Here is a 60,948-nt window from a genome sequence, read left to right as displayed (position 1 = left end):
TTAGAAACTTATTAAAACAGTCCTATAAAACACACATTTACAGGAAACAAACGTCTGAAAAAGGCACATTTAAACCTCGATTTATTTAGGATATTAATATTTATTATTTGTTCACAGGATAAATAATCAGGATGAGCGTTTTTCTTTTTAAATAAAGACATTTTAAAATGGTCAAATCTGCAGCTTCAGCACGAGCTGGAATCAAAGCACTCGCGTCTGCTTCAGCTTTTATTCTTGGCATAAATATCCAGTTGATGCAAATCCACTCACAGGTCAACATCATAAATAGATTTATAAAACACGGGAAGAGAAAAGTTGTGATTAAAAGTGACGTTTCTGCAGCAAAGCGCGTGCTGGTTGGATCTGTTCCGGGATCCGCTTTGATAGTTTTTAGACGTGTTGCGCGTCTAGGTGGGAAAAAAAAAGTTTGTTTTTTTCTGAGATAATAAAAAATGAAAACGCATGCGACACATCCGAGATGCGGAGAGGAAGCAATCCCACGCAGTCCATCATGTCTCCTCAGTGTAAGTCAGGTCTGGGGCCTCACCAGCTCCAGTAAATGTGCGCCAGCGGCTGCGCCCCCGGGTGCGCCTGCGCCACTCCCGGGTGCTCCGCGCCGTAAGACGCATGCAGCAGCGGGGGGTAGGCACACAGAGGCAGGCTGAGCCCGGACCTGAGTGTCGCCTCCAGGTCTTGCGCCATGATCTGGTCGCAGGGCTTCCCGTCCCGCAGCAGAACCGGGATGGAGACGCGGCGGGCCGGCGGCAGCTGCAGCGCCTCGTGGCTGCGCTCGGCGCGCGCTCGCTTCATCTTGTAGCGGTGGTTCTGGAACCAAATCTTCACCTGGTTCGGCGTGAGGCGCACCAACCCGGCCAGGTGCTCCCTCTCCGGCACGGACAGGTAGCGCTGCTGCCGGAAGCGGCGCTCCAGCTCGAAGGTCTGCGCCTTGGAGAAGAGCACGCGCCGCTTCCTGCCGCGCGGCGCCTGCCGCTCCGCGTCCGGACACTCATCCGTGGAAAGCTCCGGGGATTTCAGATGGGTTCGGGACTCTAAGGACAGGTCGTGCACTGCAGAGCGAAATGAAAAGTAATCAGATTACTCTCAGAACACCGACACAAAAAGACACTTTTTAAAGTTCAGTCTCTGAATGAGCTGAAAGTTTATTTAGCTGCCCTCATAATGAATTACATTCAAACTAAATATCAGTAATAACTGGAACTCTTTGTCAGAGGTGGATGGGTGGTCAAATAATTACATAATCGATTAGAAATCCAAATTCTGACAATAAAAGATCCAGTAATGCGCGCGCGTGTGTTGATGCTCGAACAGAAAAAGACAAACAATAATTTAAAGTAACTTTGATTAAATCACAGAAACTGAAGCAGCATTTAAAAAATAAAACAATCTGAGGTCAGTGAGACATGGATCCATAAAATGTGCGTGATCACGCACAAACAGGAGAGCTTTGTGAAATCAGATAGTTCACCAGGAGGATGAATTTCACTTCTGAAACAACAAAAGTTCTCACATGAACAATGAAGGTTACCGGATGAGCGGCTCCACCTGCCCAAACTCCGGCCGCTGAACGCGGGTTGCTGCGAGCTTTCCGAGCCCGGACCCTCCGCTGAGGCCCCACGGGAGATCTCCTCCTCTGTCCCGGACCCGCATCCCCCGCTCGGTTCCGGAAGATCCAGAATGTCCCGGACAGAAAATCCCGTTCTTGCGTTGGTCCCAGATGGCATTACGCAAAAAAAATGAGAGACAGGAGGAGGGGGGGAAAGTTCCCGGTTTGTGCGCGCTGCGGCCCGTTAAAGAGGAGCAGACTGCCGCGGGATCCGGTCCATTAATGCCGCTGAAGGGAGCGGGAACCCGGAGCTGTGCGCACGGGCCGACCGGAGAGGATTTAAAACAAAAGGAGGGGTGCGCATCCGTCCTTTTAACGGCTCCTGCGCCGGTTAAAAAGACGGAGGCGGGTCCCGAGAGTCAAGTGGCTGAGGGTGTGAAAAAAGAAAAGAAAAAGCAGAGCAGCGGAGCTTCATGGAGGAGAAGAATGTTTAATGATGAGGGATTAGTGGGAAAGAAGCGACACATTCACATTTATTAGAGCCACTGATCCGCTTCTTATTTACCGAAGAAATAAAACATCCTGCGGCTCCAAAAGCGCTGAGAAAACACCCAAATGCTCCAGGCCGCAGTCTGCTTAACATAAAAAAGATCTGAAAATGGCAGCTATATGCAGTTTATTATAACCAAAAGAATTAAACATTTTGAACAAACATAAAAAAGCAAATAAAAACATTTTAGAACCGGTAACTTAATCAATTCATAATTATTTTCCATCTTTCAGGCATGTTTTCATGATTCTTTTACTTGATTTCTCCATCATGTGTATTAATATGTCTTGAAAGTGGCTCTAAAGTCAGTCAGAAAACGATTCTTAATGTGTAAAAAGTCCCCCTGAAATAAACTGAAGTTACAGGAATGCAAAGTGAAAGTGAAACTGAAGGAAGGAGCCTGAGTCTCTGCAACATTTCAGCAGATTATCAGGACGCAGGAGGCCTGTGTGAGTGTTTGTTGTTTGGATCAACTGAAGCAGCAGAGGAAGAGTCGCTGTTTGCACGGCCAACACCGCAATTCTCTAACTTTTCATGTGTTTGACTCCATTTTATTTAAGCTTTTGTTCCTCGGCCCGAACAGCAGTTCATTTCTGCTTTTTGGTGTATTTTTACACACTATTACGCTGCTTTATTTGAGCTTAGAGGTAAAAATCCAGCCACAAACTGACAGTAAATCAACATTAAACTGAGAGTTTGGGTTTAACACCAGTTTCCATCTTTCATATCCTCCTAACTTATAAAATTGAGCTTAAATAGAGTCTGATTTGATGTTTTCTGCTTTGCGTGATGTCTGATTGTGGCAGAAAAAGTTCATTTTTCCAAACAGAATCATCTTATTTCTAAAAGCTTTGATTGATTTATGTTTTTAAATCGTGTTAATAAGTCGTTTCTGAGCGTTTGTGCTTTTCTAATCTAATCAGAGGATGCAGAAATCAAGCAAGCGGATGCAGTTTGATCGGTGTTTGGTGGGAGGACTCTTTACCTCGGTGACATGACAGTGAAACCCTTCCACTTCTGATACTCCCACACATGTGAGAGCGAAACTGCACAAAGTTACCACGACGTGAAGAAAACCCCCAAGAAGATGTGAAAAAGAAAGTCAATTTTCTTTCAATTTCAAGGTTTCAAAAATTAGAACATGATAAGAATAAATAACCAGATCTTAAAATGAGGTAAACATGCTCAGTCAGCATGTTAAAGGTTAAAGGTCACCCCAAGGTCAGAAACCCAAAGAGCTACATCTCAGACTCTGCAGGCCTCAGCTAGCATGTTAAAGGTTAAAGGTCACCCCAAGGTCAGAAACCCAAAGAGCTACATCTCAGACTCTGCAGGCCTCAGTTAGCATGTTAAAGGTTAAAGGTCATCCTAAGGTCAGAAACCCAAAGAGCTACATCTCAGACTCTGCAGGCCTCAGTCAGCATGTTAAAGGTTAAAGGTCATCCTAAGGTCAGAAACCCAAAGAGCTACATCTCAGACTCTGCGGGCCTCAGTTAGCATGTTAAAGGTTAAAGGTCACCCCAAGGTCAGAAACCCAAAGAGCTACATCTCAGACTCTGCAGGCCTCAGTTAGCATGTTAAAGGTTAAAGGTCACCCCAAGGTCAGAAACCCAAAGAGCTACATCTCAGACTCTGCAGGCCTCAGTTAGCATGTTAAAGGTTAAAGGTCATCCCAAGGTCAGAAACCCAAAGAGCTACATCTGAGACTCTGCAGGCCTCAGTTAGCATGTTAAAGGTTAAAGGTTAAAAAGGTTAAACATGGCAGCACAGTTTAGGTTTGCAAAGCTGCATCTGAACAAACCACAAGACTTCTGGAACAATGTCCTTTGGGCAGAGCAAAGTGGAGATGTTTGCTCAGAATGCACAGCAGCACGTTTGGAGGAAACCAAACACAGCATATCAGCACAAACACCTCACACCAGCTGTCAAGCACGGTGGTGGAGGGCTGATGATCTGGGTCTCCAGACTCTATAGGCTGAAGTTTTGTTTGATATTTAATGACAAAAAGAAATGAGCCGAGCGGATCTTAGTGGGGGTTCAGATTGATACATCATGAATCTGATTATCTGACATGTCTCTTTTAAATTCAGTAAATATCAAGACATTATGTCAAAAAACAGTGAAGAAGCACCTGGAAACCTTAAATCTAATTTCTGTTTAACAAATCTTCCAACTCTGAAACATTTATCAGAACTGAAGGTAATAATGAGTCCAAAGTTGAGCCTTTCTGACCTTTTTTTTCCAAGGGAAATTTTTCACCACAAAAATTCTGTTATTATCAGGGCTGAGCAACAATTAAAATCTTTAATCTAATAAATCACATGATTTCCCTGATTAATCACGATTAATCGCATTTGTACGCAGAATCCAAAAATAAATCCAAAAGTAGTGTATAGCTTTTAGTATTTAGCTTTATTTTAAATGTGCTGCCATATGAATGAAAGTGCCATAACATTTGTTGTGCAAACACACTTTTAACATCAGCATCTTTCTGTAGTTTTTATGTAGAAGCCTCGCTCCACTGTCTGTTTCCTTGAATGACTTGCTGCTATCAGTTGTGTGTTTTGCCTTTAAGTGATATTTTAGACTGGAACTACTACGCTGAGAAGACAATTCAACTTGGCAGTGTTTACAGATGACTTTGGTTCTGTCGACTCCGCCGTCTGGAAGAACTTTAACATGAAAATGGCCGAGTAAAAGTTCCGTACCCTTCTCCATGTTTGGTGGATCCGCTGATTACTTTCTTTTCCTGTTCCACAGCAGACAGCAGCAGACTTTTACAAAATAAAAGCCTGTGAGCAACAGACTTTTACAAAATAAAAGCCTGTGAGCAACAGACTTTTACAAAATAAAAGCCTGTGAGCAACAGACTTTTACAAAATAAAAGCCTGTGAGCGACAGACTTTTACAAAATAAAAGCCTGTGAGCGACATACTTTTACAAAATAAAATAAATAATAAAACCTGCGTTAATGCGCGATAAAATATTTAATCGGCGTTAAATAATTAACGAGTTAACTCGCCCAGCCCTAGTTATTATGTAATAATGAAGGAAAACTGAGGCTTTGCAGCCTTGTTAACATAAACTGTCCCTTTTTTTTTTTATTTTAGTTTAAATTTAATTCATTATAAGAGGGTTCGAAATCATCTTCCTATTCTCAATCTGCCGTTTCTGGACATAAATGTTTCTAGAAATGAAAAATCCAAGTAGAATAATTCCTCTTTTTGCGGAGGCAGGGGTTGCATTTGTGCATGTGTGTGTTGGATCCTGCTGGGTGGTCGAGCTCTGCAAACACACGACGAGTCGATGGCCACAAAGAGCTCACAGCCCCCACATTTATCCCATTTATTCCCCCCGAACACTTTCTAATGGACGCACACGCACACACACACTGCTGGGAATACATGTGAGGCTGCTGGGAGTTGTCATGGCATTCAGCCGGCTGCCTTCAATAGAGCGTCCTCTATATTCATGACCACACACAAACACACAGCCAGCAGTTAACCTGCTCCCAGTGGTCAGCGCGCACCATTATCTGCCGTTTATTCACTCCCAAGTAAACGAATAATCATCATTTCTGATAAAAATCCTGGAACAGAACTCTGATTCCTGTTAAAACTGAAAATGGAAATAACTGGAAAGGATGGTGACGAATTATAAAAGCTAAACTGAAAATAAGTGGCATGATTTAAAATAAAACAAACACAAAACAAAGGCAAACGCAACGCAAAAACACTGATAAATCTGTTGGAAATGAAAAGATTCATGAATTAAAATGAAAATCAAATGACCATCAACATAAGTGATACTAAATAAAATGAATACTTTGGTAAAATAACAGGAAATATATGAAAAATGTGTGAAAGAATCAGATCAAAGTATCCAAAGACGATCATTTAACACGTGGATCAGTTCAACAGGAAATCAATTAGAAATAAAAATGTGTAAAATGAATAAAAACGATAAGAAACAAATAAAATAGATGAAATCAAAGCTTTGCTGAGCGGATGCAGGTTCAGTTTCCCTCATTTCTCCGCAGATTATTGAAACAAAAACATTTCAGAGCGTGTTCAGAAGCTTCTGAAAGACATTTTTATCTTTTTAAGAACATATTTCAGTTCTTCTCCAGGTGGAGAGAGGGGGGGGGGGGGACTCACCCTCTGAGCATGCTGAGTAGATTAAACACACCTCTCAAATCTGAAATATAATTTTAAAAAGAATCGATACAATCTGTTCCAACTGATGTGCTGTTTTTGTGCCGCTTTCACTCAAATTTCGGCTTAAATTTATTTGAAAATCATTGTTTCTGTCCAGTTTCTTTGGATATGAGACAATAAAAACATGAACAAGTGAAGAGTGAAAGTTCTGCTTATATTTGGATCATAAATCAAACTGTAAATGATCAGTGACGTCACTCAGCTGCAGATCGAACCAGAAGTTCCTAAATTATGAATTTATAAAACCTTTTACAGACTCTAAAGTCTCTGCTGGATTCAATCTCAATGCTCGTTGCTGCTCAACCCTGAGGTCAGACTGCCCCCTGCTGGCGTGTAGCAGAACTGCAGGAAATGGTTCAGATCAATATCATCGATCCAAACTGATTCAAAAAGCTGCCACACGGAGTCCAGATGTTAGAAACTCTCCGTGTTATACATCCAAAGGGAGGGCAGAGGCGCAGGTGCTGTTGGTGTGAAAGAAAGAGTGTTCTTCCTGATTTCTCTGCTGAAAAGAGGCTGATATTCTCCTCATCTCTCTGTGATCAAAGCTTTATGTTCTGTTTTCCAGTGTTTCAGAGCTCCAGAAAGAAGGATTGTTGTTGAGAAAAGCTTCTCTTTGTGTTGTTTCTCCTGCGTTTGCCTTCTTCCCTGAACTGTCACCAGTTGCTGCACATCTGGACAAACGAGATGTTTTATAAATGGATTACTTTGTGAAACTGAAGCTAAAGTGTTGCTTCGGGTCGGTGCTGGTTAACAAAAAGGAGAAATCAGTCTCACAGAATGGATCTAAAAACAAAAGAAGACTGTAACAAAATGAAAGATTCGCCCAATGATGAACACCTAGCAAATAATAACTGAGTGTGGATGAGAGTCTGGTTCAGTTTAGATATTTAAAACGGATGTTTCTGTACCAACTTATTGGACTTTCAGACTAAACACTACCAACAATGGCGGCTTACTTAATCTCCAGTCAAGGTGGAGGAAGCAGCCGGATGTGCCAGATGTGCAACATCCCAGCTGGCTGCAGCCTTAAATAAATGAGTCTTATTACAGCAACATGTCCTCAAAAGTTTGGTTTGTATCTCAGGATTTTCATCCAGCATCCGGCTGATAAATCTTTGTTCAGCAGGAAGCTCCATGAAGCAGCTTTTAGTGGTTAAATATTGGATGGGTAACTTTATATTTCTTAACCCTTTCTGGTATCATTTGCATCTGTCGCCCTCTGGTGGACATAATCTGTAACTACATTCTCATCGTATTTAGTTTCTGTTTAAATACAGCTCACGTGATCAGGTGTAACATCTGTTCTAAGTTGGGTTGAAACGGGAAAAAAAGATCGATATTAACACCTTCCAATGTCTGAATGGAAATAAAAATCATTATTTCCTCATTTAATCTATCATTTTTGCAGCATGTTGGATTTCTTTTTGCTCTGCTGTGTGATTACTGTGAGTAATGTAAAGTAGAAAACTACCTCATACAGCACATGTTATGTTCTCTGGTTATTCCCACAAAAAGCACAATAAGGAAGATGACTTGGAAGCAGAACATGCATATTCAAAAAATAAATTGGTGTAATTGTGTAATTTAACCGCGAGGGGGCGGTGTTTACCGATAATCACAAACTAATGATGACGTGGCGTTTGACTCATCAATCAAAGTGATCAGAACTCGTTCAAACACAAATGATTTATCAATCTAAATGAGTCGGACTCTCTGCATGAATCAGGGTGTTTCCATAAATATGAAGTAAAATCTACATTTTAAAGCCTTTTACTAAAGTCTAAAAAGAGCATAAGATGATTGATTTATGCAATAAATTAATACTTTTATTACTATTAATATCATTATTGTTATTATTATGATTAATAATCTTGGGGACTTGGAGTAAAATTCTAGTTTTAGGATGTAGATAGATTTTTTAAGTCCTTATGTGTCATTTTCCTCAGTTATTTTCCTTAATAATCAGGTGACTGGTTAATATATAAGTGATCAAAAACAAGTGAAATATGTAGAACATTATTCTCTGTCGCCAAAATGAAAATATTCTGACGTTTCTTCTCTATAAATGTTAATTTTATTATAAAGGAAATGCTCATGTTGAAGATTTGGGCTACAGAGGGTTGGTCAGGCTAACCCTGATGTCACACACAGCGTCAGCAGCTAACTGATGTCACAAACAGCACGGCAGCTAACTGATGATGTCACAAACAGCATCAGCGGCTAACTGATGATGTCACACACAGCATCAGCGGCTAACTGATGATGTCACACACAGCGTCGGCAGCTAACTGATGATGTCACACACAGCGTCGGCAGCTAACTGATGATGTCACAAACAGCGTCGGCAGCTAACTGATGATGTCACACACAGCGTCGGCAGCTAACTGATGTCACACACAGCGTCGGCAGCTAACTGATGATGTCACACACAGCGTCGGCAGCTAACTGATGATGTCACACACAGCGTCAGCGGGTAACTGATGATGTCACACACAGCGTCGGCAGCTAACTGATGATGTCACACACAGCGTCAGCAGCTAACTGATGATGTCACACACAGCGTCAGCAGCTAACTGATGATGTCACACACAGCGTCAGCAGGTAACTGATGATGTCACACACAGCGTCAGCAGCTAACTGATGATGTCACACACAGCGTCAGCAGCTAACTGATGATGTCAAGCACAGCGTCGGCAGCTAACTGATGATGTCACACACAGCGTCAGCAGCTAACTGATGATGTCACACACAGCGTCAGCAGCTAACTGATGATGTCACACACAGCGTCAGCAGCTAACTGATGATGTCACGCACATCGTCAGCAGATAACTGATGATGTCACACACAGCGTCAGCAGGTAACTGATGATGTCACACACAGCGTTGACAGCTAACTGATGATGTCACGCACAGCGTCGACAGCTAACTGATGATGTCACGCACAGCGTCAGCAGGTAACTGATGATGTCACACACAGCGTTGACAGGTGACTGATGTCACGCACAGCGTCGACAGGTAACTGATGTCACACACAGCGTTGACAGCTAACTGATGATGTCACGCACAGCGTCGACAGCTAACTGATGATGTCACGCACAGCGTCAGCAGGTAACTGATGATGTCACACACAGCGTTGACAGGTGACTGATGATGTCACGCACAGCGTCGACAGGTAACTGATGATGTCACACACAGCGTTGACAGCTAACTGATGATGTCACGCACAGCGTCGACAGCTAACTGATGATGTCACGCACAGCGTCGGCAGGTGACTGATGATGTCACGCACAGCGTCGGCAGGTGACTGATGATGTCACACACAGCGTCAGAAGGTAGCTGATGATGTCACACACAGCGTCGGCAGCTAACTGATGATGTCACAAACAGCGTCGGCAGCTAACTGATGATGTCACAAACAGCGTTGGCAGCTAACTGATGATGTCACACACAGCATCAGCGGGTAACTGATGATGTCACACACAGCGTCGGCAGGTAACTGATGATGTCACACACAGCGTCGGCAGCTAACTGATGATGTCACACACAGCGTCGGCAGCTAACTGATGATGTCACACACAGCGTCGGCAGCTAACTGATGATGTCACACACAGCGTCAGCGGGTAACTGATGATGTCACACACAGCGTCAGCAGCTAACTGATGATGTCACACACAGCGTCAGCAGCTAACTGATGATGTCACACACAGCGTCAGCAGCTAACTGATGATGTTAAGCACAGCGTCAGCAGGTAGCTGATGATGTCACACACAGCGTCGGCAGCTAACTGATGATGTCACACACAGCGTCGGCAGCTAACTGATGTCACACACAGCGTCGGCAGCTAACTGATGATGTCACACACAGCGTCAGCGGGTAACTGATGATGTCACACACAGCGTCAGCAGCTAACTGATGATGTCACACACAGCGTCAGCAGGTAACTGATGATGTCACACACAGCGTCGGCAGCTAACTGATGATGTCACACACAGCGTCGGCAGCTAACTGATGTCACACACAGCGTCGGCAGCTAACTGATGATGTCACACACAGCGTCAGCGGGTAACTGATGATGTCACACACAGCGTCGGCAGCTAACTGATGATGTCACACACAGCGTCAGCAGCTAACTGATGATGTCAAGCACAGCGTCAGCAGCTAACTGATGATGTCACACACAGCGTCAGCAGGTAACTGATGATGTCACGCACAGCGTTGACAGCTAACTGATGATGTCACGCACAGCGTCGACAGCTAACTGATGATGTCACGCACAGCGTCAGCAGGTAACTGATGATGTCACACACAGCGTCGGCAGCTAACTGATGATGTCACACACAGCGTCGGCAGCTAACTGATGTCACACACAGCGTCGGCAGCTAACTGATGATGTCACACACAGCGTCAGCGGGTAACTGATGATGTCACACACAGCGTCGGCAGCTAACTGATGATGTCACACAGCGTCAGCAGCTAACTGATGATGTCAAGCACAGCGTCAGCAGCTAACTGATGATGTCACACACAGCGTCAGCAGGTAACTGATGATGTCACACACAGCGTCGACAGCTAACTGATGATGTCACGCACAGCGTCGACAGCTAACTGATGATGTCACGCACAGCGTCGACAGCTAACTGATGATGTCACGCACAGCGTCAGCAGGTAACTGATGATGTCACACACAGCGTTGACAGCTAACTGATGATGTCACGCACAGCGTCGACAGCTAACTGATGATGTCACACACAGCGTCGGCAGGTGACTGATTATGTCACGCACAGCGTCGGCAGGTGACTGATGATGTCACACACAGCGTCAGAAGGTAGCTGATGATGTCACACACAGCGTCGGCAGCTAACTGATGATGTCACAAACAGCGTCGGCAGCTAACTGATGATGTCACACACAGCATCAGCGGCTGACTGATGATGTCACACACAGCGTCGGGAGCTAACTGATGATGTCACACACAGCGTCGGCAGCTCTGATGATGTCACAAACAGCGTCGGCAGCTAACTGATGATGTCACAAACAGCGTCGGCAGCTAACTGATGATGTCACACACATCATCAGCGGGTAACTGATGATGTCACACACAGCGTCGGCAGGTAACTGATGATGTCACACACAGCGTCGGCGGGTAACTGATGATGTCACACACAGCGTCGGCGGGTAACTGATGATGTCACACACAGCGTCTGCAGCTAACTGATGATGTCACACACAGCATCAGCAGGTAACTGATGATGTCACACACAGCGTCGGCAGCTAACTGATGATGTCACACACAGCGTCAGCAGGTAACTGATGATGTCACACACAGTGTCTGCAGCTAACTGATGATGTCACTCACAGCATCAGCAGGTAACTGATGATGTCACACACAGCGTCTGCAGCTAACTGATGATGTCACACACAGCGTCAGCAGGTAACTGATGATGTCACACACAGCATCAGCAGCTAACTGATGATGTCACACACAGCGTCAGCAGGTAACTGATGATGTCACACACAGCGTCTGCAGCTAACTGATGATGTCACACACAGCGTCAGCAGGTAACTGATGATGTCACACACAGCGTCGGCAGCTAACTGATGATGTCACACACAGCGTCAGCAGGTAACTGATGATGTCACACACAGCGTCTGCAGCTAACTGATGATGTCACACACAGCGTCAGCAGGTAACTGATGATGTCACACACAGCGTCTGCAGCTAACTGATGATGTCACACACAGCGTCAGCAGGTAACTGATGATGTCACACACAGCGTCGGCGGGTAACTGATGATGTCACACACAGCATCAGCAGGTAACTGATGATGTCACACACAGCGTCTGCAGCTAACTGATGATGTCACACACAGCGTCAGCAGGTAACTGATGATGTCACACACAGCGTCGGCAGCTAACTGATGATGTCACACACAGCGTCAGCAGGTAACTGATGATGTCACACACAGCGTCTGCAGCTAACTGATGATGTCACACACAGCGTCAGCAGGTAACTGATGATGTCACACACAGCGTCTGCAGCTAACTGATGATGTCACACACAGCGTCAGCAGGTAACTGATGATGTCACACACAGCGTCGGCGGGTAACTGATGATGTCACACACAGCGTCAGCAGCTAACTGATGATGTCACACACAGCGTCAGCAGGTAACTGATGATGTCACACACAGCATCAGCAGGTAACTCAGGTGAAGTCTCTCAGCAGACAACATATGGACAGAAACTCACAGCCAGCAGATCAACATCTGGGCTGCAGAGACGCTCCTTCTCCAGGATTACACCATCTGTCGGTAACCAGCTCTGTAATATCACATTTCCCACGATCATCAGGAATGTTGAAACTTCCTCCTCCTTTGTGTTCCCGCTCCGGATCCTCAGCAATCTCCCCCTTTGACTCATCTGGATTCGGCGTCTTATTATTACTTGAACTTTGGAAAACCTCAAGTCGGCTGCTCCCAGATGCAAACGATTACCTCGTTGGCATGGTTACGCATCATAACATCAGAACATTCCAGTTTAGAAAAATGTTTTAAAAAGTCTGAAAGAGATGCAGAGAAAGACGAAATGAGCTGCCACTTGTGCCGGTTTTCAGGAACTCTTTGAGTTTCAAATGAAGATGCTGCTCTGCAAACAGGAAGTGATGAAGTGAGGAAGAGGAGGAGGAAGGCTCACATGGCTGCAGATCCCCGCAGGCTGCAGTCACAGGGTTGGATGGTGGAGCTTTGAGTCGCTGTGGACGGCAGCTGATGGGTGAGTGTTACATTTTTACACCATCAGCAGATGAGAGGGTGGAGATTCACACTTTGTTGCCTGATTTGGTTCGATCTGTTACCCGTTTATGGTGGAAAAGCTGCTTCAGTCATTGTCCTAATGCACATAAAAGTTGGTCAAATTAACTCTTCAGTACAATCCAGCTTCTTAAAGCTGGAAAAGACAGAATGTAGCTGATAAAAAGGGGAAGAAAAACTGCTGTTATATATAAAAAACTGATTAAATTCAGCACATCTTTTTAACTTATCTAGACTGTTGCCTGATTTTAAATTCATTTAAATGATTTTATTTGTTTCTCTTTATATTATTTTATATATTTTTAATGCTTCTTGCACTCCCTGCTGCAATGCTTTTATTTTATGTAAAGCACTTTGAACTGTTTGTACATGAAATGTGCTATACAAATAAATTTGATTTGATTTTGATTTGACATCTGCATGAAAAGGTAAATTAATTATTCTGTTTAAGCGTTAAAGGAACTCAGCCTCCAACAGCTTCCTTCTGCAGCTGTTAATTTAAACTAAAAACCACATAAAATGTTCAAATAAATGCACGGATGAGCTATAATTCGCCTCAGAAACTTTAAAGATTAAAATCTGTGAACAAGATCAAACTAAACTAAGTCTTAGAAATGCACCACGGCCTCTGACTGATGTTAAAGTTTAAATGAAACAAAGATTTAAAGCGAATTAAAATAACTAGAAAATACATAAAGATAAATTACTTTAATTCTCAAAAAAAATGAGAAAAGTTTTGTTTTAAATCAAGTTTCATAAGATGCAGAAAGCAGAAGTTGTTCTTTTCTGTATATTTACCTGAAATAGGAGGTTAAAGATGCAGAAAAAGGACGAGAACTGAAAACAAATGTTCACACAGCTGAATTTCACCTGGAGGTTCAGAAACAGTTTATCTGCCGAAGCTTCTTCTTTTATCAGATCAACACAAAACAGCTGAAGGTTGATCAGAAATGATAAAAAAAACAGCTTTTAAAGAAGCTAAAACATTTTTTCTAAATGAACAAAGTTACAAATCAAAGCAGCTTTAAACCCAAAAATGATCCTTAAGAGCTTAAAAGCCCACTTCTGTGTTTTTCCTCTTTCCTCATTAATGATGAGCATTAATATTCTAACTTTGTACTGTTGGAGGAGTCCTTATTTTTTTAAAAAGTCTAAAGTTTGATGAGCTTAAACCCAAAGAGTAAAAGCATAAAGGACTCATAATAAATATAGATGAATCGGATAAGTTTCTTTCTTTCAAACTGTGATGAGAAAATGTAACTTTTCATGTTTGTAATTTCTATTTTAATAGAAAGCTTTCTGCTCCATAACTAATGAGGTTAAATTGTTGAGTAGCAAAATTGTAATGAATTAAAAAAACAATGTTTAATTTTTTCATTTGAACCTCACATCATTAATTATAATTAAAGAGGTGCTGTTTTTATCAGTAATTATAAAGGAAACACGTTTTCTTTTTAACCTGGAAGTTCCTGAAACTGTGAAGTTGTTTCTAATTTCTTATTTTCTGCATGAAAACGGTGATTTTTCTGAAGTATTATCCAGCTGCCGTCTCACAGCTGGATGATGAACCGTGTCCCGTGTGTGCAGAGCAGAGTTACGGGGAGGTGAACCAGCTGGGCGGGCTGTTCGTGAACGGCCGCCCGCTGCCCAACGCGGTGCGGCTGCGGATCGTGGAGCTGGCGCAGCTCGGCATGCGGCCCTGCGACATCAGCCGCCAGCTGCGCGTCTCCCACGGCTGCGTCTCCAAGATCCTGGCCCGGTACCACGAGACCGGCTCCATCCTGCCCGGGGCCATCGGCGGCAGCAAGCCCCGGGTCACCACCCCCGCCGTGGTCAACAGCATCCGGGACTACAAGCAGGGGGACCCGGGCATTTTCGCCTGGGAGATCCGGGACCGGCTGCTCTCCGACGGGGTGTGCGATAAGTCCAACGTGCCGTCTGTCAGCTCCATCAGCCGGATCCTCAGGAATAAAGTCGGGACATTTACACACCAGCAGTATGATGGCATCAACGCGGCCCCGGTGCAGCTTCAGTACGGACACATATGCCCGTTCTCCTCCTGCAGCGGACCCGAGGCCCCCACCGGGACCAGAACCGGGACCAGAACCGACGTTGCGCAGAGCTGGAACAATATTCTGGGCTTCCGCGCCTTCAGGGAGCCGCCAGGTTGGTGTCGTTTATTTCGATTTTAACCTCCACTTTTGTGCATTTTTAAAACTTTAAAACATTTGCTGATTAAAACTCGGTTTCATCTCGAAATTAAAGAATATTAATTTAAACGTTTAAACGCTTGATTTTTACCTTAAAAACCTTCGATTTATTTATTAAAAATGTTCAAATCAAAATCAAATCAAATTTATTTGTAGCACATTTCATGTACAAAACAATTCAAAGTGTTTTACATAAAATAAAAGCATTGCAGCAGGGAGTGGAAGAAGCATTAAAAATACATAAAAAGAATATAAAGAGAAACAAATAAAAAATCATTTGAATGAATTTAAAAACAAGCAACAGTCCAGATAAGTTCAAAGATATCGTGCAGATTTCATATTCAAAATGTTGAACATTTTAAATGAAAGCATTACAATAAATTACTATCGCTTCTTTTAGAAATTTGTGACAAAAAAGACTGAATTTTTATTTAAAACAAAACCACCAAAATCCAGAATGAACACATTTACTTCTCACCTTTTGTTCCACCATTTTACAAATGAATCACAGATATAAATTCTATAAAAATACAAACATTTGTCAACCGTTTCATCACCTTTTCCCCTAATTCAGCCATAATCCGATAGTAAATGTACTTTCTGATGAGTTCAGATCTTTCAAACTTCTGCACATAAAACACACCCTGAAAACAGTAATGTTGATTAAAACTTCCCACTTTATTCAGACTTTGTTACAACATTTGCTTTAAAAGATCAACATTTGAAACGATGTCGATTTAAAAAGGAGTTTGTCTGCTTTTTGATTTATGAATGCTCAAAAATGACCGCGGATTTAAAGTCATGTTTCCTGAGGAAAAAGTACTTTTTAATTCCTGCTAATTTAGCATGACCTGTTTTATTTATAGTTCTGTCTGGATCTGATGGACATTCAGCCAAAGTGGAAGAATGGGGAGTGAGCAGCAGACAGTTTCCTGCAGAGAAAAGCAGCGGTGAGCTGAACCTGAAATATCCACAGCAGGTAAATAAGAAACATTCCCATTTAATTTATCAGAGTATGAATGAAGGATTAAACTATGTGAGCTTGTAAACTGATTGTGAATAAAGACATTTAACATGTAAAACGTTAAATGTTTCTTCTGGTTTCCTCCTGCTCTGATTGGATGCTCATTCCTGGAGAGAACATTTTGAACATTTTCCGTCTGAATAAACAGAAAACAGCTGTGAGAGTCGGCACTGTTCAGAGGTTTTGAAGGAGGAATCCATCTTGTTGGTTTGAGTTTTTCAGGTTTTTCTGTATTTCTGCTGATTTACACAAAAGTAGAAAAGAGAACTTTATCAAACAAGAGACAAAATAATTAATCTTTTAGTATTGCTTTAGGTCTCCATTTAAATGGAACTTCCTGAGAACACTTCTTCATGTGGACCGAGGAGGTCGGGGATCAAACTACTGAACCTTTCTAAGGCACAACTTCTTTTTTTTACTTGTTTCCACTAAGCTAACCTTTTATTTAATATGCTTCGGCGCCATTACACCAGGTCAAATTCCTGTGTACGTGTACATTTGGCGAATAAAGAGATTCTGATTCTACTCTGGCTGGATTGGAAGGGAAGTTAGGACAATTATTCAATAGTCCTGCATATCAAAAAGTGACAAAAGAATGTGATTCTCCTGTGTTCGAAACCGCATACTACATTCTGCATACTACATACTGCATACTACATACTACATACTACATACTTCCATACTGCATACTCATCGATCAGACAGTATGCAGACGTTTACCCACAATGCATTTCGCTCCTGCCCGAGCCGAAATCAGCCGGCCTGAAGCTGATTTCTCTTAAGCTCTAAACTCTGTAAACTTTAGCAACATTTGAAACATTTTCAGGTGAGAAAGTAGTCGTTTAGATCCCCAACGTGTTGAAAACCTGACTAAATACCGGCTGTTTACAATTTTGTTCCCACGAATTCGGCGCTACTAAAGCTAGCCGCAGAGAGCAACGCACTTCCGGTTATTTTCACAAAATAAAATACCCGTTGCCTTTTATCATAGGGAAAGCCATTACGATACAATTGGTGCTTTTGTTTTGAAAACAGGAAGTGAGCCTACCCTCGTTGTAGCTAGCTTGAAACTGCCGTTTTGACAGGAAATGACGATCGGCGACGTCACGTTACGTTGCATCTTGGGTAGTTTGAGTATGAGTAGTAACCTCATGATGCATACCCAACATTTAGGAGAATCTAGTATGCATCCAGGAACTTAAAAAAAGTTAAAGTTAGAATGAGTAGTAGGAGTAGTATGTGGTTTCGAACACAACAGGATTAGCAGTCTGCTGGAAGGTAAATCGAGTCAGGTGGCGCAGTCTCGCCACGGAAAGTGTCAGAGATGCAACAGTCTGCAGCATTAAAAATCACAATTAGGGCTCAAAAACTGTCCAATTAGCACAGCTTGAAACCTCCAAATCATTACATTAAGATTTCTGAAAAGAGGTTTATGAATTGTGACTAATTTTAACCTCATCCTAACCAACAAAAGTCCCTTTATTATAATGCTGGTTAGTTAGAATGAAGAATTACAAATCCCAGCCCTGGAGTCGCAGTGCTCAGAAACTGAGATTTAAATGTTTCATGCATCACAGGATGGATAAACCCAGCACTCCTAAACCCAACCATGTGTTTAGGATCACGAATGTTGACAATCACTATCACTATGAACCGCCTGCTCCTGCATGAACGGCAAATACTGCCCACATCTTGGCTCTTTCCATCAGTTTCAGTTCAATAATACTTTATTAATCGTCCATTTTATCCAACATTGATCTCACATTTCCCATGATGATCAAAGGGAAAAAATGGTTTGAACTTTTTCCTCCTTTTTCCTCCTGTTTTGCATCCCGGAAATCTCTTCAACTCATCTCGATTTGGGGTCTTATTCCAGGATATTAGTAGGGCTTACAGGTTTAGCAACTTTCCTGTTGCCGTGGCTACGCATCATACCAGAAAATACACGTTTTTGGATGATAAAAATAATAATAAATTTTATTTATAACGCACTTTACATTTACAACAATATATCAAAGTGCTACAGTGGGATAAAAGACAAATATTAAGATCAAAAGCAGGGACAGTAAAATGCAAATAAAATACACAAATATAAGTAGTGAGTCCTTTAAATGCAAAAAAAAAATGCAAAAAAAAGGATGCAAACCACAAGAGAAAGTCAAATGTTTCCATCACATAATTTATCTTTATTGGGTAAGACTAGGCTCAGACATGAGTTTTAAAGAACTGGGATCTAAATGAATAAATGTGAATATATATATATTATATCTCCTAAGATGCTCCATAACTGATGTATTCCAGCTTTATATTTTAGATCTGCTTTGTCGATGCGTTCTGATCTCGTTGTTTCGCTCTCCTCCTCAGGCCTCGTCCGGTTTGTCCGGTTTCGTCCCGGCTTGTGCGTATTCTTCCCCGAACCAGTGCGGTTTGTACGGAGGTCCTGCAGCAACCTGCGTGAACACTGGGCACCGCTGGCAGCCCCAGTCCCCCGGTCTGGCTCCCAGTTTGAGTTCCAGTCCGACCCTTTGTTTGAGCTCCGCAGCCCCACCGGAGGCTGCAGCATCTGTTAGACTTCTCCAAAGAGGTCAGACCATTTCTACTTTCTTTGTTTTGTCACCAATCGGACGGTTTTACTTGGAGGAAAACTCAGCCACTGTTTTCACCAAATACTCTCAAACCGTGGGCTCAGATTCCACACGTCTTTGCTCCTGAATGGCGTATTTTTCTTCCAGCCTATTGTTGATTTTAAGATGTATTTCGGTCTTAATGCAGGGTGGAAGCGGAGGACTTTTGTGGCTTTGGCCGAAAACTGCACGTTTTGGAACCAAAGTTCCATAAAAAGCTTCAGTACTTCGTGTTTAAAGCTATAAAAGCAGATTTATTTCCTGTTAAATGTTGCATTTTGTCTCCTGAAGAACCACTAATGTATGTTTTAAGAAAGAAGGGTTTGTCGTGTTGAGATTAAAATGATCCAAATTTACACAGAAGAAGAAGCAGCTCACATTTTTATTGAGGGGAAAAGGTTTTGGATGGTTACAAACCAGACTGTCTAATGTTTAATTTGTTAACGATGTTCAGCAGGGGGTTGTTTCTTAGGACTTAATCTGCTCTGATTTCATCCAGCTTCACAAGCTGCAGATTTCAGACGCTCTCGGTCGTCCTCAGCAAGTTAAATCGAGCTAAAATGTTGTGTTTAGAGGTTTGAAAAGTGAGAAATGGAGGATGTGGTGGTGGAGATGCAAACGGATGTCCTTTACTTTCGCTGACACTCATTATGCGAATAGATTTAGGTATGAAAACTGTGTGTTTGGGTGGAGGAAACTGGCTTTTCACATAGCTTTCCCGTACCTTCTGCACGTTGCATATCTGCATTTTCTAGCTTGATGTGTGACCCGTCTGCAGAATGCACGAAACATGATGTGGATGCATGAATCTGTACTTTTAACTTTGTATTCAGGGTGTGATTCCTCTTTTCTCAACTTCTGAGGTCCTTTCTGGACTAAAATAAATGAAAATTTGGGGAAAATAAACCTTAAAGTATCTTTAAAAAAATTCTGTGTACACGGAGAGAATAGCCAGAAGAGATGAGCTCAGGTCTCTGTGCTGATGGTCACATGTGAAACTCCCCCCAAGCTTTCCAGTTTTTCACTTCCTATTCTGATATGGTGATACTTTATCATCTACGTCCACAGAAAATAAGAGAATAAGACATCAGAATACATCTCCTGTTGGAAGGGAACATGCTTTTTGAATGGTTGGCTGAAGAGGAACTAATTGAACTAGCTTATGAGCTCAATGGGGATAGCTGACCATGCTAAAAAAGCTGAAAATAGTTAAATTTTAGCAGTAAAAACTGTTTTGGTTGAAGGAATTTTGTGATTTTTGTGTACTACCAAACTTGGAGTTAGTCAGAGAATTTGAGAGGTTGATCTCGGTTCAACGCCAATAGCTGAAATTCTGTAAATGTGAGCTCTTTAGTAGTTACATTGGCTGAAAGAGGACAAATTTTCCTACATTTTAAGGTATAATTTGTTTCTCTAAGTTAAACTGTATGAAAGTTAGAGGAATTTGTTTGAAAAAACTGAAAAATGTGAAACTTATCAGCACGCACTCAACTGTGTGCTCATTCATAAAAATCAAGAAGGAGCAAAATGTTCATGTTTTTTAAACTGTCATGTTTCAAAATTGGCTGAAGATTTGAAAAAGCTGAAACAATTTGGTAATAGCTGAATGTCTTGTGACCCATTTAAAGTTTGAATGGTGTCTCTAGCTGAAAGCATGCAGAAGTAGTTAGGTTGGAAAGAGGGGGATGATTTGGAAGAGCTGAAAGCTGTTTCCATTTATTTGAATGACGGGAAAATTTGAATAAAAGTTGAATATCTTAAAAAGTGTAAAAGTTAAAAACACCAAAAATGATAGCAGGAATCTGCTGACAGAGCTGAACGTTTTGATATCAAGATTGTTGAAATAGCTGAAAGTATGCAGGAGTAGTTAGGTGCTGAAAACTGGCGGAATAATAATGATAAAGAGAAACAGGAACTTAATAGTGAGAATAAATTGGATGCTGGTATGACAGCGATGAGCCAAGTGGTGACAGTTTTTCTCTTTTCTTTTTTCCCTTCAGAGGATCCGAAACTCTTTCTGAACAAACGCCACAGTTCTGCGCTCAGATTATCTTCAGCTTCATGATGACGCAGCGGAAATGCAAGAAGACTAAACTCACCTTTTTCCTTCACTGGGAAAAGCAGAAACTCTGCAGATCAGGTCGAAGAAGAAAAGGTGAAGCAAGAACTCGGGGAATTCAGAAATCTTTTTCTTTTTTTTTCTGAAACGATTCCATTTTGCAAAACATATTGGAAAAACTGTGATTATATTTTTCTATAAATGTGCTTATTAAAGACTTGATGCAATAGAACAACTCAGGAGATATTTATTTATTTCAAACTGTATTTTAAGGATATTTTTTTTTTAAATTGTTAGATGGTAAAAATTCATATTAATAATCTCATGAACTTTAACTCAAACGTTTATACACAAAGAATATGATCATCAGTAAATATCCTCATTAACAGGGAGGGATGGATGTAGACAATATGATTGGGTGATGGTGCAAAAGGAAGGGTTAACATCTAGAATATAATAATTCTGAAATAATAGGCAAAGAATGAAACGTGTTTAATAAAAAAATCCATCTTCTGCAGAAGGTCGAGTGATAAAAGTTGCAAACAGGCGGCTGTTCTGCATAAAAACGGTGAATCAGCATCTTATTTACTGTGGATTTCCAAAAGTTCTAAACTGGACACAAGTGTTTGCAGTTCAGCTACAGAAGAAGGAAAATGGCACCTGGCTGAGTCGGCTCTTCACTACCTGCCCGGTAAGTTTCCCAGTTTGTAAAGTTGTTCGTGTTTTGGTGGATTTTCCTCCTTCTTCCTTCTGTCCACAGACGTTTGACACTCGGGTGGGGAACCGCCGAGACTGATGGGTGTCTCAGATCTGTCCTCTTTTCTTTTCTTTTCTTTTCTTTTCCCAGATGAAATAATGTTTTATTTCCAGACAGTTTTGGTATTGAACTCGACTCATTCTTCCCTTCAGAAGTGTTCTCTATCACACTGGCTGCAACAGCAGCCCAAATCAGGATCGTTTTATTATGAACTTAAACATCCAACATGTTTAATAGCTCATTTCTTACAAAAAAATCAGTTTTTCTATCATTTTTGAATGTTTATTGATGAGGAAAAGGACAACGTATCACTCAGAAGTCTGCTCAGTCCTCCAAAGAGGACCTAAACAGCAACCATGGGTGTTTTCAATGGAAAAAAAAGACGCTTTTAAGTGTCCGGCTCATGTGAGAAATATGCTCATCTGTGTAAAGTGAATTTCTGACCTTTTTCACTGAAGACTCAGCTTAAAAAAACTCAGTTAAAACCAGCCAAACTTGGAAAACCAAGACCGGTTTCGTGCCTGTTCGCTGTGAAAGAGAAGCACTCTGCAGGTAAACGGCAGATAATCTGGTGTAAGATGATCCATCAGCAAACAGCTTAAAGCAAACAGGAGGCCACCCATTAATACCTGAACCCTCTGAGCCCTGCTGAGACCCGGGCTGACAGAGCAAACATCAGCTCATTGTTTCGAACCATCTCTTTGAGAAATATTTGAGTCTTTTAGGAAGCGGGTTAAGTCCCAGTTCTCGTCTCCATTACCTGCTTTGTGTCACAAGCATCCACCAGAAGTCAGTTCCAGCTTTTATTTAGGTTCAAAATCGAGCTACAAATGTGTTTTTTTAGGCCTTCATTTTGTCAGCGACATTAAAACTCAATTTATGAACATGAAAACCTCATTTTAGGTACTTTCAGGAACTGGTTTGACTTGAGCAGCATTTAATACTTGAAGGGGGCCCCGTTATGCAGAAATCCCTTTGTTCTGTTCTTGGAAGCATTAACAGTGTTGGGGTGAAGTCACCAGCAGGTGGAAAACCTTCTCCGCCCGCTCGCATCCACCCTGCCAGACCAAAGAAGACGGCTTTGATTAGAAATGTTCTGTTTGGGGACGCGCTGTTAATCCATCCGGCCTCAGATTATCTTCGACGGATCAAACATGATGTGCTGCAGTATGTTGTTCCCACTCCTATGGCACTCAGCGGGGTCACATGGCACTGAAAGGATCGGATTATTGGCTAAATTACAATCAGACTGAGTTATTAAGTGCATGTAGACACCTTAATCTGACTAAGAACTGGATCGGATCAGATTCAGACCCCGAGATAACTGGGTTGAAAGTCACTCTAAACCTGCTTGTAGACGCTGAAGCTCGTGGTGAATCAGACTTTGCGTTCTGCGCATGCTCCAGATGTTTTCCCGGGGTCGTGACCCGGAAGTCAAAGGAGACGATATTCCTGTTGTTGTCGCCGTCAGAAAGAAACAAACAACGCGATGGAGAATGCTCCGTTGGGCATCGAGTTTGTGCAACAAGCAGCTCATCACAGAGCAAATGTAGAGGGACGTAGCTTCATCTGGCTCTGCGTTCTCCATCTTTCTCCAATGCCTGAGTTTGTTGTTGTTGTTGGTGGTGAAGAGGTCAACAGGAAGTGGCTCTATTAGCAACAGCTGGAATGGGTACAGCGCCACCTATCATACCGGGGTATGACACGCTTTGTGCCTCTGATCCCATTCATTCACCGCCATATATCCAAGGAGAATTACCCTCGCTCAGCTCATTCTGATTGTAATTTAGCCAATAATCTCATCCTTTCAGGGTCATGTGACGTTTGTTGCCTCAAAGGTCGTACAGCAAACATGTCCAGGCCTCAGTTTGGAAGTCTGGGACTCATCTTCTATTCATTTACTGTGACCCCCAAACACGTTGGACCCCATTTGAGCTGTTTTGTTCTCATCTGACTCAGAATGTACCTTCAGTTTTCATCAGTTTTCATCTTCATGTTCTTTAGCAAAGGCCCAGCACCTCCTCCAGTAATGTTTGGTCTGTTATTCAGAGGAAATCAGTGCAAAAACATCACCATTCGATATGTTTAGGAGGATTTATCCTCTGTGTGAGGATCTAAGTGAATCAGCAGTAACACATTTAAAAGGATGCAGGAAATGTAGCAAGATGCTGATCTGATAAAACTACAGAATGACTGTCCATGAGTAAGAATGAGAGGTCTGGATCCAAAAGGCTCCCACAGATGTCTCATCTGGATCTCTTCCATCAAGAAAAAACTATCTGATAGCATCTTTAATGAGTGAAGCTGCTGCGGGCTGCTGACAGATGGACACAGCAGAGGAGGGGAATGTGCTCAGATCCATTCTATCTCTACGTATTCTTGCCTCACACTTAGCTGCCATGCCCTCTTTAACCCCGGACACTCCCTCAGAACAGTTCAGCCGGGATTTTCAGGCACGTTTTCCCGCTTCCAGCTCGTCTTTGGGTGCTTCTGAGTGATCTGCGGTGTTGCTGATGGCAGCTGGTGATAGTTTTCACTGGGAGGTTTGTGCTAATCCTGGTGGTGTGAAATTCATTGGGATGGTTTTAAATTAGGGCTGGGCAACGATTAAAATGTTTAATCTAATTAATCACATGATTTCCCTGATTAATCGCGATTAATCGCATTTGTACGCAAAATCCCAAAAATGAATTCGAAAGTAGTGTATAGCTTTTAGCATTTAGCTTTATTTTAAATGTGCTGCCATATGAATGAAAGTGCCATAACATTTGTTGTGCAAACACACTTTTAACATCAGCATTTTTATGAGGCTTTTTTCCTTGATTCTCCCACACTACTATAGATTTTCATAGCATTTGCTTTTAAAACAAATCATCCAAACCTGATGCCCCCTTTTCTCAGATTTGCTGAGATAAGAAGATGTTGTTTTGGTTCGAGTTTCATCTGGAGCCTTTTCTGTAAAATTACATGTTCCCAGAGCCCAAAAGTAGGCATGTTAGTTTAATTGGTGACTCTAAGTTGACTGTGAGGATGATTCTGAGGCTGTGTTCGAAACCGCATACTTCTCCTACTACTCCTACTACTCATACTAACTTTTTGAGTCTGAGTAAGCGAGAAGTTCCCGGATGCATACTAGATTCTCCTAAATGTTGGGTATGCATCATGAGGTTACTACTCATACTCAAACTACCCAAGATGCAACGTAACGTGACGTCGCCGATCGTCATTTCCTGTCAAAACGGCAGTTTCAAGCTAGCTACAACGAGGGTAGGTTCACTTCCTGTTTTCAAAACAAAAGCACCAATTGTATGGTAATGGCTTTCCCTATGATAAAAGGCAACGGGTATTTTATTTTGTGAAAATAACAGGAAGTGCGTTGCTCACTGCGGCTAGCTTTAGTAGCGCCGAATTCGTGGGAACAAAATTGTAAACAGCCGGTATTTTGTCAGGTTTTCAACACGTTGGGGATCTAAACGACTACTTTCTCACCTGAAAATGTTTCAAATGTTGCTAAAGTTTACAGAGTTTAGAGCTTAAGGGAAATCAGCTTCAGGCCGGCTGATTTCGGCTCGGGCAGGAGCCAAATGCATTGTGGGTAAACGCTCTGCATACTGTCTGATCGATGAGTATGTAGTATGCGGTTTCGAACACAGCCTGTGTGTCCAGTTGGGGTGGGTGTACCCGCCTCTCGCCCTGTGACGGCTTGGATTGACTGCAGTACCTCTGATCCTGAATAATGGCGCTTTTCCACTAGCACGGCTCGGTGTGGTTGTGTTTCCATGACAAACGAGTATACTTCGTGCCTCCTCAACGTGGGCGGGGTTGTGGTAACACGGCTGCGCGTGTTGCTGCTCACCCTGTGGCTTTTTGTCGCACAGAAGGCAAGATAAGAGAGCCAGAGAAGACTCCTGGCCGCCAGACAAAACGGTATTGAAAAGTACCGGAGAGTTTTGTTACGAGCTTCAAAAAGACGACGTTTGGAGGTAAACTAACGATTGCTAACGCTAGCTTTTATTATCCGCATTATGACGCTTCCAGTGACGACATTCATCGGCCAATCAGTGGAAGGCAGTCGGCTGACGTCACGTTTTAGTAACGCTTCGGCCCGCTTGGAACCGGGGCTGAGGTGGTACGGAAAATCGTGCCGGTTGCAGGTACGGCGTGCTGGTGGAAACACGCAATAGCGCGCCGAAGCGAGCTAGTGGAAAAGCGCCATAAGTTATAGCGAGTAAGGAAAACGGCTCGATGAATGAAGCCTCCTAAACCTTTGACACTTTGTTGATTCAAGGTGTCTTCATGAGTTAAAAGAATCCCAGTTTATAAAACGATCTGCTGTGAGTATTTGAAGAAGTCTGTTGCACATCTCTGTGGATCCACCTCGTCTCTACCTGTGCTGCTAATCTGTTCATCCCCTGCAAATCTTATGGTTTAGAAGCTTGAACAGAAACTCACCATATTTGACCTGTGGGTTAACATCGAAAGGCTTTTAAGGTTGTTGTGCAGAGAGGAGGCGGTGAGGGGGGGTGAAGTGGTTCTTCCGGCTGCATGAAGATCTCAGATTTCCCACTAAGATGGAGGTCTTTCTCCCCTGAAGGTATCACCCCGCCTGGGCACAAACCTTCAGCAGTTTACCTGTTTACTGTGGAGCTTAACTCTTCGCAGCGCGTTGCTTTCTCTAGTAGTGCAGAGAATCATTTGTTTCCTCGTCGGTACTGCTGCACAGGTTCCCACTGAAGCGTGTTGAGCTGCTGCTGCGCTCTGATTCTCACCAGGCATGCTGCAGCCGCTCAGCACGCCCTCAGCATCACGTGTCCTCGTTCCAGTATTCAGAGAACTTGTGGGTTTTTAAAATACAATAAAAAAACTTGGGCCGGGCAACAATTTAAAATGTTTAATCTAATTAATACCACGATTTCCCTGATTAATGACGATTAATCGCATTTGTACGCAGAATCCAAAAATGAATCCAAAAGTAGCGTATAGCTTTTAGCATTTAGCTTTATTTTAAATGTGCTGCCATATGAATGAAAGTGCCATAACATTTGTTGTGCAAACACACTTTTAACATCAGCATCTTTCTGTAGTTTTTATGTAGAAGCCTCGCTCCACTGTCTGTTTCCTTGAATGACTTGCTGCTATCAGTTGTGTGTTTTGCCTTTAAGTGATATTTTAGACTGGAACTACTACGCTGAGAAGACAATTCAACTTGGCAGTGTTTACAGATGACTTTGGTTCTGTCGACTCCGCCGTCTGGAAGAACTTTAACATGAAAATGGCCGAGTAAAAGTTCCGTACCCTTCTCCATGTTTGGTGGATCCGCCGATTACTTTCTTTTCCTGTTCCACAGCAGACAGCAACAGACTTTTACACAATAAAAGCCTGTGAACAGCAGACTTTTACAAAATAAAAGCCTGTGAGCAGCAGACTTTTACAATAATAAAAGAAATCAAAAAAAGAAAAAAAAACTGCGTTAATGCACGATAAAATTTTTATCGGCGTTAAATAATTAGCGAGTTAACTCGCCCAGCCCAAAAAATAAATGTTAATAAAAATATTTAGTCGGGAAAGAGTGAAGGAGGGAGTCTAAGGTGGGGAGAGCAGGTCGATCATGCCTAACCTGGAGCTGCGGTCCCGGCCTGCTGGATTAGAAATGTCCCACCTCCACCTGCCCCGACAGGCCTGAACGGATTGCATCTAAAAACCCTGCCATGAAACAACGAGGCGCTCAATGAGGGTGCATTGAAAATGTGAAGGGAATGGGATTAAACACCTGGGTTGTGCGCAAAGACAACCAAAGCAACCCATCACGCTCAGATTCTAAAACTTTTGAAAAGTTTGAATAAACTTTCGACCCTTTAAGTGAAAATATATCAGGTGTCTGCAGAAGTTTTACTGAAATTCTTCAACCCACAATGTCTTCTAAGTTTCCAAAACTACATTTTCTAAGAAAGGCCGTGGGGGGCAACAGGTGGTTTGATTCTTGCACGCACTTCCGACTTGATTATTTAAAAAAATATATGTAGTTTATTTGCAACAAAAAATATGAACAAAACAATAACTAAAAATCTCTAAAAAAAAAAAAACTTAGATGAAAAATGAAAGTTAACTTAATCTGATTTTACAAGCTCAAAAAGTGGTCAAAATGTTTTTTTACCAAAACCTCCCGTCTTCACAGCGGACATTTGACCAACAAAAAGCCCCCCACTGTGTGTTCTTAATCTCTCTGATTAATTAAAGGTCTTAAAGTTACCAAAATAATCTAAACAATTTCAAATGTAAAAATGAATTACAGATTTTGATTCCAAACTAACTAAAGTATATTCTAACTGCCCAAAGAAAACTAAATTGATAGAACTTATGATTTACAAACATAAATGGCCACAACAACGTCCATGTTCCATGTTTTAAGATAACAGCTCATCTTCAATCTATTAATTTGGGTTCATAGACACAATATTCATAGTTTGTATCATGAAAATAACTGTTGACAGTTGAATAGAATGGACCTTCTTGTCATTGTATATCATGCAAACAAGGGAAGCTTTGTGTTAATTCTAAAGCAATTTACGGGTTAGACAAACGGTCTAATGTATTTCATAAACCATTAACATATATTGTCTTTATCTAAATTTCAAACAACTGTGATAACATATATGTTTAATGAATACAATCAGTCTCTACTAGAACACAATTTACAATGGAAGCGTGACAACTCTTTTTGTCATGAGGTTATAATTGATGTTAAAAATCTACTGGACTCAATATTTGGGTGTCATACATCATGCTGATCTTGTAGAAAACATGGAATACATGGAAGCTTTTCAGAGACATTGTGGCTCTGTCATTGGGGATGAGTACCATTAAATTTGTCCATTCTTAGACAAATATGTCTGTGAGGCTCTTCCAGCGGCCACCGGTGGTGCAAATTCCAAGTGAAGGTCATCTTCAAATTCCCATTCAGATCTAAATTATCCTCATATTTGATAACATCTTCCTCTTCCACATCGCTATGTGCCCGACTCTCTTCAAATATGAGTTCCAAAGCCCTCTGGCAGCTAAATCTTTTGGTCATACTGATGCTGGAAGACTGTACTGGGATTTAGAGATATTTATCTCTTTGTCTCACCTCCTTGATGTGCAGGTATAAAGAAAATTTTAGATTTTTACAATGTTATGGAATTACATCTAAAAAAGAAAGTGAGAACAGACAGCTTCTGTGTGCTTTGATGATAATAATATAACATCGTGTGTGTCTGTGTATGCGGGTCAAAATGACCCGAAGACTATATGAAGGATATAAATGTGTGGGGTATAGTAGCATGTTTATCACAGAAAATAAGCTGTAAGGCCGTTGAGATTCAGGCAGAAAAAAATTCATATTTGTACCATTTTTCTTCTTTTGAAAATTTGAAACGGGTCAATTTGACCCGAATACCATACAAGGGTTAAGGTTGAGTGTTACAAACGAGATGGTTAAGCTTAAGAAAACATCAAGGCACTATAAAAAACAAATTGCAAGCAGATCCCCACCCCCCTGTGTGATTTAAGCTCGTCCAACTGAATTACACAAACAGTGCTCGATCAGTGCAGATATTATTATTTCTGTTCATATTTAATGCTTTTCTGTGATACTGGGCTGATGTGAGAGCTCATTGGATGGCAAATGTCTATCATTATATAATAGCATCAGTTTTATATCAGGAAATATCTGTAGAAAATTGATATATCCACTGTGTTTTCACTGTTCTTACATAAGGTTTATTTCTCATTTTTTTGGCCTTTTCACCCAACTTAACCAACTTTTTTTGAGAGCTTACAAGGAAATGTTTTTATTCAACTCATTTTAATGCAGCTATATTTAATTTGTATATTTCAGGATGTCTGTGATAGATTTAACTGATTATTTTAAAAGTGTATTTATCAATTAATTGAAAGTGACGTTCCATATTTAACGTCTCCATCCATGTCTTTGCCGACAGTTAAACCCACAGATTCTGTTGGCAGAGTTTCCCTCCTCCATGCAACCCCACGGTGAACTCTTAGGAGTCACCAGGGGAAGGAAACAGATGTCAGAGGCTTTCTTTATGAGTTTTTTTTTCATGTTACAGAGTCCCTCGCATCCCGTTTAACATCAGGTGTTTGTTTTCGGAAGCTTTCCTCTTTGAGCCGTGAAGACTTCAGCTGAGGAGGAGCAGAGCTCTCGCAAAAAGATCCTCAACAAAACCACCAAATCCAAATGTGGGGCTGAGAGAGCTGAAACATCTGGCTCATGGATATATAGTTAAAGCTCATTGTAGGAGCTATTTCTCTATTTTTAGTTATTAAATTATTAAATCATTTATATTTGTTTTATATTATTTGCTTATTTTTTGGTTGATAATTAGTATTTTTGTTTAATTTTAGTAATTAAACTATTTTTTTGTTTGGGAAATGGGCGTTTCACATAAATACATCGGTTTTAGGGAGCTCTGGATGCACACATGGTTTTTTTTATCAGTCATCAGTCAATCAGTGGGTGAACAGGTGAGGCAATCAGGCAGAAAGTGCGGGAATCAGAGCAGGAGAGGCAGGAAGGGATCCTGTGAAGCTCGCCATGTTTGCTTTTGCCTGCAAATTTGGAATAAATCCATGATGAACTACATTTTTTGACGTTTTGGAATGAAAGGGTTAGTTTGCTGTTAGCATGATGGACTCACACTGGGTCTGTTGCAGAGGTGGAAAGAGTTCTGAAAATTTGTGCTCAATTACAAGTAAAAGTATGTTAAAAAAAATACTTAAGTAAAAGTACAAAGTACTCAAGTAGGCTCACCAGAACTGGACAATGGGAGATTGTCGGCTGTGTTCGAAACCGCATACTTCTCCTACTACTCATACTAACTTTAACTTTTTTTAAGTTCCCGGATGCATACTAGATTCTCTGAAATGTTGGGTATGCATCATGAGGTTACTACTCATACTCAAACTACCCAAGATGCAACGTAACGTGACGTCGCCGATCGTCATTTCCTGTCAAAACGGCAGTTTCAAGCAAGCTACAACGAGGTTAGGTTCACTTCCTGTTTTCAAAACAAAAGCACCAATTGTATGGTAATGGCTTTCCCTATGATAAAAGGCAACGGGTATTTTATTTTGTGAAAATAACAGGAAGTGCGTTGCTCACTGCGGCTAGCTTTAGTAGCGCCGAATTCGTGGGAACAAAATGGTAAACAGCCGGTATTTTGTCAGGTTTTCAACACGTTGGGGATCTAAACGACTACTTTCTCACCTGAAAATGTTTCAAATGTTGCTAAAGTTAACAGAGTTTAGAGCTTAAGAGAAATCAGCTTCAGGCCGGCTGATTTCGGCTCGGGCAGGAGCGAAATGCATTGTGGGTAAACGCTCTGCATACTGTCTGATCGATGAGTATGCAGTATGGAAGTATGTAGTATGCAGTATGTAGTATGCAGTATGGAAGTATGTAGTATGTAGTATGTAGTATGCAGTATGTAGTATACAGTATGCAGTATGGAAGTATGTAGTATGCAGTATGTAGTATGGAAGTATGTAGTATGTAGTATGTAGTATGCAGTATGGAAGTATGTAGTATGCAGTATGTAGTATACAGTATGCAGTATGGAAGTATGTAGTATGTAGTATGTAGTATACAGTATGCAGTATGGAAGTATGTAGTATGTAGTATGCAGTATGTGGTTTCTAACACAGCCCCGGTCTGACGAGTCTCGATTTCAGTCGCATTCGAATTATTGGCGGAACGGAAAATTTCCGCTGTCCGCTAACGCGTAAACGGACCAGAAATTACATTTCCGTTGGTGCTAGCCGCTAGTACCGTGTTAACTTTTGTCAAAATGAAGGCAAATTAACTGAAATTTAACGTTTTAACGCAAAATGAGCTTTTTAGGAAAGATTAATGTACAGTACGCACGCTCTATAAATGTTCTAAATATTCTATACATATGTCAAATACAGCGAAGATGCCTTGTTGATATGAAAGGTCAGAGGAGAATAGGCAGACTGGTTCCAGATGACAGGAAGCAGAGGTGGGAAGAGGACTGAACATTTGTACTCAAATTTGTACAAAGTACTCTTCTCAAAACTCCTCAGAGTATTAATTACTTTTTAACCGATGGATGTTTTAGTGCTTCGTCAGTAGCAGACATTTGATTGGATCCACCTGTATGAAATGCATTGGAAAAAAGAAAAAATCTGACTGTTTGAATATTAATTCAAATTGTGGGCGAACTCAGCAGGAAGTAGATTACATGGTGTAAAATGTACTCAAGTATGAGTAAAATTACACACTTGAAAATACTCATAAAAGTACCCAAAAATTTACTTAATTACAGTAACGGGTTTGTAATTCGTTACTTCCACCCCTTCTCTGTTGTGAGTGTCAGAGTCCAGATGTTTTATTATATATATTTCTGTTGTCAGCAACGTTTTAATGTGCAGATTATCCTGACTTTAAATATCCTGTTGGGTTCCATGTGTGCAGGAGTAATAACATCCACAAAGATGAGACAGAAAGGTTTATAAAAATCTTTTAATGTACTTAGAAATCATTTAAAGATGCTCAACAGGATGAACTAAAGCGGATCGTTACATCTGCCTGCTTGTAGGAAACCTCTCAAAGAGCATGCAAAGTGTAGCTCATCTCAACACTTTGACGCATCAGTTTCTGTGTGGATTAAGTTTCGCATTAATCTGATTTTTATTCGACTTTTGACTGCTTGGAGAATGTCTTCTTGGAGGAAAACGTGTCTCTGAAATCACTCCTGTTGGGAGGGTATTACAAGGTCGTTTAATTTAATGTTTTCTGTGGGATCGGGCTGGAAAAGAACCATTTCACTGTTAAATAAAACAAACAGAGCTAACAAAAATACAGAATACATGTCAGAAAACCTCCCCCCCAGAATTTAACTGCATCAGAAAACAAGTCCGGCTCCCCTTGGTCATGAAAATATTGTCACCTTGATCTGATGTGTGGAAAAACAATAAAAATTCCTGACCTGCAGCAAAGCGGTTTACAGTGCTTCTTGTTAGCTGAAATATAAGAAGGACTTTATGCTGCTTTGACTCACAGCAGCTTTCTGTTCTCTGCTGATAGAGGAGCACCTTTTTTAGGCCTTCAGGTGGTTGGATGCTCATGAAATAACACTAATACTCATTTAATTCTGATGATTTCTGTTTAAACTCCCTTTTCATCTACTAATTATTGCCATTAAACGACAATAACGCTGTTTTCTGACGGCTCACCTAAAATCCTGATTATTTTCTTCATCTTTTTTTTTTTAAACTCAGTTTTGTTGACGGTTTGTTTTTTATATCTTTGCAGCTTGAGCTTCAGCTCGTTTCCAGCCAGAATCTTGGTGTGCCCGTCCCCTCAAGGCTCTGCAGGTAAGCAGTAAATCCACCGGTCGGTCGGTCGGACATAAAGAGCTGCGACTGATCAACACCAGGTGAGGAACACCGCGCTCTGCTGTGACGTCGCGTGTGACTGGTTTTAAAAAGGCGAGGGAATCCCAGCCAGGGACATGGCGCCGTTTATCTCATAAATCAGCACGAATGTAACAAAACACTGGACCTGTGGGAGGATGTCATGAACGTTTGATGCATGTTCTGTAACCAGGAATCAGACGGGAGCTTAAAAGTGGGGAAATTTTCACAGAAGTAACAAACAGCTAAACATTTGTTTGTTTTTCTTAGATAATAAGATGAGGACTTGCCTTGAAATGTTCAATCCAAATAGCTTGAAAATGCGACTGACTGATTCTTAAAGGGACAGTTCGCCTCTTCTGACATGAAGCTGTGTAACATCCCATTTCAGCAACATCATTTCTGAACATCTTCTTACCCCCTGCTGCGTCCTGTGAGCAGAGTTCCAGACTCGTTTTGGTGTTGATGAAGGTAGTCCGGCTAGTTGGCTGGGGTTTAAAAAATAAAGCGTTTTGCTTCTCAAAACAATATGCATTCAACAGAGTCAAATCAAATCAAATCAAATAAAATTTATTTATATAGCACATTTCATGTACAAACAATTCAAAGTGCTTTACATAAAATAAAAGCATTGCAGCAGGGAGTGGAAGAAGCATTAAAATACATAAAAGAATATAAAGAGAAACAAATAAAATCATTTAAATTAATTTAAAAACAAGCAACAGTCCAGATAAGTTAAAAGATATCGTGCAGAGAGCAATACATTTGCATCACAAAATCATTCTCCAGGAAAAAGTCAGACCTCACAATCGCTTGGCCCTATTTTCTCTCCCTTCGTATATATAACGCATATTGTTTTGAGAAGCAAAACGCTTTATTTTTTAAACCCCAGTTCAGTTCACAATATCCAATCTGGGAAAGAATGGTTGTGTTTCTCTCTAACTACAGAGACGCAGCTTAGATCTCACCACACGATGATGGAGACGCAGGATACTTTAAATTTGGCCACAAACAGTCATGAGGACTTCAAAGGGGGCGGACGGAGGTATTAGTCCACCAGCTCTGATGTTGAAGAACCCAGTTTGAGACCTTTTTCATTTGCTGTCAGTTGTAACTCCTCACTGTGCTTCACTCTCACATGTTTGGTTTGGATGTTAAAAAAAAATAGGTTGAAAAATGGATTTCAACACTCCATTTGCTTTGACCATTAACGTAAAATTAGGGCTGGGCGAGTTAACTCGTTATTATCGCGTTAACTCATCAATTATTTAATGCCGATAAATATTTTATTGCGCATTAACGCCTTTAAAAAAAAAAAGAAGAAAAGTATTATTATTTTTTGGGGCTTTTGTGCCTTTAATGGAAAGTTCAGAGAGACAGGAAGCAGGGGGCAGAGAGAGGGGGAACAACATGCAGCACAGGGCCGTCCGATGCGGGACTCGAACCGGGGCCAGCTGCAGCGAGGACTGTAGCCTCTGTACCCACTACGCCACGGACCACCCCTGTTTTTTAATTAATAAATTTTTTATTTTATTTTATTTTATTTTATTTTATTTTATTTTATTTTATTTTATTTTATTTTATTTTATTTTATTTTATTTTATTGTAAATGTCTGTTGCTCACAGGCTTTTATTTTGTAAAAGTCTGTTGCTCACAGGCTTTTATTTTGTAAAAGTCTGCTGCTGTCTGCTGTGGAACAGGAAAAGAAAGTAATCGGCGGATCCACCAAACATGGAGAAGGGTACGGAACTTTTACTCGGCCATTTTCATGTTAAAGTTCTTCCAGACGGCGGAGTCGACAGAACCAAAGTCATCTGTAAACACTGCCAAGTTGAATTGTCTTCTCAGCGTAGTAGTTCCAGTCTAAAATATCACTTAAAGGCAAAACACACAACTGATAGCAGCAAGTCATTCAAGGAAACAGACAGTGGAGCGAGGCTTCTACATAAAAACTACAGAAAGATGCTGATGTTAAAAGTGTGTTTGCACAACAAATGTTATGGCACTTTCATTCATATGGCAGCACATTTAAAATAAAGCTAAATGCTAAAAGCTATACGCTACTTTTGGATTCATTTTTGGATTCTGCGTACAAATGCGATTAATCGTGATTAATCAGGGAAATCATGTGATTAATTAGATGTAAAATACATGTTTTATGGTGAAAATGGGCTCGAATGTCTCAGCAATGAACCGAAATAAGACTACACATACAGAACAATCCACTGACCGTAACCCCTTAGAGACCAAAGGTGCTGACACTTCATTTCACTGAATGTTTCAGTTTTAATCCCAGAAGAAAATCACATTGTTTCAGAACATATTAACAGACCAAAATAAAAGGAATGTTCTGCACAGTGTTTACGTGCAAACCTGCTGATTCAGCAACACGTTGTAATAAACTGCTGCATCTGGATGCCATTACTTTGATGAGCATCCAACACGAGGTTTGCTATCGAGAAGCAAAGCGTGGATTTAGCACGATCACTGTGGATATAAACACATAAATATATTAAAACTGTTATATTTCTTTATGTATCAAACACAATCTAATTATAATTTATTAAGTGTTCCTAGGATGAAATACAAAAAGACGGGTGAAGCTGCTTTCTGTTTTTATGCACCAAAAATCTGGAACTCTCTACCAGTGTATATTCGTCAGTCAACAGATATTACAAACTTTAAAAAGCAGCTAAAAACACATCTATACACCCTCGCCTTCTACTAGTTTTATGGATTGTATTATTATTATCATTACTATTTGTATATTGCATTTGTTGTTTCTCTGTTGTGCTCTATTTTGTTGTTCTTGTGGTTGTTTTACTTTATTTACTTTGTATATTGATCTTATTTGTAAAGCACTTTGAGCTACATTTTATGTATGAAAGGTGCTATATAAATAAATTTATTATTATTAGGGGATGGAGAGTATGGTGGACCACCCACGCTGCCGTGGGGGTCCACAGAGGGCACTCGCTGTTTTCACAGGTCACTCGTGTTCGACTCGTTAAATAAGAAAAACTGTGTGTGTTCGAACCTCTGCAGATGGACAAAGACATCTGCTGTTCAGGGGGAAATCGGGGTAGAATATCCGAACATCTCCTTCCGAGTCCTGATAAAAGAAATGGAAGTTTCAGGCCAAAGGAACCGAATGAAGGGCCGAGGCAGAGAGTCTTAAATCCCCTCTGAGATGACTTACTGCAGCTCAGGGTGTTTTCGGACCTGAGGGGCCGGCTTATAAAAATAGCCAAGATAATCGTGCCATTGCTCATGGAAAATATCCAAGTACGCACACAAACACAGTGAACTTTCTGACATCTGCAACCGTGTGTCGTGAGCTTGAACTCGCAAGAGAAAGGCAGACACAAACGCCCAAAGTCGGACTTTACTCCCCTTCTGTGTGCCGTCCAGAGGTGGGCAGAGCAGCCAAAAATTGTACTCAAGTAAAAGTACTGTTACTTCAGAATAATATGACTCAAGTAAAAGTAAAAAGTAGTCATCCAAATAATTACTTGAGTAAGAGTAAAAAAAAAAGTGCTTGGTGAAAAAACTACTCGAGTACTGAGTAACTGTTGAGTAACGTCTGATTTATTTGTTATCACAAGCATTCAATCAGACAGACAAAAATACTAAATAATCATCTTTAGGCAAATTAGAGTTCATCCAATCAAATAAATGAATTACAAAATAGCTTAAATTAAAATAATCCAGGTAAATTCAAGAACTTCAATAAAAAATAAGAGACTTAGGAAATGTTTAAAACATCTGTAACCCATATGTAACCTAAAAAACAAACATTCACCTATCCATGGGGGGAAAAACGAGTTTAGGAAACTTAGCGCTACATGTTTCCTCAAGTTAGATGTTGAGTTTCTGCTGAAATGTGCGTTTGTTTTGGTTGCCACAGAAGACACATAATGTAGCTGCTGTTTCTCACTCTTTGTAAGGTAAACATGCTTTCAGTATGAGGCCTCGTCTGCGTCTTCATTTCCCACCGTTGGTTCTGACATTTTTCATCTGTTTCTTTGTTTGTTTGCTACGACTGCTAATGCTAAAGCTAACCCGTCCCGCCGCTGAGATCGAGTATGGTCACGTGACCAGACTGCACGGCTGCGTCTGATTGGTGGAACACAGTCAGGTGGTAGAGCCTTTGGCGGAAGTCTCTCTCTCTGTCAGAATAAAACATTAAAATGAGGCGTACGCGGGGGGATAAAAATAATGAGGCGTAGAATACCAAAGAGGTAAGAAGAAAAGTAACCAGCTCATTGTAGCCTAATGTAGCAGAGTAAGAGGACAGTTTCTGCTGCACACATCTACTCAAGGAAAAGTAAAAAGTATAGAGATTTAAAACTACTCCTAGAAGTATAATGTTTTCAAAAACTTACTCAAGTAAATGTAACTCGTCACATTCCAGCAGCTCCTGCTCAGACGTAGAAAACTGAAACGAGTTTCTCTTATTTAGTCTCAGAGTCTGAACTAACTGCACATCGGAGAAGAATTTCTTCCGGCTTTGAATAGTTTGACCACATAATCCAAACTGTAGAGCTTCTGGTGCTTCTGGTTCAACATGTAAGCCAACAGAAGTGATAAGTGGATTCAAGTTCATAAAGTTTGTTTCTCAAACTTATATTTTGTCAGTTTATGATTGAACTTTTTTGCTATTTTTAGCTGTTTATCAAAACATTCTTGGTTTAGACTTGGCTTTGAGAAAAGGTTTTTATAATTACATCTCTTTGATACAAGGAACGCTCTGGAACTCATAAACGTCTCCAATAGATGGCTTCCGTCCTCTGTGATGCTTCGCCATGACTTTACTGCAGCGGTCCTCACGTTTGTGGATCTTTCTGCGTTTAAATGTCGTCTTTAGAAGGTGAAATGCAGCTCGATCGGGTTTAGATCAGATCCCAACCCAGAATGTTCCACTTCTTTGTGGCTCTCTGCCTGTTTTTTCTTCTGTGAATTCAACCCAGCTTTGTTGCCTTTGGCTGAATCGGAGCTGACAGTTTATCCCTGGACACTCCAGAATTCATGCTTCTGTCTTCTGTCACATCAGAAAACAGCAGCGACTCGTTGATGATAGATAGATAGATAGATAGATAGATAGATAGATAAATGCTTTATTCATCCCAATTTGGGAAATTAATGTGTTGCAACAGCGTACAGTATAAAAGGTATGTAAACAATTAAAGTAAAAACAAGCAAATAGAATAGAATAAAAATAGAGAATAAACATCAGCTATATGCAAATCTACAGTATGAAGAGTAGGGTAAATAATAATAATAGTAATAATAATAAACATCAGTAAACTAAATAAAAACAGATTTGTACATTTAACAATAAAGGTAAAAATAAATTTAACTGAGCAGACTGAACCAATAAGAAATATAGGGTATATGGATAATTTACATTATATTGTACTATGATGATAGTCCACGCCTGCACACCACCTCCACATGTTTTACAGATGTGCTCTCTTTATACGTTTTTCTTCTTTTCATTCTGGTTCAGGTTGATCACAGTTATAATTGTTTAAAGGATGAACATATTTGAGATGTTTTGTGAATGTTGGCTCACTCTCAGCTCTTAAACACACCCCTGAAATATGTTCTTACTTTGATTGCGTTGGTCATGCAGCTGTTTGGCTGCTGTAAAAAGATGTCTGCTGTGTCAGATAAGTTGTTGGTGTGATTAATAAACTTATAGCTTGTCATCTTTTACGACATGTGTGATCAAATCAAATTTATTTATAAAGCACATTTAATGTCCAAAACAATTCAAAGTGCTTCACATAAAATAAAAGCATTGCAGCAGGGAGTGGAAGAAGCATTAAAATACATAAAAGAACATAAAGAGAAACAAATAAAATCATTTAAAAACAAGCAACAGTCCAGATAAGTTCAAAGATATCGTGCAGATTTCATGCATAGACACATGAGAACAGAAATGTTGACATGTTGTTCTGAGGAAACTATCACTTTGAACCGCCTGCTCGTGCATGAATGGCAAATACTGCGCACATCTTGGCTCTTTTCAGTTCAATAATACTTTATTAATCGTCCATTTTATCCAACATTTATCTCACATTTCCCATGATGATCGAGGGAAGAAATGCTTTGAACTTTTTCCTCCTTTTTCCACCTGCTCTGCATCCTGGAAATCTCTTCAACTCATCTCGATTTGGGGTCTTATTCCAGGATATTAGTTGGGCTTACAGGTTTAACAACTTTCCTGTTGCCGTGGCTACGCATCATACCAGAAAATACACAGTTTTGGATCGGATCAAATCAAATTTATTTGTAGCACATTTCATGTACAGAACAATTCAAAGTGCTTTATATAAAATAAAAGCATTGCAGTAGGGAGTGGAAGAAGCATTAAAAATACATAAAAGAATATAAAGAGAAACAAATAAAATCATTTAAAAACAAGCAACAGTCCAGATAAGTTCAAAGATATCGTGCAGATTTCATGCATAGACACACGAGAACAGAAATGTTTTTAACCTGGATTTAAAAATGTCTCCATTTGGTGAAAGTTTAATCTCCACTGGCAGTTTGTTCCACTTGTTTGCAGCATAACAGCTAAATGCTGCTTCTCCATGTTTAGTCTGGACTCTGGACTGGACCAGCTGACCTGAGTCCTTGGATCTCAGAGCTCTGCTGGCTTTATATTCTCTGAACAGATCACAGATTGTAAACCATCAGCAGGCTTTTAAAATCTATTCTGTGACTGACTGGAAGCCAGAGTAAAGATTTTAAAGCTGCTGTGATGTGTTCAGATCTCTTAGTCCGGGTTAAAACTCCAGCAGCAGCGTTCTGGATGAGCTGCAGATGTTTAATGCTCTTTGTGGGAAGTCCAATTAAAAGAGCGTTACAGTGATGGAGTCTACTGGAGATGGATGCATGGATGAGTTTCTCCTGGTCTGTTTGGGAGAGGAAACCTTTAATTCTGTTGATGTTTCTGAATAAAAAAGCTGCCTTGGTGACAGCTTTGATGTGGCTGCTGAAAGTCAGATCTGAGTCTATCAACACTCCGAGGTTACGAGCTTGGTCAGTGATTGTAAGGTCCCGAGTCTCAAGATATTTACCAACGCTGACCCTCTTCTCTTTGCTCCCAAACAGAATGATCTCAGTTTGGTCTTCATTTAATTGTAGAAAATTCTCTCTCATCCAGGTGTTTACTTCCTCCAGACACTGACACAGTACGTCTGCTGGGCTGCAGTCGCCATGGTGACAGAGACACATAAAGTTGTGTATCGTCTGCATAACTGTGATAATTGATGTTAAAGTTCTTCAATATCTGACCCAAAGGGAGCATATACAAGTTAAACAGAAGAGGTGGGATGCCAGGTTGGTCTTTGCAGCAGGATGTTCAGGGTGTGAGCGTGCTCAGTCTTTGTTTATTGTGCAGTCTGAGCCTCAGCTGAGCAGAAGCAGCAAAAAGCAAGAAGCCTGACAGACTTGGACTCATTACATCAGCAGTTATGGCCTCCTGGGAGCGCTGGGTCCAGGCTCAGAGGTGGAGGGGACACATGAACTGGGACTTCTCTCTCCCATCTGGTTGGTCTGCGGTTGTTTTTGTGTTCCCTCGCAGCGAAGCGGTTTGACGTCAGAGAGCGGAGGTGCGGTTACACGCCTCCAAGACCGGCAGAAACCCAGATGAAAGACGTCCAGTTGCTCGCTGAGCTGCTTCCATGCACACAGCAGGCACACATGGGTGGAGCCGGCTTCATGACATCAGCGTGAAATAATGACACGAGGTTCACCTCTTCTTCTCTCTGCTGTGAAAACAAGAGAGCAAAGAGGGAAGTTTTCACGCTGATGAGCTTTATTTTGACCAAAAGTTTCACTGTAGAAGCTGATCATCTGGAAACGACTCCAAATAAATGAATAGGTGAAAAACCAAAGACAGTAAATGTTGTAAATAAAAGCAGGACTTATCCGTAGCACTCCAATTCTTACTGAAACTTTGTTATAAACAGCTTCCTTTGGTCCAGCTGTGACTGTTCATCCTCTCACTTTATTATTGTTATTATTTAATTGTGCTCTCTCTCAGGTTTTTGATAGATTTGATTGATAGATTTTTATTTTCGAACATGTATAAAAAATAAAATGTATAAAAGTATTTGTACATACAAAAGAAAGAAATTAAATTAGAAAATAAATTAAAAATGATAAATAATAATAATAAAATAAAATAATAATAAAAAATAATAAATTCAATCACATAAAGTGCTAATACAAAACAAAACACCACAATGAAGTACAATACTTTTTTTAGTTTCCCAACCCTTTTTAACTACTCTTCAGTTTGCAAATATCTTAACTACAGTAATCAATCAATCAATCAATCAATCTATTTATAAAGCACATTTTAAATAAACACAAAGGTTACCAAAGTGCTGTACATCAAAATAAACACAATAAATAATCGATCTTTATCTGTGAACGTCACAGTACTCTCAACATTTGGGTAAGAAATCCCCTTTTTGAAAACCAAGTTAAATGACTTACAGCACGAGTCTTTAAAAGAAAACACCAACCACAGAAGTTTCTTCACCTGATGGGAAAAGCATTGATAAAGACACACAGCAGGTTATGTAAACCTGGTTTTCAGTCACACGGAGCTGGTTTTTCCTGCAGAAGCTGCTGCCATCTAGTGCCAAAACTCCCACTCACACACTGAAATTCAGCCAGTCCAGCGCCTCGGTGACACTCTGGCAGCCCCTGATGGACACATGTGGGGTTGTTCTGCCTTCAGCCTTTCCCAGCAGTGTGTTTCTGTTACAGATATATTATATTATTATGTATTATTATACAGGCACGCTGCTCTGCAGAGGACAAGTATCTAATAATCACGAGTTTTTAAAAAGAAACTGTTAAATATCCAGCGATAATCTAAAAACAACATTGAATTAAGGGAAATTCAAATAAATCAAGATTATTTATCATGATTAAATCTATGCGCCGCATATAGCGCATATACCCACTTTTTGCGCCACAGCCTCTAAATGCATTGAGTTGCGGCCATTGATCAGCTGTTTGTGTTAACAGCAACTGGACAGGTTTACCCAATAAAGAGGCCGGTGAGTGTATAATGCATATATGTTATAAATGGCAGTGGTCCCAGCATTGAGCCCTGAGGCAGTCCTACACTAATTATAGGTCTAAATAACTTTTAACATTGTAGGATTCACTGTGTCACGAGCTTCATGTAAACCCAGAAAAAGGGCTGCAAAGTGTTGCTTTTTGTCCAATGATTCTATTAATTTATTCTTAGGCCAGAAATATACTTGCTGTTTGATCATGGATACACGTGTTTATCCCGGCTGCCTCTTTGTTTGGAGCATTTGAGCGCCTGCGCTTGCAAAGCTCATTTTGCGTAAAAAGGGGAAATTTCTGTTATTTTTAAACAAATTAACCCGGTAGCTAAAAAAATACCCAAAATAGGGGGATCACACTCCTCAGCCTCCCTGGTAAGGTCTATTCGGGGGTACTGGTGAGGAGGGTCCGACGGATAGTCGAATCTCGGATTCAGGAGGTGCAGTGTGGTTTTCGTCCTGGCCGTGGAACAGTGGACCAGCTCTATACCCTCCGCAGGATCGTGGAGGGTGCATGGGAGTTCGCCCAACCGGTCTACATGTGTTTTGTGGACTTGGAGAAGGCGTTCGACCGTGTCCCTCTGGGATTCTTGTGGGGGGTGCTCCGGGAGTATGGAGTGCCGGACTCCTTGATATGGGCTGTTCGGTCTCTGTATGACCGGTGTCAGAGTTTGGTCCGCATTGCCGGCAGTAAGTCGAACATGTTTCCTGTGAGGGTTGGACTCCGTCAGGGCTGCCCTTTGTCACCGATTCTGTTCATAATTTTTATGGACAGAATTTCTAGGCGTAGCAAGGGCGTTGAGGGGGTCCGGTTTGGCGACCTCAGAATCGGGTCTCTGCTTTTTGCGGACGATGCGATTCTGTTGGCGTCGTCGGGCCGTGACCTTCAGCTCTCACTGGAGCGGTTCGCAGCCGAGTGTGAAGCGGCTGGGATGAGAATCAGCACCTCCAAATCTGAGACCATGGTCCTCAGCCGGAAAAGGGTGGAATGCTCTCTCCGGGTCGGGAATGAGATCCTTCCCCAAGTGGAGGAGTTCAAGTATCTTGGGGTCTTGTTCACGAGTGAGGGACGAATGGAGCAGGAGATTGACAGACGGATCGGTGCGGCGCCTGCAGTGATGCGGGCTCTGCACCGGCCCGTCGTGGTGAAGAAGGAGCTGAGCCAGAAGGCCAAGCTCTCGATTTACCGGTCAATCTACAGGGGTTAGACAATGAAACTGAAACACCTTTCATTTTAGGCCCCATTTACACGATAGGAAGACGCAGATATTTTCCTGCGGTTTGGCCTCTCATTTACACCAAAACCCCGTTTTTCTCACAGAAAACGATTATTTCTAAAACCTCCGGCCAAAGTGGAGATTTCTGATAACGCCGGTTATGTGTTGCCGTGTCAACTGGGAGAAACGGCGTTTTAGGTTCTTAAACGCCACATTATGCGCCAGAAAATGCTTAACGTCATGCGAGCGCCTTATGTTTACAGTTTGTTTGGCTACTGATCAGGATTATCATGGATGATGTTAAAGTTCTACTGATTTTTATGGTTCTGCAAACGATTCTGGCCTTACTGCATTTGCAACAACTGCTCTACATGGAGGAGCAGAGGCGAAGGATTGCACAGAGGTCAGCTGCCAATGGGTTTGGCATAGTTATTATGGCGCTTGACGGCGTATTTATGCGGGTTGATGTAAATGACAAGTTTTTTGAAAACGATGTTGTGTGCACGATGTTATTATTGAAAACGGAGGGGGGGAAATAGTCGTTTCTCTAAAAACCCGGCTATGTGTAAATGTGCCCTGAGGTGTGTGAGGTTTCATGGCTAAATTGGACCAGCCTGGTGGCCAATCTTCATTAACTGCACATTGCACCAGTAAGAGCAGAGTGTGAAGGTTCAATTAGCAGGGTAAGAGCACAGTTTTGCTCAAAATATTGCAATGCACACAACATTATGGGTGACATACCAGAGTTCAAAAGAGGACAAATTGTTGGTGCACGTCTTGCTGGCGCATCTGTGACCAAGACAGCAAGTCTTTGTGATGTATCAAGAGCCACGGTATCCAGGGTAACGTCAGCATACCACCCAGACTGTTGCATGCCCAGAGTGAAGCATGGGGGGGGATCAGTGATGGTTTGGGCAGCCATATCATGGCATTCCCTCGGCCCAATACTTGTGCTAGATGGGCGCGTCACTGCCAAGGACTACCGAACTATTCTGGAGGACCATGTGCATCCAATGGTTCAAACATTGTATCCTGAAGGCGGTGCCGTGCATCAGGATGACAATGCACTGATACACACAGCAAGACTGGTGAAAGATTGGTTTGATGAACATGAAAGTGAAGTTGAACATCTCCCCATGGCCTGCACAGTCACCAGATCTAAATATTATTGAGCCACTTTGGGGTGTTTTGGAGGAGCGAGTCAGGAAACGTTTTCCTCCACCAGCATCACGTAGTGACCTGGCCACTATCCTGCAAGAAGAATGGCTTAAAATCCCTCTGACCACTGGGCAGGACTTGTATATGTCATTCCCAAGACGAATTGACGCTGTATTGGCCGCAAAAGGAGGCCCTACCCCCTACTGATAAATAATTGTGGTCTAAAACCAGGTGTTTCAGTTTCATTGTCTAACCCCTGTATGTTCCTACCCTCACCTATGGTCACGAGCTGTGGGTAGTGACCGAAAGAAAGAAAGAATCAGCCGGCCTGAAGCTGATTTCGCTTAAGCTATAAACTCTGTAAATATATAACTTTAGCAACATTTGAAACATTTTCAGGTGAGAAAGTAGTCGTTTAGATCCCCAACGTGTTGAAAATCTGACAAAATACCAGCTATTGGGGCGGTCGGTGGCGTAGTGGGTTAAGCAGGCGCCCCATGTACAGAGGCTACAGTCCTCGCTGCAGCTGGCCCCGGTTCGAGTCCCGCAACGAGCGTCCCTTTGCTGCATGTCTTCCCCCTCTCTCTGCCCCCTGCTTCCTGTCTCTCTCCAACTGTTCTATCATTAAAGGCATAAAAAAAAGCCCCCAAAAATATAAAAAAATAAAATACCGGCTATTTACAATTTTGTTCCCACGAATTCGGCGCTACTAAAGCTAGCCGCAGTGAGCAACACACTTCCGGTTATTTTCACAAAATAAAATACCCGTTGCCTTTTATCATAAGGAAAGCCATTACCATACAATTGGTGCTTTTGTTTTGAAAACAGGAAGTGAACCTACCCTCGTTGTAGCTAGCTTGAAACTGCCGTTTTGACAGGAAATGACGATCGGCGACGTCACGTTACGTTGCATCTTGGGTAGTTTGAGTATGAGTAGTAACCTCATGATGCATACCCAACATTTCGGAGAATCTAGTATGCATCTGGGAACTTACAAAAAGTTAAAGTTAGTAGGAGTAGTGGGAGTAGTAGGAGAAGTATGCGGTTTCGAACACAGCCTATGTTTCTCGGCTGGCCTGGGAACGCCCCGGGGTACCACCAGGAGAGCTGGAGGAAGTGGCCGGGGACAGGGACGCCTGGGTTTCTCTGCTAAAGCTGCTGCCCCCGCGACCCGACCCCCGGACAAGCGGAAGATGATGGATGGATGGATAAATTACTTCATAACAGCAAATACTACAAAAAATTTTGAGTAAAATGATGTTCCTGCCTATGAAAAACAAGTAGACTTTACCTAATTTGTTTAAAGGCATATAAGTGAAAACTTAGATGTAATTAAGTAAATGTTACTTAATATCTTCACAACTGCTGAGTTTTATGGTCAAATTTACTTGATACTGGCAGATGAATGTTTCCTTTTGCAGCATTGAATTTTACTTAAATCATTTGAGTGCAAATACTTACAAAGGTTTTTTTTTTAAGTAAATCTTATGAGTTATTTTTTTCAGTGTAGATGAAACATAGTGAGCCAGAAAATGCACCTTTTTAAATATCATCTTTTGAGTGTGATCAACCTGACATATCGAGCCTGAGAGGCACAAACGAAGCTGTCCAGGTGACTCAGGTAAAGACGGCTGCCTCCACATTTTCCTGTTTAACTTGTCAGGACCGCACATATGGACGAGGCGGCTTAACTGGGCGAGCTGCACGGACTCTGACGGCTTTGCAGAAGCTTTAACTCTGGCAGAAAATCACTCCCGGGCTTCTGAACATGGAGTCTTTGATTTGGAAGTCTGACACAGCAGCTGGTCGTCGTAACGAGCCATCTCACCCGCAATCACGATTCAGGGTTACTGACTTAAGGGGATTTCTTGCCCAGATTCCCAGTTGGAAGGCAGGCGTGCTGCTGAATGCAGAAGAGGATAAGCAACCTGAGGTGGCAGAGATTGCTCGTGTCCTTCGTTTTCAACAGAATCTTAGCTCCAAGACCAGAACTAAAAGGCAGTTATGGTCTATTTACAATGCATGTGGATATCAAACCTTTATTTTATAGGTGCAAGCACTGAACATCGAGTAAATCCGGTCGACTCATGCTTATTTGGGACTGAAGCTTCCTGTATCGGCCAATGAACTGCAAAGAAATCTATATTTGGAGCAACTTGCTGTGTAACAGTGACCTGCTTTCATTTGTGATCATTACTATGATTATGACGGTTTCCTCTCTGCTACCATCACATTAGAACAGATGAGGGCTGTAGCCCTGTTATAGCTGCAGGACTGGCTGCTGGTCACATTATATCAGTTTAGTCTGGGAAACTACTTGTCGGTCAGAGCAGCAGATTCCTGACGACTGTTTTATTTCAGGTTATTTTTATGGCCTGATTCTTGTCTTCCTCCATTATTTAGACTCCTTTTCTTTACAGCCAACCATCAAAGTGAAGTTTTTTTTTTAACCTATGTTGTTGATCTAGTTTTTTTTTCGTTAAATCAGAAGATTTAAAGCAGTTAAAGTCTGAACAAAAGTGATAAGCAACATATCCAATTAAAGGCAGGAACACATTCATTCATAAAAAGAAAAGAGATTTAAATGATTTCATTATGGAAGTTTTTCTGTACCATCAGAGTTTGAATACGAATTTCTAATATTGAATTTTTACGGCATCAAAATCAGACTTTGAATTTGAAAAACCAACAGTGTAAAAAAATAAATCAATTTCTAAAAACTAAAATCAGTGGAAAAAAAATTAATTTCTAAAAATTCAGAGAAAAAAAAATCAACTTAAAAAAATTCAATTGGAAAAAAAACTAAAATTAAAACAATTCAGTGGAAAAAAATTCAACTTCAAAAAAAAATTTTCCACTGAATTTTTTTTAATGTTGCATTTTTTTACACTGATTTTTGTTTTTAGAGATTGATTTTTTTTTTTTTTACAATGTTAGTTTTTCAAATTCAAAGTCTGATTTTGATGCTGTAAAAATTCAATATTAGAAATTCGTATTCAAACTGATGGCACAGAAAAACTTCCATACTTCATGCTTTCCACATGCTGGTGCAGTAAAACTGTAGTTTGGTATTTTGGCCTGTAGATGGAGCCACTTCACTTGTCCACAACTAACTGAAACTGAAAAGAAACTTGGTGACTCACTGGAGAGAAATGTGTGTGGAAACACATCAGCTGCATCCGGCTGTGTTTTAAACAGCATCTGCTGTTTTAGTCCCGCCGAATAGGGACTAAAACAGATGGGTTAAATACGGAGAATTATAGAATATTCAGACACACCGAAGGGCGCAGAACATCCATGATTATGTCTTAAATCTAAAAAATCATCTGAGGAAATGATTTATTTAAGAGGAAAATTTACTTGATGAATGCAACTAAGTTTTGGAAAGAGAAGACAAATGTTTTAATGTCGAGACGATCCACTGTGTTCAAAGCAGTAACATTTATCATGTCTGGGGTTACAGAGTAAAGGCTTTGGGTTCCTTGAAAGGAAGATATAAAACATATTGATGCTTTTCTTGGCCATCTCTGTAACTATAACCAGGTTATATACTGTTAAAACAAGCTTAATTATATCGGTTATATATTCATCTAATCATGGAAAGAATTAAAACTAGCTTATTTCACAATGATAACAATAGAAAAGGAAAAGAGAAATGTAAAATATGGGAAGTAAAACCAGAATGTGTTCATCGGTACGTTTAAAAAAGAGTTTAAGTATCTAACAGAAGTGGGATGACTCATCAGAACAGGGTCAAAGGAGGTTTTGTATAAAATAAATACGTTTATATCGTTTGATTTTAGTGTGAAGACTTGCTTCAGATTTCAGTTCCTCAGGAAAGCGGGATTAAGTCATTCTGAGATGTATCAGGATCAGATGTCTCGCTTCCTGCTCTTTAAGGACATAAACGGGTGGATTTATCTCATATTTAACCCCAGAGGATGCGGCCTCGGCCTCGGCTCTCAGATTCTTTGTTTGGGATTTCAGGGAGCTCGCTCTGTGTTTGCAGCCTCCTTAACAAAAAGCTACTAATCAGCTGATGGCGTCGCCCTCCAGATGTGTTTGCGACTCCTCATGTGTCCTTTGCGCTGGCTGAAGATGATTCTGGCTCCTCATCACGATGGATGTTGGAGATTTGATTTAGATTTATTTTTCCACGTTAAGTGTTTTTGCCATAAAAGCGTTTAAAATCATCTGATTTATGTCAGAGATGTGGTCAGGATTGTGAGTTTGACTCTAACTGGTTTATCTTTCAGGTCCGGGTTTCTTGATGGAAACACGGTGAGGCTGTGATAATTTAAGGTCACCGCCACGTGTTTATGGAGCATCACTGAGAGAATTCTCATCTGTATTCCTTTTCTCTCTCAGCTCCCTTACTTACATCTGCTTCATCCAATAACTGATCTGGGAAAGCTGAACGTTCTCTGCTGTGTTCCTGTTTCTGGAGGCTCTATGATTTAATGGACATTTTGTGCCGTGCATGTTGCATATAAGGGCTTCTTTTTTTTTCAAATTTTGTCTTTATTTAGGATCGTTACACGTCAATCATACTATTATCACAGGTTACATCCCTTTACAGTCTGATCCTTTTACTTTGTTTATAATTAGAACAGAACATGAGGTGATACATAAAAATAAAACCACAAAGGGAAAAAACAAACACTAAAACATACAAGCAAGATGTTAATATGCTTCTTTTTTAAAAAGAATTTAAATTTATTTTCTAATTTAATTTATATATTATATTATATTTCTAATTTATTTATTTTTTTTTTATTTTTTTTTTTAAATGATTTTATTGCCTTATTGTGATTTTATGTAGCTGTGAAGCACTTTGAATTGCCTCTCCTTCTTTCTTGTTAAACATAGGTTGGGTGTCTCGGGAGAATATACATTTTCCATTTCTTCCAAAATTCCTCAAATTTACAGTCCTGGAGCCTCACAGAGAAAGTAATTCTCTCCATTCGATAGATTTCATATACAATATCATCCCATTCCCTAATAGATGGGGTATCTGCTTTAAGCCATTTCCTTGTAATTGCTTTCAGCTGCACTCAGCTTTCCAAACAGTTTCTTCGTTGTAATGTTTGTGTTTGTTGAGTCCAAAAAAAAGGTCGTCCCAGTTGAAAGTTCACATATAAGGGTTTCTAAGGCTGCTGCCTTGCCCACTTCTCTCCTTGAGAGCAGAATAAAAGCTTCATTTTTCTTCAGATGTCATATGTGAGACCTGCAAGTGATCACAATCACTTGTTAAATCTGTCAAATGCAACGTTGGCCATGGTGGAGGATGCACTTTTTGCCATGTTATCATCACGTGTTTCAGATCTTGGGTCCACTTTCCGGGTGTGCCAGCCCTCTGAAACACGGTGACATACAATAACACAACAACACGGCTCTGACAGAAGCCCATGAGCAAAGCTCTGCAAACCACAGATAAAAGAAACTAAGTGGCTGCTTGAGGTTAAACGCTGATTTATTTGTTTTGTGGAGAAATTTCTCAATTGTAAAACCTTTTAAAGACCTGGCTGTGTGGGAACAAAAATAATCTGAAGACATGATCCTGACAAACAGTTGATGAAGAGCAGGAAATGGCATCACTTTGAAATGATTCAGGGCTGGAAATGGAGTTGGACTCTTCCTGCTGCCCAGTATTTGTGCACCTTGTGTATCCAGAAATCTTTAATAATCTCCAATAAAACATTTTGGCCGGCGTTTGGAGATGGGTGGCCCGCCCCTTTGGCTTAAGGCAATTAATTCAGATTTCCAACATCAAACTCTGGGCTCAGGCTGACAGCTTGGAGCTCAAATAAAAAAAAAAGAAAGAAAAAAAAGCAGGTTCTCCTGGGAACAGAGTAAAGATGGCAGGCTCCTTTCTCCACTGTTTACTCAGTGGCTCTGAGAGCAATCTTCACCCCCCCAAGCCTGAAAGAAATGCGAGGGCACAAACAATGTGCCGCAGGAGAGAAAGGGCTGACAGAGAATGAGCAGTTTGGAGTATTTGCTCAGTGGAGGAGACGCCACAAAGGCAGAGACGCGGCATTCCCATGAATCAAGGCGCCGTTTCAGGCGCCTTTTTGTTGTGGCGGGTCTCTGTGTCGCAAGCTACTCAACAACACTACATATTCCCGGGTTTCATGTCATTTAAAGCCCTTTCTCTGTAAAACTGTACCATCAGGTGACCCGCTCTGGGCTTGTTTTATTTGGCTGCTCGGTGAGCGCGCGGTTGGCTGAGCGCGGCGCCGCGCGTGGCGCATGCGGTCCAACTCTGAAACTGCTAAATATTCAGCCACACAGTCAGCACTCATCCAGGCTTTCCAAGCTGAAATGCAAGATGTCGCCCAGACCAATAACACCGCGTTATAGGTGCAGTTTACAGCTGCCCCGCCGGTCCTTATCCCCGGCCCAGAGCTCTCTGGGTGGCCGGGCTGGAGGTCTGAAAGGCAACCCCAGATTGACGCTTAAGCTCTTTTCACCTTAAGAAAGCGTCATTGTACATCTCCATGAAAGGAAAAAAACTGCTGTTTATCTAAGATGGACCCGTTCAAAAATGTCCCAACACAAATTCACTCCTCTCTGCGAGTCAGCATCAGAGGAGGAGACACTTTTTCACGCTGAGATCAAAGATGAGAAATGTCTCTTTAAAGCAGCACTTGGCATAACTTTAACTTTAGAGTCCAGAACGTCTGGCAGCGGCGGCAGAAACCAGGCTGAAGCTGCTTTAATCAGCCAACCCGGGGTGGAGGGTGCTTCAGGTCTTATTGGCTTTATGGAAATGATTTTTTCTGATTAAAAGAATATGTTTATTGCCTTGTAATTAATTCTAACATCCAAACCTCATGTCCAGAAAAGTTTGGAAGTTTTCTAAAATGTAACAAAAACTGGAATCTGTCACTTTTAAAATAGTTTAAACTTTTGTTTTAACGGTGGTGACTTAAAATGAAATCCTTTTCAGTGTTTTCGCTGACCGGCCTCTTTCTAATTTAATCTTTATTGGATTTAAATGTTCCAGAGTCCTGTTCCATCAGCTTCTTTTAATGAATTGGATTATTTTATAAATAATTATGATTACAATTAATTGAATTCCAATTGGCTTGAATTAGACTTTATTATTTAAGTGCCTTGAGATGACATTTGTTGTATTTGGCGCTATATAAATAAAATTGAATTGAATTAATGACACATTTTAACGCTTTGGGAACTGAGTTTTTCAGAGTAATCTGGGTCCATTCCTGCTGAATCCCAGATTCCAGCTGCTCAGCAGTCCCTGGTTGTTGTTGTCTGGTTCTCCTCTTCATGATGCTCCGTACATGTTCAGCAGGAGACAGATGTGGGCAGATGTGGACTGCAGGCAGGCCGGTGGAGCTCACACACTCTGTGTGTATGAAGCTGCTGGAAGTCCTGCAGAATGAGGTCTGGCGTTGTCCTGCTGAAATAACCACGGAGCTCCCGGGAAAAGACGTCAGCTGGATGGCAGCATCTGTCTCTCCAGAACTCCAACATCCAGCTCTGCATCAGGGGCACCATCACACAGATGAAGCCCTCCCTGCCATGGACCCTGATGCCCCCCCACACCTTCACAGACGCTGGCTTTAAACCTTTCTCTGAGAACAGCTTGGATGCTCTTTCTCAGCAGTTTTTCCCAGAAGCAGCTGAAACGTGGACTCATCTGCCCACAGAACACGTGTCCACTGTCTTTCTGTCCACCTGAGACGAGCTGGTGTCCAGAGAACTGGGCTGTGTTCCAGAAACTCAAAGAAAACTCAAAGAAAACTCAAAGAACTAAAAGAAAACTCAAAGAAAACTCCAGAAAAACTCAAAGTTAACTCCAGAAAACAAAGAAAACTCAAAGAACTCAAAGAAAACTCAAAGAAAACTCCAGAACTCAAAGAAAACTCAAAGAAAACTCCAGAAAACTCAAAGAAAACTCCAGAAAACAAAGAAAACTCAAAGAAAACTCAAAGAACTCAAAGAAAACTCAAAGAAAACTCCAGAACTCAAAGAAAACTCAAAGAAAACTCCAGAAAACTCAAAGAAAACTCCAGAAAACAAAGAAAACAAAGAAAACTCAAAGAAAACTCCAGAACTCAAAGAAAACTCAAAGAAAACTCAAAGAAAACTCCAGAAAAACTCAAAGAAAACTCCAGAAAACAAAGAAAACTCAAAGAACTCGAAGAAAACTCCAGAAAAACTCAAAGAAAACTCCAGAAAACAAAGAAAACTCAAAGAACTCAAAGAAAACTCCAGAAAACTCAAAGAAAACTCCAGAAAACTCAAAGAAAACTCAAAGAAAACTCAAAGAAAACTCAAAGAAAACTCCAGAAAAACTCAAAGAAAACTCCAGAAAACTCAAAGAAAACTCCAGAACTCAAAGAAAACTCAAAGAAAACTCCAGAAAACTCAAAGAAAACTCAAAGAAAACTCCAGAAGCAGCTGAAAGGTGGATTTATCTGCCCACAAAACACGTGTCCACTGTCTTTCTGTCCACCTGAGACGAGCTGGTGTCCAGAGAACTGGGCCGGGTTCCAGAAACTCAAAGAAAACACAAAGAAAACACAAAGAAAACTCAAAGAAAACTCAAAGAAAACTCAAAGAGAACTCCAGAAGCAGCTGAAAGGTGGACTCATCTGCCCACAGAACACGTGTCCACTGTCTTTCTGTCCATCTGAGCTGGTGTCCACAGAACTGGGCGGTGTTCCTGCACAGAGCTGATATATGGCTTCCTCCTGGTGTGGTACAGTTTCAGCTCACAGTTCCGGACCGTGTTGAGTGGAAATGGTTCTCCCAGCTCCTCCTGAGCCCATGTGGCCGTATGGATCATGGTAGCCGTATGGATCACGGTGGCCGTATGGATCACGGTGGCCGTATGGATCATGGTGGCTGTATGGATCATGGTGGCCGTATGGATCATGGTGGCGTGATGGCGGTTTCTCTCCCCACTTTGGACTCTTTCGGTCATGATTTGAATGCCACAGAATTTCTCATTTTCTAACGGCTGCTTCCACCAGGCAGCTAGCTTTGGAAGCATTGTAGAAAATGCTGAAACATGCTAACTGAGCTAGCTTTGTCAGTACTGATTATGTCAATAAATCCTTATCGTATGTTGGGTTGAGACATTTGCTGACTCATTGGAAACACATGATAAATATCATGTCAGTTATGACTAATCGCAGCTTTCTTTGTTTCTCGAGCTGCATGAAGTCCTCATGAAGGAGGACGCAGAGACCAATCACCTCCAGCAGGAATAAAATCAAACGATGGTCAGATTTATGCTGGGAAATATCTGTTAAATATCAGTTAAAAGATTATTCTGTTTGGGGTCGAGCATGAAGCATCTGTGGGTGATCATAATATGTAAAAGCCATGTTGGATGGGCACGTTTCATTGCATGAAAACCCTTTATAAATATATATATGAGTTATGCTGATAGTCCAGTCATTTTCAGACGGTTTGAAACACCTTGTTTGAACTAAAAGTGCATCTCATAACCTCCGACTCTGTCATGGACACGTGACCTGGAGTAAAACGCTTTCTATCCATCCACATCTGCTGGTTTCACCCCCTCAGCAGATGTTTTTCTCTCTCTGGTAAATGTATGAGCAAATATAAGGAAGATGTGGAGGTTTGCTCGGGCTCACATTTAGCATTTGGACATCCCAGATGCTAATTTGAGGTGCAGTTCACCAGCTGATGGAGTCGAACACAAGCTACCACCTAACTGCAGTTAAAATCAGCCGCTTCTTTCTCATTTTCTCCCGTCGGCCTGTCGGTTATTTCAACGTATTACTGCAGTCAGTAATATATATTTATATTTTATATTCTTAAACAGGTTTTTTTAAATTCTTGGATTGTTTTTAAAGTGTTTATTATTGTATAAATATTTTTATTGCTTTATTATGTCTGCTACTGGATTCTTGAATTTCCTTCGGGATCAATAAAGTATCTATCTATCTATCTATCTATCTATCTATCTATCTATCTATCTATCTATCTATCTATCTACAAATCTATCTATCTACCTATCTATCTATCTATCTATCTATCTATCTATCTATCTATCTATCTATCTATCTATCTATCTATCTATCTATCTATCTATCTATCCATAAATCTATCTATCTATCTATCTATCTATCTATCTATCTATCTATCTATCTATCTATCTATCTATCTATCTATCTATCTATCCACAAATCTATCTATCTATCTATCTATCTATCTATCTATCTATCTATCTATCTATCTATCTATCTATCTATCCATCTATCTATCTATCTATCTATCTATCTATCTATCTATCTATCTATCTATCTATCTATCTATCTATCTATCTATCTATCTATCTATCTATCTATCTGTCTGTCTGTCTGTCTGTCTGTCTGTCTGTCTGTCTGTCTGTCTGTCTGTCTGTCTGTCTGTCTGTCTGTCTGTCTGTCTGTCTGTCCGTCCATCCATCCATCCATCCATCCATCCATCCATCCATCCATCTATCTATCTATCTATCTATCTATCTATCTATCTATCTATCTATCTATCTATCTATCCATCTATCTATCTATCTATCCATCTATCTATCTATCTATCTATCTATCTATCTATCTATCTATCTATCTATCCACAAATCTATCTATCTATCTATCTATCCATCTATCTATCTATCTATCTACAAATCTATCTATCTATCTATCTATCTATCTATCTATCTATCTATCTATCTATCTATCTATCTATCCACAAATCTATCTATCTATCTGTCTGTCTGTCTGTCTGTCTGTCTGTCTGTCTGTCTGTCTGTCTGTCTGTCTGTCTGTCTGTCTATCTATCTATCTATCTATCTATCTACAAATCTATCTATCTATCTATCTATCTATCTATCTATCTATCTATCTATCTATCTATCCATCCATCCATCCATCCATCCATCCATCCATCCATCCATCCATCCATCCATCCATCCATCCATCCATCCATCCATCCATCTATCTATCTATCTATCTATCTATCTATCTATCTATCTATCTATCTATCTATCTATCTATCTATCTATCTATCTATCTATCTATCTATCTATCTATCTATCTATCTATCTATCTATCTATCTATCTATCTAGCTTGCTTGTTTCAGTCGGGCTTTAACCTTAAACCTGTCCCTGCACCACAGTCTGCAGAGTTCCTTACTTTTTCGTCTACATGGCGTTTGGTAATGAAAAGCCGAATCAGATCTTTTGTTTCCTGCAGCATCGGCTGTAGACATAGATGTGCTCACAGAGCTGAAGTTTGGACCTGATATGTATGCATGTGTCTGTGGTAAACGCTCCTTGTCCAAACACGGCATTGCTGGCTAAGCTCTGACCTCGAGCTGCTCGGCATGCAGCCTTCGCATTATTCTTGCTCAGAAAAAGGTCATTATTATTCATATTGTGCTGATTGCTTTTCTTAAGCAAACAGAGACGCCCTTCGAGGCAACGAGTCCTCCGTGCATGTGCTTATGAGAACTGACCATCATCTTCTCTTTAAAAGTCCCTGCATGCCACCTTTCCTCGCTGGAACATCGGGAGTCTTTTGTGCGTTTTCTTCTCGCTCTTCATGGCTGACATTTATCGAACAGATTGTCATTACATTTTCATACAAATATCCAAGGTTTCCAAAGGACGAATCCCACTGATTCAGAGGATTTGCTTTTCCTCAGTATCTGATTTATTTTAGGGCTGGGCAACGATTAAAATCTTTAATCTAATTAATCACATGATTTCCCTGATTAATCGCGATTAATCGCATTTGTACGCAGAATCCAAAAATGAATCCAAAAGTAGTGTATAGCTTTTAGCATTTAGTTTTATTTTAAATGTGCTGCCATATGAATGAAAGTGCCATAACATTTGTTGTGCAAACAGACTTTTAACATCAGCATCTTTCTGTAGTTTTTATGTAGAAGCCTCGCTCCACTGTCTGTTTCCTTGAATGACTTGCTGCTATCAGTTGTGTGTTTTGCCTTTAAGTGATATTTTAGACTGGAACTACTACGCTGAGAAGACAATTCAACTTGGCAGAGTTTACAGATGACTTTGGTTCTGTCGACTCCGCCGTCTGGAAGAACTTTAACATGAAAATGGCCGAGTAAAAGTTCTGTACCCTTCTCCATGTTTGGTGGATCCGCCGATTACTTTCTTTTCCTGTTCCACAGCAGACAGCAACAGACTTTTACAAAATAAAAGCCTGGGGGCAACAGACTGTTACAAAATAAAAGCCTGTGAGCAACAGACTTTTACAGAATAAAAGCCTGTGAGCAACAGACTTTTACAAAATAAAAGCCTGTGAGCAACAGACTTTTACAAAATAAAAGCCTGTGAGCGACAGACTTTTACTATAGTCCTCGCTGCAGCTGGCCCCGGTTCGAGTCCTGTGCTGCATGTTGTTCCCCCTCTCTCTTCCCCCTGCTTCCTGTCTCTGTGAACTTTCCATTAAAGGCACAAAAGCCCCCCCAAATTTAAAATACCAAAAACAACAACCAAAACATGCGTTAATGCGTGATAAAATATTCATCAGCGATAAATAATCAACGCGTTAACGCAATAGTAACGAGTTAACTCGCCCAGCCCTATTTTTATTCAAATTAAATCTGTGCACAGTAACCAGTGCATTATATCAGCTTGTGTTTGGGGACCATCAGCATCATCATCGGACAAAATGGCATCTCACAAACACGTGACAGACGAGTTCAATTAAACGCCAAAGCAGAAATGACAACGAGGTTCAAAGAAAAATAAAAGTCGAGTAGATTTTTTGTCTGTACAGTTTACTCATGGATATGAACAGCACGCGCTCTGTGGAGCAGCTACTCGTGTTTTACGAGTCATGACCGAACCCATCTAATCAGACCCAAATCGATCCGTTTGTGGTTAACAGCGAAGTTTGGATGAACAGCGAAACAAAACTAAACAAAACAAAAGGCAAGGAAAGCCGCCTGCCGACAGCCGCGCCTGTTACAGTGTTTGCTGCACGGTCTACACAGCAGGCAGTGATACGAAGGGAGAAAAAATAGGGCCAAGCGATTGTGAGCTCTGACTTTTTCCTGGAGAACCATTTTGTGATGCAAATGTATTACTCTGTTGAACGCATATTGTTCTGAGAAGCAAAACGCTTTATTTTTTAAACCCCAGCCAACTAGCCGGACTACCTTCATCAACACCAAAACGAGGCTGGAACTCTGCTCACAGGACGCAGCAGGGGGTAAGAAGATGTTCAGAAATGATGCTGCTGATATGGGATGTTACACAGCTTCATGTCAGAAGAGGCGAACTGTCCCTTTAATTTGCCTCGAGTGAATACAACACAGTTTCACGTAAGCATCCTTAATGATTTCTGGAAGTGTTCCTGAGCCTCAGCAGGGAGTTCCAGGACAGAATCATGTCTCCTGAAGGTCACACATCCATTATTGATTTTCAGCTGTGTCCAGATTCTCTGAGTCTTTTCATGATGTTGTGTTCTGTATATGACGGAATATTTAACGTTTTTGCAATTTTAATTTGAAAATCATTATTCCGAAATGGCCTTTTATTTTGATAGGTTGCTAAAGCTCTGACGACCTTTGATTCTGAGAGACTCTGCCTCTCTGCGGTGCTCTTAAGTGCCACTTACATTTTCATCCCTTTGTTGCCCCCATCTTGGGATCAGTTACTGCCTTCAAATTCAAGTTGAGCTCATATTTGATGAAATATCTCACATTTAATACATTTTAAACCGTTTTAAACGGGGTTTATTGCTTGTTTAAATGCCCACTTGCAAACTTTAGATCATTTGTGTACAGTCCAGAATCTGCTGAATCTGAAATCTTTCCACACCACAATTTGACCTCAACTGTTCCCATTAACTGCTACTTCTCACTCCCATCACAAACTGGGGAGAAAAGCTACCTGAAACCTTTACGTAAAGTCTTCTGCTTTGTGAAAATGAATTATTTGATTTTGAATGTGCTTGCCAGACACTTTAAAGGACCCACGGCTGCTTGCTGATGGAACAAGGTTGTTAATATTTATGAATTAAGTGTTCACAGTGAAAGAACTCTTAAGGAGGAGGGCTCAAACCTATAGAGATGTTAATACATTTGTTTGAAATGCTTTGCATCAGGGTCATTTCAAAAGCAAACGTGCACACAGCAACGAGAGATGGACAAAGAGTTAACGGATCACCAGTGGGAGGAGGATTCAACCGCTGCCACAAACTGCAGCAGAGTGAATATTTCCCATCTGCACCTCAAACTACGGCAGCCACAAAACATCCAAAAGGCCCTCTGAGGTTTGTCCCTTCTAGGCCACTGTAGTAACACCAATTCCAACATGTGTTTTTACACCAATTAAAACACTTATGAATATTAAGTCCCAAATATGTTGCTCTAAATTTTGATTTATTATTTTTTTTGTTGAGCATTTATCAACCTTGCAAATGGCTTTTTTTGCAGATTCATCCCATATGAGGCGGATGCTGCAGGATCCAACCAGTGATATTTTCCCAGGCCAGAACATCCCTCACACAAGTAACTATGCACACACCAACCGTAATAAGAAGGCGAACCCGTCACATTGATGCTCGGTTTGCATACCTGTTCATACCTGGTGAGCCAACATATCTGTGATCTCCACCTGCTGTAATCAGCTCGATGGAGGCCTGTTAAGTACTGCTATACAGTAACGAATTGCTGTGTATTTACGGTGGATTTACAACAGTATCCGACTGTATTTGACAACAATCGTAAAATACTGTTGAATATTCATCCCTCGCATGTAAATTAACAGTTAAATCAATCATTTAACAATACCAGTAGATAACTGTAATTTAACAGCATAAAACAGTATTTGTAATGAATTGATGTCCAAATCCAAAATACGTTATTATTTTGTTAAATAAATTACGGTAGATGCGCTGTGTTCAAGGTAAACACAAGAAACTTGTGCTAAAGGAAAAAAAAAAAAAATGGACCAGACTCAGTGAATAACTCCCTACATAGATCAGTGAGCAATGCTAACCAACATGTCAAAATTACTAAAACACAGTTATCCTACCGTCATGTACTGTAATAAAAAAAAAAACAGTATTATACTGTTTGATAAATAGCAGTAGTTGCACTTTAAAATAACGCCAGTATTTTACTGTTATTTTACAGGGAAATTCTTTACTTACAGTAATTCCACCTAAACAAACAGAAGGCCTGGAGACGGGACACCCGCAGACTGTCATGTCTTTTTATTTTCACCCTCCGGTGCATGTGCCACACCTCATTCATACGTAGTCAACGATCATCTGGTGCTAAATCAAAACATACACAGGATATTACACATAATATCTCTAAAAATATGACTTTTGAACAGTTCCACATCTGAGCAAACGCCATTCTCAAAGTGTTTCCAAGTTCTACTAAGGAAGGAGGAGGAGGACGGATGACATCTGTACACAACGCGCTTTTTAAACCGTGACACATTCAAGAAATGACATGACACATAAGTCACTTCCTGGTTGAGGTTAGCCATTAAAAACAAATTACTTTTGATTTAAAATCAAAAGGTTAGGGTTAGAAAACGATCAAGTTAAAACTTACTTCTGTACAGAGATTTCTCAAAGTCTTTGAATATTTAAGGGATTTTATGTAAAATCCTTTGCAATTTTATATTACAGCTGGATTATTTCCTGCATGTGTTTCCCTCTGAAACTGTGCTTTTTGTTCTCAGAAATGTCACAAATCATGTTTACAACCAACCTAATTAGTTATGAGGTGTTCGAGCAGGAGATTTTAAGAGTTCTAAAAATATTTTGCTGCTAAAAACCAAACCAGATTTGATGTTGTTTTTGCTAAGGATAGGGTTTAAATTATTTGCAGATGACTGTATATTGTTTGTACCTGTTTCGTTTCACAACTTGAAAACTGAACAGACAATCTATATTGTTAAAGAAATAAGGACATAATTACTTATAATTGCTTATAATAAGACATCAGCTTCTGTCTTTTTTTTGTCAAATTCAGTGCCAACAAATAATTTCCAATAATGCAACTTAACATCAGATTTTAGATCAAAAATAAATCTCCCAGGGTTGAAATGAGCTTAAGTTTGACAGGATGATCTGTGAATTGTGTTATCAGCTGTTGAACATCATTTCTGTCGGATGTTACTGTGCAGATTAAGAGACAACAGTCAAGAGAACATTTAATCTCTCTGTTGGGGTTAAAATGTTAG

The 60,948-nt window shown here is 40.8% G+C and overlaps 2 protein-coding genes across 2 annotated transcripts; one reads left to right on the top strand and one right to left on the bottom strand.

Annotated features, from left to right (window-relative positions):
• Nucleotides 1-543: 543 nt before the first annotated feature.
• nkx2.2b (NK2 homeobox 2b) lies at nt 544-1,742 on the bottom strand. Its single transcript, XM_075459779.1, has 2 exons — nt 1,547-1,742; nt 544-1,067 (listed from the first exon to the last, which is right to left on the bottom strand). The coding sequence occupies exons 1-2, from the start codon at nt 1,740-1,742 to the stop codon at nt 544-546; spliced, it is 720 nt and encodes a 239-aa protein (XP_075315894.1).
• Nucleotides 1,743-14,649: 12,907 nt separating this feature from the next.
• Nucleotides 14,650-40,995, top strand: pax1b (paired box 1b). Its single transcript, XM_075459778.1, has 4 exons — nt 14,650-15,307; nt 16,218-16,330; nt 18,740-18,959; nt 40,844-40,995. The coding sequence occupies exons 1-4, from the start codon at nt 14,650-14,652 to the stop codon at nt 40,993-40,995; spliced, it is 1,143 nt and encodes a 380-aa protein (XP_075315893.1).
• Nucleotides 40,996-60,948: the final 19,953 nt, after the last annotated feature.

Source organism: Odontesthes bonariensis, chromosome 24 (genome assembly GCF_027942865.1).
Source record: "Odontesthes bonariensis isolate fOdoBon6 chromosome 24, fOdoBon6.hap1, whole genome shotgun sequence".
In the NCBI taxonomy this organism is placed as follows: domain Eukaryota; kingdom Metazoa; phylum Chordata; class Actinopteri; order Atheriniformes; family Atherinopsidae; genus Odontesthes; species Odontesthes bonariensis.
This window is presented reverse-complemented; position numbering and strand designations above follow the sequence as displayed.

Coding starts and splice junctions, on each gene's coding strand:
- nkx2.2b (XM_075459779.1), bottom strand. CDS start 1,742: ATGCCATCTGGGACCAACGCAAGAACGGGATTTTCTGTCCGGGACATT. Junction 1,068..1,546: donor CAGGTGGAGCCGCTCATCCG/GTAACCTTCATT, acceptor TTCGCTCTGCAG/TGCACGACCTGTCCTTAGAG.
- pax1b (XM_075459778.1), top strand. CDS start 14,650: ATGAAAACGGTGATTTTTCTGAAGTATTATCCAGCTGCCGTCTCACAG. Junction 15,308..16,217: donor CGCCTTCAGGGAGCCGCCAG/GTTGGTGTCGTT, acceptor TTTTATTTATAG/TTCTGTCTGGATCTGATGGA. Junction 16,331..18,739: donor ACCTGAAATATCCACAGCAG/GTAAATAAGAAA, acceptor TCTCCTCCTCAG/GCCTCGTCCGGTTTGTCCGG.